Below are 71,362 nucleotides of genomic sequence, written 5' to 3'. Positions count from 1 at the left end.
CTGTGTGACATGGTCTGAACCACAATCTCCAAGCAAAAAATATCAAGTTAACTCCTCTGTCGCTGCCCTCTCTTTGAAATAAAGATACCAACAGCTGTAAGACTAATTGCATTCTAGATTCTATATTTTGCTTACTAAAAAGCCTAATCTAAATGGTGTGCCTCAGTTGCTCTGGATCAAATGCTTTGGAATTACATTCCCATTTCGGTCAGCTAGTTTAAACTCTCCACATTAAAGATTAAAAACAATCTTTTCTTGCCTCAGTCCTTCTGGTATTACACTATCTCCTAGGGATTTTGTGAGAAAAATTTTTGAGAGATAACTGCTGCCTCAGTTTCCTCATCTGTAAAATAGGAATAATAATAGTACTTATCTCCTAGGGATTTTGTGAGGAAATGAGAGATGATGTGATAGCCAGAGGGGGTTGGTAGGATACTTCTCTATGAAGGATATATTGAGATAATATGAGATAATATTTATATATTGAGAGGGATAGGTTGAGATAATATGAAGGATATGTTGAGATAAAATGAGAACATTTATAAAAGTGTTTAGCATAGTGCCTGCCGCATAGTAGGTGCTTTGTAATTTAGCTCTCATTGTCTATCTAATTTGAGCCTCAGGTCCCTCCTGAGGAGCCTTAGGGCTCCTGCAGAGTCTGAATCCACAGCTTGCTCCCATCTCCCACCCCTGGTCAGTCAGTAAGCTTTGCATACACACCTACTATGTGCGAGAACCTACCACTTCCAAAGGGCTCCAACCCCTGGTGGGCCACAGCTCCCAGAATGGGTTCTCCCCTGAATCTGTGGGTATTTTATTAGACGCAAGAAAAGGACCTTGGGCTGGGCTGGGAAGCTCCAGGGGGAGCTGGCAGGGGAGCTGGCTGGTCTTGCCAGCCAAGGGCTGCATTGCAGAAAAAGCAGAGCCAGACTGAAACCCAGGATGAGAATTCTCCCCTCCAGCCAGTCTGGGGAGGAACCGGGGATACCTTTGCCCTATCCTGCACTTAGAGCTGGCCCAAAACTCTTGGTTTAACCCTCCAGCTACCACCTAGGAGCCTCCCTAAGGGGCTACAGCTGGTAGAAATGGGACTCCAAGGCAGATTTGGGGTTCCGGGTCCAGCCAGCTCTCTCCCCATCATCCTCTCCCTTCTGGAGCAGCCCAGGATGGGGAGAGCCACTGAGAGCCCTTCCCAGGAGGGTTGGGCTGGCCTCCCTTTCCAGGATGACACTCTTTCACACATGCTTTTCCTTGCCCAGATGGGACATTCCCATGCTGGGAATGGGCTCCCTCGGGGCTCCCCAGAATCCCACGCTTCCTTCATTGGACTCCTGGGGGCCTTCCCCGAGGCCTCCTGCTCTCCTCCTCCAAAGGTCACACACACACTTAGCCACTGAGTGGACCTACATCTCCAGTAGAATGTCAGTTCTCCTAGGACAGGGACTCTTCTATTTTCCTGTCTTTTGAGTCCTCTCGAGTATTATACAACAGACTTAATAACAGACACCCATAGGACATATTTAACACTGAGGTATCAAACTTCCAATTGAGAGAAGACTCATTCCCCAATCAACAAACATTTGTTTTTAATTTGTTTTTGAATTTTAATAGTATTTTATTTTCCAAATACATGTAAAGATAGTTTTCAACGTTCATTTTCTATAAAACTGTGTTCCAGATTTTTCTCCCTCCCTGACTTACCCCCCCAAAATGGCAAGCAATCTGATATCGATTAAATATGTGCAATACTTCCTTGTACACAATCACAACAAGATTATGTGATGATCAACTAGGATAGACTTGGCTCTTTTCAAAGATGAGGTGATTCAAGGCAATTCCAATAAACTTGGGATGGATAGAGTCGATTGAATCCAAAGAGAAAACTGTGGAGACTGAATGTGAATCAAAGCATAGTATTTTCACATTTATTGTTACTGGTTTGTTTCCTTTTTCTTTCTACTGTCTTATTTTTTCCCTTTTGATCTGATTTTTTTTACTCAGAATATGGAGATATGTTTAGAAGAATTGCCCAGGTTTAACCTGCGTTGGATTGTTTGCCATCTAGGGGAGGGGGAAGAAGGGTGGAAGGAAGGAAGGGAGAAAAATATGAAGCACAAGGTTTTGCAGAGGTGAAAGTTGAAAACTTTCTTTGTATGTACTTGAAAAAATAAAATACTATTTTTTAAAAAATCACTTATTAAAAATCTCCACACAGAAATGAGCAGAACCAGGAGATCATTATACACTTCGACAACGATATTGTATGAGGACATATTTTGATGGAAGTGGATTTCTTTGACAAAGAGACCTGAGTTTCAATTGATAAATGATGGTCAGAAGCAGCTACACCCAAAGAACGAACACTGGGAAACGAATGTAAACTATCTGCATTTTTGTTTTTCTTCCCGGGTTATTTATACCTTCTGAATCCAATTCTCCCTATGCAACAAGAGAACTGTTCGGTTCTGCAAACATATATTGTATCTAGGATATACTGCAACATATCCAACATATAAAGGACTGCTTGCCATCTAGGGGAGGGGGTGGAGGGAGGGAGGGGAAAAAAAAAATCGGAACAGAACCGAGTGTCAATATAAAGTAATTATTAAATAAAAAATTAAAAAAATAAAATAAAATAAAAAAATAAAATAAAAATAAAAATCTCCACACAATTATGTACTTCAGAACACTGAAAATCCAATAAACTGTTTCAGAAGTGGAAAAAATATGCAGTTCTTTTAAACATATTTTCATAGTTGTCATCAACAAGCATTTGTTCAGACCCGGTATTTATAACTATAACTATAACTCCCTCTCTCTCTCTCTCTGTATATATGGAACCTTATGGATTCCATTTATAGATGTATGTGTTATCTCCTTCTGTAAATTCCCTGATTTAATTTTTGTCTGTTTCCCTAGAGTTCCCTGGCACAGACTGGTTATTTAATAGATGTTTACTTTGGTTCTTACTTCAAAGTACTTGACTTCACATCTTCCCTCTAACACTCTGTACCTTCACCTCCCTGGGCCTCAGTTTTCCTTATCTGTAGAATAAAAGGGTTGGATCAGACACCATCTGAGATCCTTCTAGCTGTCGATCTATGTATGATTCTAAGTTGACCATCTGAGTTCAGATAAATTCCTAGCACATAGTAGGTGCCTAATAAATGTTTGCAAACTGATTCACCAAAGGGTGTAACAATTAATCCAGTAAATGCAAATCCCTTGAAGAGAGGGCTGTTTTGTCTTTGTATCACTTTTGTTTGGTTTTTCTGTCATTTCAGTCATGTCTTACTCTTTGTGACCCAATTTGGGGTTTTCTTGGTAAAGGTACTAGAGTGGTTTGCCATTTCCTTCTCCCGCTTAATTCACAGATGGGGAAACTGAGGCAAACTGGATCAAGTGACTTGCCCAGCATCACACGGCCAGTAAGTGTCTCAGGCTGGATTGAAACCCAGGAAGATTCTGATTCCAAGTCCAGCGCTCTATCCACCACTTAGCTGCCCCTCTGTGACACTAGAGCCTTTCGTTGAAGTCAAACCATTTATTTTTGCTACTCAGGGCTAATAATAGAAGAGCGTTTTAATGCTATATTCTGATTTCAAAAGCACAATAGTTGGGGCTGGTCTTGCTGTTTTAAAACTCAATTTTTAAAAATCCAATATTACAAAGCAATCCTACAAAAATCAATAGCATTTCTATAGAGCATTGGTTTCCAAAGCATAGTGCAGACACCCCCAGGATTCCTGAGACCCTTCCAGGGGGTCCACAAACTTAACACTTATTTATTTTTTTGCTGAGGCAATTGGGGTTAAGTGACTTGCCCAGGGTCACACAGCTAAGAAGCATCTGAAGCTGGGTTTGAATTCTGTTCCTGACTCCAAGTCATTGAGTCAAAAGTTGCTTCTGATATAGAAGAAAATAAAATACAGGAGGAAATCCTAATAAGAAAAATTACATTTGAAAGAATTACAAATGGATAAAATATCTGGAAGTCAATTTACCAAAGCATGCTCAGTACTTACAGAAGTATAATTACAAGATTCTCTTTAAAGAAATAAACAGGGGCAACTAGATGGCACAGTGGATAGAATGCCAGCTCTGAAGTCAGGAGGACCTGAGTTCAAATCTCACCTCAGACACTTAACACTTCCTGGCTATATGACCATGGGCAAGTTACTTAACCCCAATTGCCTCAGAAAAAAAAGAAAGAAAGAAAGAAACAACACAGATTGCTTGCTGTCTTGAGGAAGGAAGGAAGGAGAAAAATTTGGAACTCAAAATCTGATTTTAAAATGTTTGAAAACTATCTTTACATGTCATTGGAAAAAATAAAATACTATTTACTAAAGAAAGAAAGAAAGAAAGAAAGAAAACTGAAAGAATTGGAGGGCTATTCATTGCACATGGTTGGATCATGCCAATTTAATGACAGAATTACAGAAATTAACTTATAGATTTTGTGCAGTACTTATCAAACTACCAAATAGTCTATAGAGCAAGATACAATAATAATAAGATTTATTTGAAGGAATAACAATTCTAGAATATCAAAGGAAAATGATGGGGAAAAACAAAGGGGAAATAGTGTTTACTGATCTCAAGTACATTATAAAGGAATTTGGCATTAACTAAAAATAGAAAAATAGACTAATAAAGAGATTAGACAAGAAAGAACCAAATATAACATGATTCAAAAATCCAGTGTTGGATTAAAAAAAAAAACAAAACCTTGGCATAAAATACCAGATAAATTCCTAGCGCATAGTAGGTGCCTAATAAATGTTTGCTGACTGATTGACCAAATGGTGTAACAATTAATCCAGTAACCAAGAAAGAATTCCCTATTTGACAAAAATTTCTGGGAAAAACCAGAAAGCAGTTTAGAAGAAATTAAATTTAGACCAACACTTTACACAATACAATAGTAAACTAAAAAAATGAATACATGATCTGAATATTAAAAATTAGAATAGAATCCAACTAAATATCTTTCATAGCTTTGGCTAAGGGATGAATTCCTAACCAAACCAAAAGATTCAAGCAGTACCAAAAGATAAACTAGATCATTTTAATTACATAAAATTAAAAAGCATTTGCATCAACAAAATGAATGCAACAAGGATAAGAAAGGAAGTGAACGACTGGGAAATTTCTTTGTGTGAAACATCTCTGATAAAGGTCTGCTAGTCAAGCTATTCTTCATTGGAGATATATAAGAATGCAAGCTATTTTCCCAATAAATAAGTGGTCAATAGATATGAATAAATAGTTCTCAAAAATAGAAATGTAAACTGTTCTCTTTTTCAATTTTTAACTATTAGTAAATATATTAAAGAATGTTCTAATTCACTAATTAATAAAGAAATGTAAATGAAAATATTTAAACCACACGTAGCAAATTGACAAAGATGATGAAAAATGGAAATAATATAAAAGGACCATGTAAAAACATGTTGTTGAATTTGTTCAACGGCTCATGTTGAAGTGTGAGAAATGAGGGTTGAGAGATCTGCTGACAGCAATGGGGTCCCACAGGCTTTGCAAAAGAACTCACAAACCCCAATGAATACAGGCTCGAGTTTGAGGCAGTTTATTACAATCTTCATCAGCGGGCAAACTCCTGTTAGGACTTTTGCAAAAGGTCTGGGTCATAGCTTATGATTTTATGGGGTCTCTTTAGGATTGAGCCATGGGCCAATCTCCAGATGAATGAGGGACTAATTTTCAACTCAACTGAAGGTTTTGACAATGCCCCAGGCCAAGATTTCCAATTGAATGAGATTACTTATCTCGGAGTTTCCCCTTTGAACAGGAGGGTGAGGTCCCTCCCAGAGGCCAGGAGGGTTTGAGACCAGGACCATCTTTGGAGAAAGATTCCTTTCCAACCCTTTCCCCCCCAAATATCTCAGTTTATATCACTTAGGAAAGCAGTTTGGAATTATGTAAATTAAAGTGATTAAAATGCACCCAGATAATCTAATGTTGGGCATTTCACCTACCAAGATCAATGATAAAAAAGAGCCCCATACATACTGAGACATTTAAAGCTTCATTTTTTTGTATGAATAAAGAACTAGAATTGGAGGTGATATCCTTCCACTGGGGAATGGTTGAGCACAATAGGATATACTGGGTTGTAAGGAACAATGAATATAGTGAATACGGAGAAGGGTAGGAGGACTCCCATGAACTGATCCAGAGCAAGGTCAACAGAATCAGAAAAACAATATACACAATGACCACCACAATGAAAACGGAAAGAACAACAGAACATTGGGAACTGGATATTAGGAAGTCATAATGACCCAGCCTGGGCTCAAAGAGATATGAGAAGTCACATCCTTTCCACTTATTGGCAGAGATGGAGATTGTGATTATCGTTTGTGCTTTATTTTTGAAGAGGACCATGACATGCAAGGGAATTAGATATGAGGGAGAGCTCTGCAAAGTGACCGGTCTTTTACTTTGTGGGTCCAGTGGCCAGAAATAGATCAGGATTGGCAATGGCCCTGGATGCGGTAGAACACTCTGGCCTTTTTACACTGTTTTCCCAGGTCTCAATTTGATTGAGGCAATGCCCATTGAGTGATTAAGGCCAAGTAAGAAATGAGGCAGAGAATGGCCTCTTTTACTAGTTCCCAATGGAAAGATTGGAGACCTGTGGATATGGAGCACTGAATGAAATGTCAACATTTTTCAATATGTTAACTTTGTGGAAACTTTTTTTAAAACCTCATTTCCTTTTTGTTATAAAGGATGGCTCTTTGGGACAGGGTAGGATATAATGGGAAATGTAGAGGGAACAAATATATAATATATATTTATATACTATAAATTAATTATGTTAATAAATGTAAAATATTTTTAAAACCAAAAGATATCCATAAAAATATAATTTTAAAGTATTTCTTAAGGAACTACTTTGTTCCAAGGACAATGCTAGCTGTTGGGGAAACAGACAAAAACTACCAATTTCCCCTCGGGAAGCTTCTTTTCCACTTGGAGAGCCCCCAACCTACATAGAGATAATTAAATATAAATCAAGTTGGGAATTGAACGAGATGAGGTGAGATTTTTCAAGACAGGTGTGAAAATCAAGAAAGGCTTCATCTACTTCAGAGTTTGAGCAGGCCTAAAGGACTTTGAAGATTGAGTCAAGGGCATACTTAAGTCCCCTCCTGCTATCCTCCTATGACATCAATAACTCCCTATTTCAGTCAAATATGGGCAACTATGTACTTATTGGTCAAGTTCAATTTGTTGGGTAGTTCCCGCGTTTAGAATGTAAGATCCTCAGCCAATAAGGATGAGAATCAGAGTTGGAAGGGGGTATTTGCATTAGGGATTAAAAGTGTTGACCCTGCCCCACAACGGTACTTCTCCCTTCCATTGTCTGCTCGATGGGTGGGACACCCTTCTCGGGAGAATGTATAATAAACTTTGCTTTGCTTCTAGAGATCTCTCCAGCTTTTTTTTTTATTAAATGGTGACCCCTCACCATTTCTGAACCACACAGGAACTAAGGGAAAATGGACAATGAGTGGGATAAGGAAGTGAAGTGGCATCTCAGTTTGATGTAAGTCCCCTGATCTTTGTGAAGGATGGGCCACCTGGCCTGGGAAAATTCCTAAAAATGATCCCTACCCTCCTTCTTGGTTCCCACGGAAAACTCCCACTTTCCAATTGATCTGGGAACAATCATCACCTTTTCTTGATTTGGAAATTGGCCCCTAATCACTCCCTAGCCCCAAACCATAGAAGGCTAATAAAAACCAAGATTCTGTACCCAAACTTTTGCTATATTCCTAATCAGGAAGCAGCCCACCAAGGGAAACAATTTCTCAGTGTAAGAAACCCTAGAATCTAGGCCACTTTGCCTAGAATCAATTCGAAGATTCCTCTATTCAAATTCCAGTTCAAGCCACACCAGCCCCCATCAAGAGCAAACCCCAACTTGTAGTCAAGGCCTCAATTATAAAATGAGCCAGCTTGGGGCTCAGTCCTTGCAGAGGACCTAACACGCCAAGGAACCTCTTCCCTGGTATAGCAGCAACCTCTGCCCTCTGAAATGATATTCTCTTTCAGCGTTACCCTCTCTTTATCTTTCTTACCTATTTCCTTAACAAGACTTGATATCTTTCCGTTGGGTTTTCTCTTCTAGAAATTCTCTATCTTGCTGCCAGAACCACTAATCTCATCATTCAACTCCCTGACCACCAGCAACCTAACTTCATTATCTCCACTGTGCCTACCATACTGCCCCACATAATCTGGATCTCTCTCCTGAGCTTCAGTCTCACATCACTAACTTGCCTTTTTGATATCTCCAATGGGACAGTTTATAAACATCTTAAATTCAATCTGACTTTTCCTATTACTGTCCAGAGAACTGCTATCCATTTCTTTTAGTCCTGACTCTTCCCTATCATAACCATTGCTAAATCTTAGGTCCCGTCTACTTTCATAGCATCTCTCCCATAATGGCTATCCCTTGGTGCAGGCTCTTCTCACCTCCTGTTCAAACTGTTGGAATCGCTTCCTAATTGGTCTCTCTTCCCTAAGTCTCTCTCCATTCTGTCTTTCTAACAGTTGCAAAGATAATTTTTCTAATACACAGATCCAATGTGTCATCCCTTCCTTCCCCCTACTAATATGAGCTCCTCTAGGAACAAACATAAAGCTCTTTGACATTAAACATTCACAACCTAATTTGCCTATTACAGTTTTCTTACACTTTATGTCCCTCCACGTATCTTACATTCTTTGCGTGGCCAGGTTGTACAGTGGTGAAAGCACTGGGCTTCGAGTCAGGAAGATCCAAGTTCAAATCTGGCCTCAGTATGTACTAGCTATGTGATCCTGTTTGCCTCAATTTTCTCATCTGTAAAAGGAGATGGAGAAGGAAATGGCAAACCATTCATTCCAGGATTTCAGCTAGGAAAACCCCAAATAGGCTCAGAGTTATTCTTGACTAAAATGCTTGAACAACAATCCTACCATCTAAATGACACTGGCCAACTTAATGTTCCCAATAATTCTTAATTCTAGTCCCTTCTTTCTGCTGAGTTGCTTCCATTTATCCAGTCTTTACATTATTTGTATATGGATGTCTGCATGTAGATTGTAAGCTTCTTGAGGGCAGGGACTGCCTTTTGCTTCTTTTTGTATCTCTACCACTTGGCACATAGTAAACCCTTAATGAAAACATATTAATTAATATTGCTTGTTTGTGATGTAATAGGACTCTGTGTTCCCCTGATTTTTGGTGGGGTAGGTTTGGGTTAGAAAAACCTCAAACCCCCCCCCCCCAACCTCTGGGAAAATTTTTTAAATGATTCCCACCCTCCTGCGTGGTTCCCATGGGGAACTCCCACCTCCAATTGATCTGGGAATCAATTTGGCCTAGAAAACAATCACCACCCTTTATTGATTTGGAAATAAGTCCCTCCAATCGATCCCTAGCCCCAAGCAATAGAAAGCTAAATAAAATCAAAACTCTGCACTTCAATCTTTGCTATCCTAATCAAGAAGGGGCTCACTGAGAGAGCTACTCAGTGAAAATAAGTCTATTTTTGCCAAACCTCTCTTGGAAAATGGGATTACAAATTCTGTCACAAAACTTGCTTGGCAACCCCCATCGTTGTTAGGATATCTCACTCCTCAACCTTCGTACATAGGTGTTTATATGTTGTTTCCCCCATCAGACTGGAAGCTCTTTCAGAGCAAAGACAGTTTTTGCCTTTCTTTGTATCCCCAATGATGTGATTAAAATAAATCAAATGATGAGACTGATAGAAGCAATTTGCACCAAATGTTGGAGTTTGGTCACATGAAGAATTCACAATGGCCTTTCTCTTTGGCAAAAGGCACATTTATTTATAAGACTTTACAAAGTAACCAAATAAGAGGAAAGTTAAAAAACCAAGAGGAGAGGATCAAAGAATATTGGTCAAGAGTTCAATAGGCTCCTCCTTAGTTCTAGATAAATGTAGTTTTAAGGTTTATGCACTGGACTGAAGTTACTAGTTCCTGAGTAGGAATAGTTGCCAATGGACACCAGCTACATAGTTGAGGGAATATCTGTCAAAAAGACCACCGGTGGATCACTTTACAACAAAGAAATGATTTCTGAATTTGTTTCCGCCACACAACAGATCCTTTTCCAATTCTACACCACTGTTTCTGTGGAAACATAAGGCAGTCACATAAAGTGGGATTTTGTCCTTTCATTTATTATATAATTTTCTGTGTCTCAGAGAAATCATCAATTTGGGTATTGGTTTTCACATCTGAGCTAAAATCTCAATGCCCTTTCTGTGGGCATTGAGCTCAATTTCAGTGCTTTCTTTATTTTGATTATCTTTAATTTATCCTGAATATAGCTTGTTTGAAAATTATAAACTTTGAATAGAAGTTATGGATTCCTTGAGAGCAGGGACTGCATTTTACCTTTGTATTCTCAGTGCTTATCATGCTGGGGGAGGAAAAAAAGTTTGCAGACAAAATGAAGTGGTAAAATAGACATCGAGTGGTAAATATAAAATGTATTTGGGAGAGCATATAGTTAGCAAAAGACAAGTTTCCTAAGTGGAATTCACAATTAGCTAGGAGGAAGGAAATACACCATGGAGTGGGAGTAAGCCATTGATTTACTAAAGGCTAAATCCTAAAAAGGACTTAATACCATAAAAGGGATAGTTAGCTGTAACAAGGAGAAAAATACCATGAGGCATGGTGAGGGGCTGAGGGGAAAGTCACCAGGAGGCAGAAGTCTGTGGCAGGTTAACCCAAAAAAGATTTGCCAAAAAAGGCGCATGTGATGGACAGATTTATAGGGGAAATTTAACCTCAAGGGGTTTGACTTGGCTTTTGATTAGATAGTCAGATGGGATTACCCAAGACTCCCACCAGGGATGGGACTGTAAGGTGGAGCTGACCATGGTGTCCTTCCCTGTTTGCCTTAGGGAAGCAATCTTATCCGTACTTCAGGTTTTCTCTGCCAATCCCACCTAGTGAACCAGGACTTTATCACCAAGACTTAGTGCCTGATGCTTTAAAAAATTTTAATTGATTGATTTAACTACTATTCTTTGTTCTTGCCTTCTTATCTCCAGCTTCCAAGCCTTTGCCTAGGCTCTTCCCTATTCCTGGAATGTTTTCTTTCCTTATCTTTCCCTCTTAGTCTCTTGACTTCTTCCAGGACTTGTCTTTTTTCTTTTTTTGCTGAGGCAATTGGGGTTAAATGACTTGCCCAGGATCACACAACTAGGAAATATTAAGTGTCTGAGACCAGATTTGAACTCATATTCTCCTGACTTCAGGGGTGGTGCTCTATCCACCGCACCACCTAGCTGCCCCCAAGACTTGTCTTGAATCTCACATAGATCTTTCCCAATATATGTCTAAGGGATAAAGTTTAAATTCCTGGACCTGCCATTATAGGGCCCACACAATCTGCATCTAGCATATTTCTCTAGTGCTTTCTTATATTATTCTACTCCAAATAATCTGTTTTCTGGCCAAACTGGCCAAACTGTTTTCTGGCCACTCCACCCCATATCTTATTCACACCACACACCTACATTTCTGGTTTCCTTGTCTTTGTTCTCACCTTTCTCCATCCTAGGAAGAGCCTCCTCAGACACCACCCAGCCCTCTGACATTTATTCACATCCTTCTCTCCCTCTGAGGTTTAAAGCAGAAGCTACCTTTTTCACAAAGCTTCCTCAGCACCTCACAACCAGCAGCACCTCCCCTCAAAGGGAGCTCTCCCTCCTCAAGTCATTCTTAGCATTTCTCTGGCTCTCAAGTACTACGTGGCACATTCTTCCTTCTGTAAGGATAAGGTTGAAATAATTAACTGTGGAAACTCTCTTGGGTTATGTCTTTCCCTGGATATATTAGATCCTCTTCTACCCAGCCATGAAACTACAAGCAACTTGTAAGTAAGGTCTGGACCATTAAAAGAAAATCTAGTTCCAATCTAGCATGGTATCTGGAACCTAGTAGACATTTAAGAAAATATTTGTTAAGGATATTTCAAAGAAGTCCTGCGTAGGTCAGAGATTCTTTTTTTTTTTTTAATTTTTGTTTGTTTTTATTTTATTTTTAGGGATTCTTAATTGGACATTCTCAGATATCACAAGGATAGATTTCAGGAGGGGTGTAAATCTGGATGGAAAAAATATTTCCATCTTTATTTTCACTAACCTTTAGCTGAAATGGACTATTCCTTTCGATTACAAATATAGAAAATAAAAAATGATAGAAAAGGACCACTTAATGCCATTTCATTTAATTTGCATTTTATGCAGCTATTTTCTTTTTTTAATAAAGAACAATGTGGCTCAATGCTTATCACAGTGCCTGGCCCACAGTTAGCAATTAAATGCCTGTTAAATTACTGAAATCCTGAAAGCCTTTGACATTAGCAGGGTGGCAGTAATTAAATCACATCCCATGTCTGGGCCTCAGTTTCCTTATCAAGAAAATAGGAATAATTACAATACCCATGGTATCTACTTCCTCTGTGAATAGATGATGTCTGTGAAATGCTTTGCAAATCTTACCACAAACTCAGTCAGCTATTATTATTCACAAATGCCAGCTATTATTATTATTATTCATCTTGGTGATTCAGTGTCCAACCTGAGACATGTCTTTTAAGAATGTCTGATCTCCCCCCAGGGTAAAGAAGATCAGGGAACTAGTTGTTCTTCAGTCAATGGGAATAGAACACTAAGAACCCCATTCTCAGCACTAAAGGGGCCACAGATCTAGGGCTTAAGACTAGAAATAAGGATTTTTCACCAAGGAACGTTCACCAAGAGGCTTAAAAATACTTTCCCCAGTTAATTTCTTATTAAGGTTGCAATTCAATAATGTTAAAAATGGAGGATTGGGGGCGGGGGGAGGCGTTATCCTTGGTCCTAAATCCCATTTTGTAGTTTGATTAATGTTGAATTCACATCCCTTTTGAGAAAATAAATGAAACTACCAATACAACCTCCCCCTGGAATTTTTACACCTAATGCCTTGGACTTTACAAGATCATAGTCATAGATCTGAAAGGGACCTTAGAGGTCATCTAATCAGACCTTTACATTTTACAGATGAAAAAACAGATTATGACCAGGAAAGTGGTTTGCCCAGGGTCCATGGATATTAGGCTGCAAAGTTAGGCTTTAAACGTAGGTCCTCTGACTCCATATTATCTTGGATAAAGCCCCATCTATATAGCATTCCCTTCCAGATTTACATGCTCAACTGCCAACTAAAATGGCAGGCCAATGAGAGAGTGATTACTACTATTTCTAGTACTATTGCTCACAAGCCTCCATTGGTGTGCTCCCCAGGCAGTTAACTAACTTTAAGAACAAGTACTTTCTAAACTAGTATAACAAGGATAAATGATACGTAGTTAAGCAGGGGATCTAGTTTCTCGTGAACTGGGGCAAAAGTCTCCTTTTGCACATGCAAGGTTTGTGGGAAAAATAGGGTTTCAACTTAAAAGCTTATGTGGAAAGTCAATGACTATAGTAATCTAGTGTTTGATAAACCTAAAGACCCTAGTTCCTAGAATAAGAACTCACTATTTGACAAAAATTGCTGGGGAAATTGGAAAATACTATGGCAGAAACTAGGCATTTACCGACACTTAAAAACCCTGTACCAAGAGAAGGTCAAAATGGGTTCATGATTTAAACATAAAGACTGATACTATAAGCAAATTAGGAGAACAAAAGGTAGTCTAACTCTCAGATCTGTGGAGAAAGAAGGAATTTATTGCCAAAAAAGAACTGGAGTACATTATGAAATGCAAAATGAATAATTTTGATAATATTAAATTCAAAAAGTTTTGTACAAACACAACAAATGCAGACAAGATTATAAGGGAAGCAGAAAACTGGGAAAAAACATTTTATATCCAAGGGTGGTAAAGGCCTTATTTCTAAAATATATAGAGAATTGATTCAAATTTATAAGAATACAAGCCATTCTCCAATTGACAAATGGTCCAAGGATATTGGCAAGGGGATCCCCGAAATTCTCTCTCACTCTCTCTCTTGGACTTTGGGGGGAAAGCTTGGGAAACTCCCTCAGCTTTTCTGAGAGACCTGCCCCAGAAAATCAAGATAAAGTGATTTAATTCTGTTAGCCCAGGATCTAGTTGAGCCCAGGATCATTCCTACTTAGCCTGAGCTAGAGATGGAGATTAATCCAGGGACACTCATTCAATTCCACAATTCTCTATTCTGATTCCAACTCAAACTGCTCCCAGCCCCCACCAAGAGCTGCCTGTGTAACATGCTTCCTTCACCTCACTCCTTGCAGAGGGCCAAAAGCAGGAATTATACCAAGGAACCTCTCTCTCTCCTTGACATACCTGCGACCCTCTGCCCGCTGAAAAGACATTCTCTTTCAGCGTTACTCCCTCTTTATCTCTCTCACCTATTTCCCTAACAGGACCTTATTCACCTCTCTGTCAGGATTTCTCTGCTAGAAACTTTTTCTGCTAGATCTTTACTTCTCTGTCAGGATCCTGCCACTAAGGAAGTCAGCCTGCAAAAGCTGACCTCTCAGTTCTAATAATAAACCTCTTTTGCCAGTTTAAGTTTTTGGGTTCATAAATTTATTTACAAAGAACCTGTGTTAACCAGAAGGAGGTTCTCACAACTCCCTGCCCTGCGCCAAATCTCATCATTTTTGGCTTCCTGATTGGGAATCAAGGGGAGCTGAACCTCATCAATACGAACAGACAATTTTTAGATGAAGAAATTAAAACCATTTTTAGTCATATGAAAAATATTCTAAATCACTATACATCAGAGAAATGCAAATTATGACAACTACCTACCTTTCACATTGGCTAAGATGACAGGGAAAAATAATGATAAATGTTGGAAGGGATGTAGGAACATTGTTGATGGAGCTGTGAACTGATCCAACCATTCTGAAGAGCAATTTAGAACTTTATCCAAATGGCTATTAAACTGTGCATACCCTTTGACTCAGCAGTGTCTCTACTAGACTTGTATCCCAAAGAAATCTTAAAGAAGGGAAAGGGACCCCCATGTGCAAAAATGTTTGTGGCGGCTGTCTTTGGAGTGGCAAGAAACTGGAAACTGAATGGAAGCCCATCAATTGGAGAATGGCTGAATAAGTCATGGTATATGAATGTTATGGAATATTATTGTTCTGTAAAAAATGACCAGCAAGATGATTTCAAGAGGCCTGGAGAGACTTACATGAACTAATGCTAAATGAAATGAGCAGGACCAGGAGATCATTATACCCGGCAATAGCAAGATTATGTGATGATCAGTTCTGCAGCTCTTTTCAACGAGATGATTCAGGCCAATTCGAATAAACTTGTGATGGAGAAAGCCATTTGCATCCAGAAAGGACTGTGGGGATTGGGTGTGGATAAGAACTTAGTATTTTCACTTTTTGTTGTTTTTTGCCTGATTTTTTTTTTCTTTCTCATTTTTTTCCCTTTTTGATCTGATTTTTCTTGTACAGAATGATAATTGTGAAAATATGTATAGAAGAATTGCACATGTTTAACCTATATTGATTGGATTACAACACCCCCCACCCCTCTGCCCCAGGGGAGGGGGAAGAAAAGGGAAGGGAGAGAGAAAAATTTGAGGTTTCGCAAGATTGAATATTGTAAACTATCTGCATATATTTTGAAAATAAAAAACTATTTTTTTTTAAAGCACATGTGGACAAAACCTAAACTGATATCTCCTGAGTATTGAAACTTCCTTCCTGAAGCGGCTTTTCCTCATTGGGCCTAGATTGTCTTAGTGATGTCTCTTAGCAAATGGCAGCCATTTTGTTCAGAAGGTGTTGTTATCAATATTAATGGGAATTTCAGATCTTCAAACCTTTCAAAGTTCACAAGGTCATTATTTGGTGAATGGTGTGAAGGAGAAAGGAAAGAAAAACTCAGTATATCTCTCTACCTTCCTTCAAGGGTAATTGTCTCTTAAGAGTCCATCACCATTCTATTTGCCACTATAGGATTCTCTGTGACTAGAATTCAAGATTCTGAACCAGCTTGTTGGTGCCCAGAAGTGTGTCCAATTCTTTCAGCCAATAACATGATATTTTCTTATCTATTTATCTCCTTCCCTCTTTTCCTTCCATTCTTCCTTCCTTCTTTCTTTCCTTTCTGAATTCCTCTCTTTCTTTCTTTCTTTTTCTTTCTCACATAACAAAAAATAGCATAGGAAACAAATTACATTGAACTAAAAATTATCTATTTTTTTTAAGTCTCCAGAGTTCAAAATTAAAAACCTCCAATTCTAATGGAATGTAAACTTCTTTACATTTACATTTACAAGGATCATTTTTCTTGTATCCCCCAGCACCCCATTAATGCATTACACCTAATAAGACACGTAATGAATCCCTGCTGAATGGATCTAACCCAATGCTTCCATTTTGAAGACGAGGATATTGAGATCTCAACTAAGATAAAGAATTTTGGTAAAAGAATTTGCCAGTGTCAAAGGAGCAGTCAGTAGCAAAGCCAGGATTTGCACCTGGGTCTCCAGAACTCAGAGAGCAAAGTTAAGATCTGAACCAGGGCAAATATCTAGAATTTAAATCCAGTCTACTTTCTTCATGGCAGCCCCATGGCTGAAAGTATTTCAGTGATTCTCTGGGGAATGTCACAGACCTTGGTCTATGGCCCGTTCTAGTAAAAAGCCTTCATGTTGAGTCTTTGTTTGGAGGGCTGAGGCTGGGGTTCCTGGAAAGGGCTTAAATTTTTAAATGTCTGACAGTTAGCAGGTGATCTGAGATGCAAAGGTTGTCCTTGAAATCCATCTGGGGGAGCTGGTAACGCTCATTCTCATCACTTGTCAAAAGAATATCAGCAGCTAGAATGATCTCCAAGAAAGATTCAGAAGACAGCATTCAGGGGGCACAAAAAAAGACTGGATAGTGAGAAAGTCTTGTTTGAAATCCCAGTTCTACATATATTGGATTGCTTGCCTTCTAGGGGAGAGGATGGGAGGAAGGAGGAGAAAACCTGAAACATAAGGCTATGCAAGGGTCAATGTTGTCAAATTATCCGTACATACAGTTTTAAAATAAAAAGCTTTAAAAATTTAAAAAAAAAAAAAAAAAAAAAAAAAAAAGAAAGCCCAATTGTACTTCTTGCTACCTGTATAATCTTAGGTAACCTCTCTGGATCTCAATTTCTTTAACTGTAAAAAAAAAAAGGATGGCTTGTAAGGTGCCTTTCACCTGTTCTGTTTGTTGCACCCTGGGCCTGGGGGAAGTCAATCAATAAATATTTATTAAATGCCATACACACACATGTATATGTATATATCACTATCCAGTCTTTTTTTTACATGATACAACCTTGCTCTTTAAGAGTGTAATTTCTTTTAATATAGAGTTTATGTTTAAAAAAAAATTAAAAAGCTGCTCTCTATGGCTCAGAGGAGTTTATTTTATAAATCAAATCTCCAGAAGAAGTTTTTTGTAGTAGACAGTGGTCAACTAAAATGGCAAAGAAACAAACAGTCCCCGCCCTCAGGATATTTACAATCTATACTGGAGGATAGCATGTATAAAACAATGGGTACCTAACTGACATGCAAATTAAAGATAAATATGGATAACCAAGATATACATGAGATAAACTGAAGGTTATCTCCTAGAGAAGGCATCAGTATTAAGAAGAACTGAGAAAGACTTGTTGCTAGAGGGTAGAATTTTAGCCAGGACTTAAAGGAAACCAGATTCTCACTTTTTTTGGTGTCATGGATCTTGTTGGAAGTCTGATGAAGCCTATGCATCCCTTTTCAGAATATGTTTTTAAAAAATCATTATAGAAGGAAGTCCTAAATTTTAGTTAGAAACTAGTAAAAAAATAAAGATATAATTTTTTTCCTCCAACCAAGTTCATGGATTTTCTGAAATGTATAATGGAGTCCATCCACTCCAAATTAAACATCTCCATTCTACAGGAGAACATTGTACACAGTAATAGCAACACAATGTGATAATCAATTATGATAGACTTAGCTTTTCCCACCAATGCAATGATCTAAGACAATTTGGAAAGACTCATAATGGAAAATACTCTCCATAGCCAGACATCTAGATGCAGATCAAAGCATACTACTTTCATTTTTGTTTGTTTTCTCTCTCTCTCTCTTTTTTTTCCCCCAGTTTTTCCTTTTGTTCTGATTCTTCTTTCACAACATGACTAATGTGGAAATATTTTTAACGTGATTGCACATGTATAACCTATATCAGATTACTTGCTGTCTTGGGAAGGGAAGGAAGGAAAAAAATTTGCAACTGAAAATCTCATAAAAATGAATATTGAAAACTATCCTTACAAGGAAAGGGACCCACATGTGCAAAAATGTTTGTGGCAGCCCTTTTCATAGTGGCAAGAAACTGGAAACTGAGGGGATGCCTATCAGTTGGGGAATGGCTGAATAAGTTATGATATATGAATGTTATGGGATATTATTGTTCTATAAGAAATGATCAGGAAGATGATTTTAGAAAAGCCTGGAGAGTTAGATGAACTGATGCTAAATGAAATGAGCAGAACCAGGAGATCATTGCATATGACAACATCAATATTATACAATGATCAATTCTGATGGATGTGACTCTTTCCAACAATGAGATGATTGATGCCTGTTCAATGACCTTGTGATTAAGAGAGCCATCTATACCAGAGAGAGGACTGTGGGAACTGAGTGGATCACAACATAACATTCTCACTCTCTCTGTTGTTGTTTGCTTGCATTTTGTTTTTTTTTACTTATTTACTTTCTTTTTTTGATCTAATTTCTCTTGTGCAGCAAGATAATGATATAAATATGTTTAAACATATTGGATTTAACACATACTTTAATGTGTTTAACATATATTGAATTGCTTCCCATCTAGAAGAGGGGCTGGGGGAGAAGAAAGAGAAAATCTGAAACACAAGGCTAGGCAAGGATCAATGTTGTCAAATTATCCATGCATAAGTTTTGAATATAAAAAAGCTTTATTTAAAATGAAAGAAAGAAAGAAAACTATCCTTACAAGTAATTAGGGGAAAAAATACTAATTACAAAAAACAAAAGAAAACACTCTGGCCTAGACTTACTTGTTGTGCAACATGAAGCATTACTTCCTATCCCTGGACCTATTTCTTTACTTGTTAAAACCAGGGGGTAGGGAAAATGAACCTGTAGCTCTAAATCTGGGAACCCTAAGCTAGTGACACATGGGATATAGAGAAGGATCCAAAATGCCATCCTAGCTGCCTAGGATTCTAAAAGACAACTATTCACTATTACAGTGGATAGAAGGTTGGACTTGAAGTGAATCTGAGTTCCAATACTGTTTCAAAGCACTTAACTTCTGCCTCAGTTTTCTCAGCTGAAAAATAGCTAATGTGTGATTCCCAAATTAAGAGTCCTATCCAAGGCCTAGAGAGACTTATATGAACTGATGCTAACTGAAGTGAAAAGAGCTAGGAGAATAGTACACTGCAACAAGATTATACAAAGATAGTTCTCATGGACTTGGCTCTTTTCAACAGCGAGATGATTCAGGCCAGTTCCAATAGACTGGTGATGGAGAGAGTCATCTATACCTAAAGGGAGGACTTGGCAACTGAGTGTGGACCACAACACAGTATTTTCATTTTTTTGTTCTTGTTGTTTAGCTGCTTTTTGTTTTCTTTCTAACTCTTTCTCCTTTTTTGATTTGATTTTTCTTGTGTAACATGATAATTATGGAAATGTATATTAAAAAATCACACATGTTTAACATATATTGGATTGCTTGCCATTTGGGGAGGGACTGGGGGGAAAGAAGGGAGAAAAAAAATTTGGAACACGAAGTTTTGCAAGGTGAATGTTGAAAACTATCTATGCATATGCTTTGAAAATTTTAAAAAAAAACTTTATTTTAAAAAAAGAGTCCTTTCCAAAGCAGAACATTAATTTTAAAAAAATACAGCAAGTCTGTATTTCTCTGACAAATCTCATTTCTCAAATATATAAGGAATTGAGTCAAATTTGTAAAAATAAGAACCATTCCCTAATTGATAATGTTAAAAAAGGATAAATGGTCAATGGATAAAAACAGTTTTTAGAAGAAATCAAAACTATCTATAGTCATATGAAAAAAAATTCACCAATATTTAGAGGAATACAAATTAAAACAACTTTTGGAGCAGTGGATAGAGTGCCAGCCCTGAAGTCAGGAGGACCTGAGTTTAAATCCTGCCTCAGACGCTTACAATTTTCTAGTTGTGTGACCCTGGGCAAGTCACTTAATCCCAATTGCCTCAGCAAAAACCAAAACAACTTTGAAGCACCACCTCGAATCCATCAGATTGAATAAGATGACAGAAAAACAAAATGACAAATGCTGGAGGAAATGTGGGAAAATAGGTTCATTAATACATTGTCGATGGAGTGGTGAACTATTCCAAACATCTGGAGAACAATTTGGAACTATGCCCAAAAGACTAAAAAAAGGTATGCTCTGGCAAAACTGTTAATTTCTTCTACAACTGAGAAAGTTAAGAGGATCAAGAGATTCTCTGATCTCTGAGAAAGTTAGAGATCAAGAAAGAGGGAAAGGAACTATATGTACAAAAAATATCTATAGCAGCTCTTCTTGTAGTGGCAAAGAACTGAAACTGAAAAGATGCTCGTCAACTGGGGAATGGCTGGACAAGTCATGGTACATGAAGCTAACGGATATTATTGTTCAGTAAAAAATGAACAAGCTGATTATAGAAAAATCCGGAAAGATTTACATGAACTAACACCATGAGAACCAAGCAGAACCAGCAATAAATTGTACACAATAACAGCAAAAACGTGTGATGATCAACTATAAAAGACTTGGTCCTTCTCAGTGGCTCAGTGATCCAAAGCGATCCCAATAGACTTTGGACAGAAAATGCCATCTGCATCCAGAAAAAGAACTAAGGAGACTGAATGGAAATCAACACATGCTATGTTCACTTCTTTTTTTCATTTTTTTTTTAATCTCTCCATGGTTTTTTGTTTTTGCACTGATTTTTCTCTCCCAACATAATTCATAAAACAGTGTATTAAAAAGAAATAAACTTTAAAAAAAGAAAAGATGAGCAGGATGGCTTCAGAAAAAAGCATTCTTGTGGTTGATACAAAGTGAAGCATGAACATTTTACACAGAAACAGAAATATTGTAACAATGACCAACTGTGAAAGACTTTGCTGCTTTACCAGTAGAATAATCCACGACAATTCCAAAGGATTAATTATAAAAAATGTCATCTGATTCCGGAGACAGAATTCATGAACTCTGATATACAGATTGAAGGATTTTTCATTCTCTTTATTTTTTTTTTTTTGCTTCCCCCCCAACACTGCTAATGTAGAATATGTTTTGCATACTTCCATATATATAATATATAATTATTATGAGATCATGAGAGCATTGAAACTGACCTCAATAATAAAAAAGATATCCTATTTGTTGCCTTCTGAATGGATTGGGGAGAGGAGAGGAGAGAATTTGAAACTGAAAAAAATATTTTTTAATGTTTTTAAAAAATCCTTTCCAAAGACTAAACTGAGTAAGGGTGCTCTGCCCGGAGACTTGAAAGTGGTACCTAAACAACCCGAGAAGGGAAGGACATAGGGTCTCTCAAGGAAGTCCCTTCAACCAGGATGTCTTACCAATGGACAGGGGCCCCACATACTGGGCTTATGAAAACACCAGACATATGCTGCTGCCTCTTGGCACTAATGGAGAAATTATGGCAATAGGATATTATTCACAGAAGCCCCACACATGTGTCGGCTGTGGGGGAGAGTGAGAAAAAGCAGACCAGATGGAACTTTAGCTACTGTGTCTTGCATGTGTTAGTTTTGGGGGATGTGATAATGTCAAGTCTCCTGGCTTCTAGTGTGTGTGTGTGTGTGTGTGTGTGTGTGTGTGTGTGTGTGTGTGTTACCCAGGCATTCAGCTGATTGGGTTTACTTCAGTTTGGGGGATTTTTGTTTTTCAGGGTGGATTTTTTGTTTTGTTTTTTAAACCCAGGAGATGTGCTGGAAGCACTAAGATTTTAATTTCACTAATAAATAACATCCACATGTTCATTTTTACTTTCTTAAAAAATAATTCTTGCCAGAATAGCTCTTCTTCCACAAATACCCTAATCAATTTTGAATGTTTGTGGTCTTTTAGACTCTATACGGTATCTATAACCATGGCACCACAGAGTGGGAGAAGTTGGCAAATGTTTTGTTGGAATAATTCAGGAGGAGGATTCAGAAATCCTAAGAGAACTGGAAATGAGACTGAGTGACCTCAGAAAAGTCATTTCACTTTGTGTTTTGGTTCCATATGTTCAGTATTAAATGATATTTCTCCTTTTCTCTCTGGGCTTCATTTCTTTCTCCAGAAAATAAAAGGTTGGTAGATGACATGAGAGTCTTAGCTCAACATCCAAGGCTCTCCAGAGTTCTTACTGATGGATGGGGAGCTAGGTGCACAGTGGATGGAGCACCTGGCCTCAAGTCACAAAGAAAATGTCATTGTTCTGTGACCCTGTGAAAAATAATTCATTTGGACCCCTAAATGATTCCAATTAGTGCTAATCAATTTGGTATTATTTTTTAAATTATCAAAGCTTTTTATTTTGAAAACATATGCACAGGTAATTTTTTAGCATTGATCCTTGCATAGCATTCTGTTCCAAATTTTCCCCTCCTCCCCACCCCTTCCCCTAGATAGCAAGTAATACAATATATGTTATACCTATTAAATATATATATATATATATTAAATCCAATATATGTAATATAAACCTATTTGTACCATTATCTTGCTGCACAAGAATCAGATTAAAAAGGAAATAAAATGGATAAGAAAAGAAAATGCAAATGAACAACAAAAAGAGTGACAATGTTGTTATGATCCACACTCAGTTCCCACAGCCTCTCTCTAAATATAGATGGCTCTCTTCATCATGAGATCATTGAAACTCACCGCAATCATCTCATCGTTGAAAAGAGTCATGTCCATCTCAGTTGATCATAAAATAATTTAGCTGTCATTATGTACAATGTTCTCTTGATTCTACTCAGAAATCATCCTGTGATCATTTCTTATAGAAAAATAATATTCCATAATATTCATGTACCATAACTTGTTCAGCCATTCTCCAATGGATGGGCATCCACTCAATTTCCAGTTTCTAGCTACTACACAAAGGGCTGCCATAAACATTCTTGCACATTTGGGTCTCTTTCCCTTCTTTAAGATTTCTTTGGGATATAAGCCGAGTAGAAACACTGCTGGGTCAAAGGATATGCACAGTGTGATAGCTTTTTGAGCATAGTTCTCAATTGCTTTCCAGAATGTTTGATACCCTATTAAATCCTACAGGAATAGGTAAGTTCTTATAGGGGGCCTTAATGTAATGTTCACCACTTGTTTTTAAGTTATGAGGCTCACTTCTACAACTATAAGAATGCTGATAAAGATAACTCCATCCTGTTTTGCTCAAATTCCATATTTGAACCCTTCAGGGGTAGGATGCCTTGATGACATGGAAAGTCCTTTACCTTATTTTTGTGATTCTGGATCTCTCTCTCTCTCTTTCTCTCTCTCTTTCTTTCTCTCTCATTTAACACAAACAAGTGACCATTTTGTGACCCTTACTCAATGGGGATGCCCTATGCTTTGCTCAACTGATGATGACACTGTCCTTTCCCATTAATATGTCATTTTTGGCCTTCAAGAGCAAGATCTATCAATCAATGAGATTGTGTATTCTGCCATGTCTGTTTTGCTATTTGGTTTTAAACTCTATAAAAAGAAAGAAGGGGGCATCTCAGATCATGAGGAAGATCTGAGGTCCACTTAAGTAGAAGGGACCATGAACCCTTTGGTAAAGTGCCATGGACTCAGAGTTCCACCTGTCTCTTTTATTGTAAGTTGGACAATCTTAATCTCCACAAGCCTGAACAAATCACTTATACATATATACATATATTGTATTTAACTTATACTTTAACATATTTAACATGTATTGGTCAACCTGCCATCTTGGGGAAAGGGTCGGGGAAAGGAGGGAAAAAGTTGGAACAAAAGGATTTGCAATTGTCAATGCTGAAAAATTACCTATGCATATATCTTGTAAATAAAAAAGCTATAAAAAAAATCACTTATACTTTCTTATCCCGTAAAATGGGATAATAATAGCACCTATTTCATATGGTGGCTGTGAAGCTCAAATGAGAATATATATAAAGCACTCTGCTATGTTAATGCTGTTAAAATTATTATATATTTATTCATTCAATCAGGTCCAATTTAACCATTCAATCAACAAATAATCATTAAATATCATTATGTAATAGCAGTAAGGAATAGGAGGCTGGATTTGGGACTCAGGAAGGCCTAATTTTGAATCCTGTGACACCACTTAATCTCTCACTTTCCTCATCTGCAAATTGGGGATTCACAGAATATGTGTCATTTTGAGTTTATAATGTCTATAGGGCATCTAGTTTGAGATGTCCAATAGAGAGCTGATCAGGAGAGAGGTTAGGCTGGATATAGATCTGAAAATTTTATGCATCTAAAATAATTACATAGTGCTTTATGATTTGCAAAGTGCTTTACAAATATTATCTAATTTTATCCTCATTAGCTACATTTATTACACGGATAAGGAAACTGAGACAGACAATTGACTTGTCCAGGGTCACACCCTGAGTCCACCATTTGTCAGTCAGATGGGGAACACATTTCACCATGAAGAGGACCAATATTTATTAGGGTACCTACTGTATTCAAGAGAACGCTAAGCACCAATCAGCAAAGGTATTAAATAAAAGGTAAGAGATGATTCTTCAGGGAGTAGTTAGTACCAGCATATTTAAGGGGAATGAACTGGAATCTATTTGTTTGAATTTATGAAATATGGACCCAACCTCCCAAAAACACATATATTCAAGCATAAACAGAAGCTATTACTGAAAAAATTAATGTTTTTTCAATACAGAGGCAAGGAAAAGGAAAACTCTTTGAGCTGGACCTTGGAACTTCTTCCTTGCCAATCTTCCCCCATTGAACCAATCTCATTGAGTGACACAACTTTCCATCTTTCCATCTTTCCTCTTCTGCCCATCATCTCCTCTTTTGCACACTGGCTCCTTCAGGGCTGGGAGCTTGGGAGGTGCTCCCGACCAGCCCTGATTAAAAAGGGAACACCTTGGTGGGGTGCCAGTGGGAACTGATGTCACAGGGAAAGAGAGGAAACCAGATGGACAGGTTTGTAATGTTTTTCTTGAACTGAATTATTTTATTTTTACTGGGTAGAATTCAAGGAGGGCCATCAGGATGGAGAAGGGATTAAAGTACATGCCACATGAGGACTGTTTGAAAGAATTGACAATGGAGAAGAGCTGGCTTGGGAGATGGAGCAGAAATGAGAATTGTCTTTGAATGTGGGAAGGGCTGTTTGGGTTGGTCCCAGGGGGCAGAACCAGGGCAAAATTTGATTCCATGCTTAGGAAGGCTGTCCAACTTATAGAGTCCAAAGAACCAAGAATCATAAGGGGAAGATGCAGAACAAAATTTGATTCCACATATGGGAAAACTGTCAAACTTACATAGAGTTGTCCAAAGAATCAGGAACCACAGGGGGAAGATGCAGAGCTAAATTCGACTCAATGCATGGGAAGGCTGTCCAACTTATAGAGTTGTCCAAAAGTGCAATGAGCTATTCATGGGATAAGTTCCCCATCACTGGAGATATTCAAGTGGAGGGTAAGTGGCCACTTCTTAGGGATTCCTTGTCTAAGTAGTTTCTGAGGTTCCTTCCAACTTTGAGATTCTGTAATTATTCTACCCTTAGGTATGGAATAAATTACTTCCTTCAAGGAATATAGTAACTCCTTTATCCCCTACATATAATCTGCTTTTTCTAGAACGTTATTAAGCCTATTTTAAAATGGCTGTTGGTTTTATTAACATCATCAGCCACGGCAGGATTTGGATACACGTGATAGGGCCTTATGGTGTCTTAATTGTAAAATTTTCGAGGTCAGGCTCTGTGTCTTCTTTATAACTCCTCACGGCGTCCAGGACATTACCTCCACACAGCAGACACTAAATAGTAACGCTGACATTTCCATCTGAACAGCACAACGCACAGTGGGTGCATTAGGACCCACTCTGTGATTTGTGCTTTCAGCAAGGAGAACTACCCTTAGTTTCTAGTCTGATTCCTTTTGTAACCAGCAACTTCTATCTCAAAGATGACTCAAAGACGGCTCTGTTTGTTTCCTTCTCGGTGCATCTGCCAACAGACCTGAACTCTGTCCAAGATGTGATTTGGGCTCATGTGAACATTGTTGGCAAGGCCTTGGCAGCAATCTGGGATTGGTCAGGCAACCCAACATAACCCACGAAGGGTACCTCCCCTCAGAGATCTGCCATGAGAGGTTGCCATCACTAATATTCCATGAGGAGCCAGTGCCGCCATTTTCTGCTCCTATGTGTGTCTTGGCGAACTAAGACTCTCTGTACCTTTCCCTCCCCAATATCTTGATACATCTGAGCTACAAACAGTCTAGTCCAGGAGTTCTCAAGCTTTTCAGAGTATGGACCCCTTTGGTTCTCTCAGGGGATGGCAAAGGACCCTCTCTCAGAATCATGCTTCAAAATGCACACCATAAAATCTACTAAAGAAACCAATGATACTGAAATATTTATCAAATTTTTGTTTTAAATAGGGGTCCTTCATGGCCAAGAGCCCCTGATCTAGGCCATCCCTTCCAACGATCTAAAAATCATAAGATAAGTTAGTACCAGAGCTAGCAATATTATTCTGGTCTCTTGACTTTGATATCGTGGCCTCTCTGGTATATTGTCTAAAATAGACCTTACCACATTCCCCCTCCCCCAAGATCCTCTTCCCCAATTTCCCCGTTGCTGTAGAGGGCCGAGTCACCCAGACTCATACATAACCTTGTCATCCCATGACTCCCCACCTTGCACTGAACTCACATAGCCTGTCTTTTCTACCTTCATGGCATTTCCTTACATTCCTTTCTCTCTACTCAGGTAGCCAGAACCCAAGCCTGGATTACTTCCATGATCACCTCCTATCTCTTCCTAGTCCACATCATCCTTCACTCAGCTGCCAAAAGGATTTTCCTAAGGTTCAGGTTCTAAATGTCTTCCCTCTATGGTAAATTGCTGTGGTTCCCTATTATCTCTTAGATCAAATATAAAATCCTCAGTTTGGCCCCTTCCTACTCTTCCAATTTCCTGACACTTTACTCTTCCTCTCCATAAAATCTATGACCCATCTGCATCCCTCCTCCTAATCTTCCTATTTCTTGACTCTGGGCATTTTCTCCAGTTGTTTCCCATATCTGAAACACTCTTTTCCCTCATGTCTGCCTTTTCTGGCTTCCAGATCTAGCTTAGATCTTACCTCCCTTTCCCCTCACCCTATCCCATAACCCCTTTTTATCCTCTATAGTTGTTAGAAAGTCTTTCCCATTTGAATGTGGCAAGGCTTACTTGCTGTTGTGTTCTTGGGGGGAGGTTTGTTTTCAGTGTTTTTGTATTTTTCTATAAACTGAGGACTTAGCTTGGTGCCTGGCTCCAGGTAAACGCTTTAATGCTTGTGAATTTATTGAATTGGAGAAGACTTGGAACAAAATAGAGAAAACCGGACCAATTTTCATACTGAATACTTCCTATGCGTAGTATTTTTGATACTTTTTTTCCCTGTTAGACTTGGAGCTCCTTGAGGTAGGGACCAGTTTTGGGCCTTCTTTGTACTCCCAGAACTTAGCATGGAGCCTGGCACATAGTGGATGCTTTAATAAGATGCCTGTTGATTTCCATAAAGTTATAATAAGAGGGGAGACCCACTTGAATGAGTATGATTCCATATTTAATATTTCAGAAGCGAATATATTGTCAGCATTAGCTCATAAAGCCCCCTCTCCCCCCACACACACTCTACAGAATTTCAGAGAACACCATTTGGTTCTCTGATACTGGGGTTGGGATGAACAACTAAGCCCTTTTTTGGAGCCGGCTGGCACCCAGCAAGAATCCGGGTGGTTCCAAGTGAGTCACCCGCAGACTCAGAGCAGCCTCCCATCATTCCAGTTCCCATCTCTCCCTGCCCCCAGGGGCAGCCAAGACCATCTCCCACAAAGCAGGGCTGCTCTGCTGGGTCCTGCCAATCTGCTAGGAGGGGAAGGATGCAAACGTGACTGCACTGGGGAACAAAAAGAGAGACAGATGCACTCATGCGTGAATCACACTCGTATTTACCCTGGGCTATGGCCCTCTTCCTGTTTGCTATTCATGCCCAAACTTCCAAAGAGGGGGAGAGAATGTAGGGGGACGGAGAGCTCTGGGATCTGGATAATTACTAACCATGTGACTCTGGAGTGTCAGTTAGTCCCACCTCAATCTCTATGCCTCAGTTTCTCCCTCTGTAAACCTACAAGTCTGCCCCATGAACTCCCTGGGCGGCTGTTGTGAGGACAGGATTAGAAAACCTCCAAGTGCTAGGAAATGTCCAGCTCCTTTTGAAATAGCTATTATTGTCATTCATTCATGGCATAATAATAGCTAGCATTTCTACAGCCCTTGAAGGTTAGCAAAGCCATGACGACTTCCTTCCCTAGCTGATCACCCCAAATCTCTTCACCAGGACTCAGTTTGGACATTCTCCATCTTCTCCCCTTTTTCTGGGCTGTTTCTCCCCTCACAACCTCCACCAGCAGCTGTCTGGCTTCCACTCCACAGAATGACCTGACCCTTCACCCCAAACCCTTTTCTGCTTCCTGCTGTCTTCCCCCATTAGGGGATAAGTTCTCTGCAGGGACTGTTGCTTTTTTTTTTTTTTTTTTAAATTATAACCTCAGAGCTCAGCAGTCTGGCACAGAGTAAGCTCTTAATAAATGTTTATTTAATTGCACTGCATTATATTGTTCCCTTTTTACAGATGAGGAAACTGAGAGCACAAAGAGGTTAAGTGACTGCCCAGGATTAGAGTCAATGAGCGTTTGAGGTTAGATTTGAATTCAGCTCTTCCTGACTCTAAGAGCCTTTACTTCTCCACTTAGCTGCTCTTGGATACTTGAAGTTAGTACAGGGAAATCTCTGGGTTAGGGCTGGACTTCTTGGAGAAGGGGATCCTGATTAAATCCTACATAAGCCAGCAGCAAAGTATAGTGAAAACAGGGAAAGAGCCCCAGCTTGGGGTTCAAATTCTGACAACTCCTAACTCCAAGCTTAGAAACAATTAACAAAATCAACTTCACACCTAGACACTTCAAGAAACTCAAGAAATGAGGGTGCAATTTTATAAGGATCACTTATTGATACAGATCCAGAGCATAAACTGCAGCTTCACAAAGAACTATAAGCAGTTGCACCCTTCTCAGTTCCTTCAAAGAGGTCTTTCCCACCCTCTAGTCCTGTATCTTCCCTTAGGAGGGACCGTGATTGGAATTGTAGCTACCTCATTTGAATGTGGCTACTTGCATGTGCTTCTCTCTTTAGAATGGGAGCTCCCATTTTTGTTTTTCTTCCCGGATTATTTCTACCTTCTTAATTCAATTCTCCCTGTGCAACAAGAAAACTGTTCGGTTCTGCACACATATGTTGTATCTAGGATATACTGCAACCCATTCAACATGTAAAGGACTGCTTGCCATCTGGGGGAAGGGGTGGAGGGAGGGAGGGGAAAAATCGGAACAGAAGTGAATGCAAGGGATAATGCTGTAAAAAATTACCCTGGCATGCGTTCTATCAATAAAAAGTTATTTTAAAAAATAAAAAAAAATAAAAAGGAAAAAAACCAATATGAGGTCATAACAATAAAAAAAAATTAAAAAAAAAAAAAAGAAAAGAAAACTGTTCGGTTCTGCACACATATATTGTATCCAGGATATACTGTAACCTGTTCAATATGTAAAGGATTGCTTGCCATCTGGGGGAGGGGGTGGAAGGAAGGTGGGGAAAAATCGGAACAGAAGTGAATGCAAGGGATAATGCTGTAAAAAATTACCCTGGCATGAGTTCTATCAATAAAAAGTTATTAAAATAATAATAATAATAAATAAATAAATTTTTAAAAAAATAGAATGGGAGCTCCCTGTGGCCAGGGTCTCTGTTTTTGCCTTAAACTGCATCACCATTATGAGACATCACCATTGTCCGGCACAGATCCCAGTCTGCTTCTGTTGCTGTTCAGTCTTATCCGATTGGGTTTTCTGCTTGAAGAAAGATACTGGAGCAGTCTGCCATTTCCTTCTCCAGCTCATTAGACAGATGAGGAAACTGAGGCAAGCGGAGTAAAGTGGCTTGTCTAGAGCCACACAATTATTAAGTGTCTGAAGCTGGATTTGAACTTGGGGAGATGCCTTCCTGACTGCCTGGGAAGTGCGCCATCCACTACCACTGCCAGTAAGCACTTAAATCCTCATTGACTTTTAGTCAGAGGGCTCATCTGATAACAAATCCATTAAGGGTTGTTAAGGGGTCCCCTGCACTTGTCTTTTGGAGTTGCACCATTTTCCAGACCCCAGATCAGAACATGCAAGCAGCCCTGACTAGACCAACCTATTTCCAGAAAATACAAAAGTGGGTCAGATTTTTCTTCTTGTATCCCTAAGTTTGTTGCTGTTTTGTTTTGTTTTGTTTTTTTTTTTGAAAAGAGGAATCAATAAAACTTCAGTGTTGGCCAACTTCTGGGGACGTGTCTGGGCAGCGAGCTGATCTCAGATGTTTTGGATGTTAAATAATTAACTAATATCTTTCCAACGATATTGGATAAACAATAAATGCCTTCAGATTGCTTTCTTAAGAGCTTATATACCATAAAAAAAAATAATTAGGTGTAACTTCTTGGCAGTTGGGTCAACAAGTGGGGCCACTGAGGCTGGCGCTCCGTAGCTGCAGGCAAATGACTCTACCTATAATGACAGGGCAATTAAACCTGTGCCAGCTTGGGGACATAGGCAGAGTAAAGTGTCTCCTCTTCATTCTGCTATCTGCATCTCTAGCTTCACCCCTTGGTCTCAGGAACCTCATCCGTAAGAGTGGGCATTTCTACAGCACTGGGTTTGTAAAACCCCTTTTTATACTGTATCAGCCCCCAGGCTCAGGTACAGGTATTATTCCCCATTTCACAGAGGAGGAAAATTAGGGCCCGAAGCTGGGCTGGTCTTGCCCATAATCACATTCCCAGTGTTAGATTAATGTCTTCTGGGCTTCGGCTCCATCAGGCTCCATCAGGCTCTGCCAGGGGTTCTTCACCTGAGGTCTGTGAACTTGTTTAAATATTTTTGAAAACTTATTTCAATAGGATGGGCTGTTTGGTTTTGATTTTGGTAATTCTCCATATTTTATTTTATTAATTTATTTGATTTATTCATTTAAACTTATTTATTTAAAGATAGTTGACAGTTTGGCGATAGAACACTAATTAGATCAGAAGTCAGCAAGACCTGAATTCAAATTATTGTTCTGTAAGAAATGACCAGAGGATGATTTCAGAAAGGCCTGGAGAGACTTACATGAACTGATGCTGAGGGAAGTGAGCAGGACTAGGAGATCATTATATACTTTGACAACAATACTATATGATGATCAATTCTGATGGACGTGGCCCTCTTCAGCAATGAGATGAACCAAATCAGTTCCAATAGAGCAGTAATGTACTGAACCGGCTACACCCAGGGAAAGAATTCTGGGAAATGAGTATGAACCACTACATAGAATTCCCAATCCCTCTATTTTTGTCCATCTGCATTTTTGATTTCCTTCACAGGCTAATGGTACATTATTTCAAAGTCCGCAACAAACAGCAAATAAACTGTTTGGACATGTATACGTATATTGTATTTAACTTATACTTAAAAAAAAAAAAAAGACCTGAATTCAAATTCAGCCTCAGACACTTAACTAGCTGTGCGAACTTGTCTAAGTCACTTAACTGTCTGCCTCAGTTTTGTCATCTATGAAATTCAGGATGATGATAATGTCTACTTCCCAAGGTTGTTCTAGGGATCAGATGGGATGTTTGCAAAGCTCTCTGCAGACTATCAAGGGCCTTATTATTATTTAGTGGTTTCTGTCCTGCCCAACTCTATGTCTCAAGCAGGAGGTTTGCCATTTCTCCAGTTCCTTTTTACAGATGAAGAAATGGAGGGCAAGTAGGTTAAGTGGCTTGTCCAGGGTCACACAGCTAGGTTTGAGATCTGAATGAAAATCTGAGTTTCCGTCTCCAGGCTAAATAAATGACTCCAGCCCACTGGAAAGACACTGACTCTGAAATTATTCTGTTTGCCTTTGTTTCCTCATCTGTAAAATGGGGTAATAATAATAGTAATACCTCCCAGGGATGTTGTGAGGATTAAGTGAGATATTTATAAAAAGTACAAGCACACTCCTGGGACACAGTAGGTGTTATATAAATGCTTATTCCCGTTCTACCTTACAATTGGCTTTCCTTGTGGGCCCTCATTATCCCCACCCCATCCCCTCTTTTGGCTCTGTATAATCTGCCATTAACTAGCTTTGTGTGATCTTAAGCACAGGTTTGTTTTCTCATCTGTAAGGGGATAATGATACCCACTGCATCTGTCTCTCAGAGTTATTCATAAAGATAGATGAAATAATTTAGGTCAAACATTCTGGAAAAAGCTAAAAGCCCGGCCTAATTCTAGGGTGGCAGGCCCCCAGGGCTGTTACAAAGGACCAGGCCTTTTTATACGCCTGGACTGGGGCCAAGCAGACTGACTTCAGAAGAACAGGCTTCCAGCAGGAACATGGGCAGAGTCTGGGAGCCACTGGGATGACGGTGCCAAGAGGTTGGATGGCCTCAGGGCCAAGTTCCCTCTGCAGATGGGACAAACCAGGCTGGTCATGGACTTCAACCGGTCAATGTGAACAAGGCAGCAAGTAACAAGTGAGGTTCAGTGGGTCGCTGCCTGGGGAGGCAGGTTAGGTAGCTTTGTAGGATTTTTGGATTTCGAAGAAGATACAGGTTTTTGATCCAATTCTAACATCTGGCCCCAGACCTGGAGACCTACCCAAGTTCAAATCCAGCCTGAGATATTTATTAGCTGGGTGACCCTGGGCAGGTCACTTCACCCTAGTTGCCTCAGTTTTCTCATCCGTAAACTAAGCTGCAGAAGGAAATTGCAAACCACTTTAGCATCTCTGCCAAGAAAACCCCAAATGGGGTAAAAAAAAGAGTTGGTCACGACTGAACAACAAAAATAATCTGGTATTAAGAATAACCTCTCTGAATCTCAGTTTCTCTACCTGTAAAGTGGAAACAATTAATTAATGCTTGTACTCCCTTTCTCACAGACTTAATATTTTGGAGGCAATTTGGGATTTTTTGGGTCAGACCCTGCAATCTCTTTTTTAATTTAATTTATTTTTTTTAGGTTATACATGTACATTCATTTATATATATATTTCCATATGAGTCATGTTGGGAGAGAAAAATCAGAAAAAGAAAAAAACCATGAGAAAGAAAAAAAATAGAAAAAAAAAAGGTGAAAATAGTATGTGTTGATCTACATTCAGTCCCCATCATTCTCTCTCTGAATGTGGATGGAATTTTCCATCTAAAGTTTATTGGAACTGGTTTGGATCACTGAGTTGCCGAGAAGAGCCAAGTTTATCATTAGTCTGTGTCCCAGGCAGGATTTGAATGCAGGTTTTCCTGATTCCAAGTCCAGCATTTTATCTACTAAGATGGTAGTTGCTTATAAGAGAGAGAGAGAGAGAGAGAGAGAGAGCAAAGGGAAAACAGAGACAGAAAAAGAGAGGAGACACAGAGAGACAGAAAGGGAGGAAGAGACAGAGAAGTGAGAGAGGAGAAACAGAGACAGACAGAGAGAGGGAGGGAGAAAGTGAAGGGAAGGAGAGGGAGAGAGAGAGAGAGAGAGAGAGAGAGAGAGAGAGAGAGAGAGAGAGAGAGAGAGAGAGAGAGAAAACACTCATAACAAATATGCATAATCCAGAAAAACAGATTCCTACACTGGCCATGTCCCAAAAATGTGTCTTCTTCATTTCATTACTTCATCCCCTGGTAGGAGATGGGTATGTGTTTCATCTTTAGAGTTCCTACAGAGGAATACTTTCCTAAAGCGTTACAGGGAACTTTTGTCCTAAAAAATAATTCTCTTACTTGATCCTCAGTTTATACCTGTGAGGCAGGTCTCGCTCCAGTATTGTCCACCCTATGAAACACATGGGGAAGATGAGGCTCAGTGTGACACACTAGAGTTCATCTGTGGTACCCAGAGTCAGAGGAAGGTTTGGACTCTCTCTGCCCTACCCCCACTCACAGACCATGGTTGCATCTCATTGGCTGGTCGGACTCACAAGGTCACTCTGACCAGAGGCTTGCATTGCCAAATGCCTCTGCACAAAACCAGTTCTCGTTAGACTAGAAGATCCAATTGATTCCTCCTCAACAAGTCAAAAACCGCACCAGAATGCATCGTCTCTCTCCCCGGACCCAACACTTCTAGAGTCCCAGGTTGGGCATCTTGGTGTTCTCCTCACTCATCACTTTCCAGGGGACTGTTTCCATAGGTACCTCAATGGTATCCCTGCCCCAACTCTCCCCCCTCCAATCTATCCTCACACGGCTACCCAAAGTCATCTCCCAGGGCTCCAGGTCTGATGTCACTTCCCCTCTTCACCTCAATGAATTCTGGTGACTCCAGAACCCTCCTCCTCCAGGATCAGATATAAACATTTGGCATTTAAAGCCTTCCTATTTCTGCAGTCTTCTAGTCCTTCCCATTTCTCTCATGGGCTGCTCCAGACTCCACTCCTGGAATGCTGTCCCCTATCTTCTTGGAGATTGCCACCAGGCCTAAACTCAGTCTGACCCCCTAACAAGGCTAACAGTCCCCCAAGCACAAGCTCTCAACAGGCTCTGCCTGCCTTTCCTGGACTCAGGTTCACCTCCCCTCATTTCTTCCCCTGCTGGGATTTTCTGCTTCCTCCAAGGCCCAGCTCAGAGATCCCTCCTCCTGGAAAGAAGCCTTCCCCTGATGCCCTCTTCCCTAGGGAGACAACACTCTCTCTCCCCCTTCAAATGTGTCCAGGACATTTAGCTGGCGTTTCCCTCTGCCTTCACACCTTCTACTTGCAGTCTACTTCTCTATCTACATCCGCAGAAGAGCCTGTTAGACTGTAAGCTCCACGACCTTGGGGACTTGCCTTTCTATATCTCAGCTGAGTTCACTAATGACGTATTTTCTAACAGGACTGAAAACTCAGTCCGGGGCCTATTGGCTATGCAGGTCAGTCAGCCTGCAAGTCTCAGTTTCTAGATCCCCAAACTAAAGCCATTAGACTGACTCCAAGTCCATGACTCTTTAGTAAGTAGTGACTATGAGCAAAGCCCCAAAATGAGGCTGGGCAGGCAGGGAAAAACTCCAAGCAGCAGCAGGACCACAGGCTCACAGGTTTCCAGGGGGAAGCACCTCAAAGGCCTTCTCTCCTAGCCACCCCCTCCCTCCGGACCTCTAGCCTCTGAACCCCAGGCAGCTGGAATGCCTTTACCCAAAGTGCCTTTCTTCAATGTCTTTCTCTGCCTCTCCAGCTGCCAAAGCCTTCCCTTCTATGGCCGCCTAGTGCAGATGGGGAAATGGAATATACCCAGAGAGCAGCAGAGCACAAATCCAAATCCATTACTGTTGCCCCTATTACACAGCACCCTCCTCTTCGAGTCCATTAGGGGGATACTGGATAGGCTGAGACAACTGGTTTCCTGCGTAACTTCCCGTTATTTTATTTCATGCACTAAAAATGTGATTGTGACAAAGGGGCTCAGTGGTACAGAACATGGGATCAGGAGTCAACCGGAGTTCAAATCCAGTCTGTCACTGTGAGATCACTTCACCCATGTTCACCTTGACTGTTTCCTCATCTGTAAAATGGGGATAACAACCCCCTACCTCCAATAAGCTGTACCTACCTCATTGTCATGAAAATCAGATATAATATATATAAAGTGCTTAACACCATCAGTAGAGCCTGAAGTCAGACTATCGTCTATTTCCAGTCTGGGCTGTGTGACCTTGGGCATACTATTGTCAAAATATTTGGAGATGCCATTTCCCAGAGCTAAGGGCCAGCAAGAGGGCTGTGCCCTGAACTTGGCATAACAATAATCCTTTGCGTTCTGTATGATCTCATCCTCTGGCAAAATGTATTGCTTTGATCAGCACCTACTGTTCACCGAGGGATTTATGATTTTCACATGGATAACTCTTTAGGTTTGTTGGAGCTCCCCCTATTTCCCAGAGATCTGAAAGTCAAGGTACTGCAGCCTAAAAGCATTCAGCATGCCTCCTGTCACCTGTGCCCAAGTAACTGCCAAGCGAACCAAACCAGGTCCTGTTTCCGCCACATTCTTGGAGGCTGTTCCCACAGATCCAAAAATGCTGGTGTCGTCCCAAGAAATACCAGCCATGAGAACTGCTTATCAAGACCTAAGGTGAAAAGCCTGGCACTGACTTTGCCCCGCACCGCAGCCCCCACCACTGCCCGCTCTGCTAGTGGGCACGTCAAGCTTCACGTGCCCCCCACCAGCGGAGCCCCAAAGCCAAGTACACAGTGCGCGGGGATCCCGGAGCACTTCAGCGTTCAGAGGAGCCCACGGCGTCCGGAGGCTCGGGTTTAAATGCCCGCTCGGCAGCAGAGACCCTGATTAATGCGGCCACTAAATCGGGGAGGGGAGCGGTCCTTTCCAGCTCGACAGGCGATGACCTTTTTTAAAAGTTAATATATAAAAGTATTTTCTCTCCTTCCCGACGCCCCCATTCAAAAAAAAGTCCTCGTAACAAGCTTGCAGACTATGAAAGTCGTAACAAAAGTTGCTTTGTCTTTCTTTTTCATCCAGTGGTGGGTGGAAGAAAAAAACACATTGTTGTTAATTGGCGGAGGAGGAATTTTAACTAAAAGGTTCATAGTTAGGCAAAACAAATCTTGAAGTCAGCCAGAACAACCCGCAAGCCAGGGAGTCCGCTAGGGGTCGGGCCCCAGAGCGCCCGCAGCTCCCACGCCGGAACCGCAGGTAAAAGCCACCGAGGGTGGGCGGAGAAAAGACGGCGGGCTTGCCGCTGCGCAGACTCAGTGGAGCGTCGAGGGGGGGGCGGGGAGAAGAGAGCCGTTCTGGCGATTTCCCTTTAAGAAACCTTCTTTTAGAACCTCCGACCCACTTCCGCTCTTGGTTCCCACAATGCGCCGCGGCAGAGAGCGGCCTGGGCTGCGGGAAGCGGCTGAGGGGATGTCTGGGATGATGTCAGGGATGTCGGGCTGGGGGGAGGAAGATGACCGGGGCAGCGACAACGACGGGAGGATCTACGTGGGAAATCTTCCGGCAGACGTGAGGGAGAAAGACCTGGAGGACCTGTTCTACAAGTACGGCCGCATCCGGGACATCGAGCTAAAGAACCGCCGGGGACTGGCGCCCTTCGCCTTCGTGCGCTTCGAGGATCCCAGGTGAGGCCTCGCCTCCCCTCCCGCAGCCCGGCCCCCCGCCTCCTCAGCCTGCTCTTCTCCCCTCCTCCCGCCCTCAGCTTTCCTTCGGAACCTCTAGCGACCCCCCGGACCTCCCCCCGCCGCTTCGCTGGTCTCAGTCTCCGCCCCCTCCGCGCTGCGAGTGCCGCCCTCTCCTCCGGGCCTCCGCGCTCTTCCTCCTCATCTCCGTGCATCCTCTCCCTCCCCTCTTCTCTTTTCTGCACGTGCCCGCCTCCTCTCCTTCTCTTCCGCGCGCGCCCTCCCCTCTTCTCTGCTGCGCGCCCTTCTCCCCTCTCTGCCTCCAGCGCGCCCTCCCCCTCCCTTGCCCTCTCCGCCGCGCAGGCGCCCTCCCCCTCCCCGCCCCGCGCTTCCCGCCTCTGCCCCCTCCCCGCCCAGTGGGCCCCACCCGCGCTCTGAACTCGGAGGCCGTGACTCTGGGGTCCCCGCGCGGCCAGCCTCGGGCGCCCCGGAGGCTCCTAGTCAGTCTCATCTTTTTTGGGGAGAGCCCAGTGACTCCAAGTGGAAGCGCCTTCCTCCTGATGCCGAGGACCCAAAACGGGCTCTGTACGTGGAACCGGACACTTGTGTTACGGAGTTGGTTTTTGGAAAGCTTACATTAAATTTGACGAGATAGTGACCAGACTGCCCCGAGTGCGTCCCTTTGGAGCTTTTGGTTTCTCGTGTGTGGTTTGTTTTTGTTGCTGCTGCCTTTTTGCATGATGTCACCCTCCGGAAACCGAGGGTCCCAGACCAACCAATGAGTTGGGCGCAGCCGGGAGGGGTGGACCCTGCGGGCCGATCCCATTTTGGGGGCCCTCAGAGGAAAGCCTCTAAGGAACGGGGCAAACTCTCCCTGGTGCAGGATCTTTCTGGAGAGGCTTTCCCGAGCCGCCACGTACCGTGGGCTACTTCTGTACCCCTAACCTTAAGAGTTGGGAGGGACCCTAGAAGTCATTGAGGTCCAGAGAAGGCTCTAGCTGAGGGGGATTTCTTCGACCTCCTCAGAGTCCCTTTCCTGAAAGGAAGGGGGTGCTTTTCCTGCATCCCTCGGCTCCGGGGGATAGGGGAGCCATATGTGGAAGAAGCTCCCACTTAGCCCTGAGTGACTCCTGGAAGGTGGAAGGGGACACAGCACTTCTTTCCGGCATCCTGACCTTCCTTGTTCCCTTCGTCCCAAGGGCTCAGGGCTCTTGGACTAAGTAAGAATTCACAGACAGCTATCCCTGATGGCGCTTGGCCCCCAAGATGACCTTCCCTGAAGGGATCTTGAGACCCTCCCCCCAAAAGCTATCAAGTGGTCCAGGTTTGGCGCCACTATGCAGAGACCCCAAAACAAGCTGCCTCTCACTCCCCCCACCTTTTTATTTATTTTTAACATGTTGTTTTATGAATCATGTTGGGAAAGAAAAATCAGAAGAAAAGGGAAAACTATGGGAGAAGGAAAAAAAAACAAAAAAGAAGTAAGCAAAGCCTGCCTCGATTTACACTGCAGTCTCCATAATGCTTTTTCTGGATGCAGATGGCATCTTCTATCCAAAGACTATTGGGATTGCCTTGGACCTTCCCCTCCTCTTGCAGAGTTTCTCCTAGCAGTGGGAATCTTGCAACTACTCCTGGATCCTCTCCTAAGAACCCAGAAGGAGCGTTAGGGCTGGAATTGGAGCTCAGCGGTGGCCTGATCTCCTTCACACCCGTGGCCCAGTGGCCCAGCGCCCCGAGCCCCAGTCTAGACATTGCTCCCAAAGAAAAACTTGTCCCAAGCTCCTCTCCCCAGCCTCTGGGCCTTGGGCGGGACACTTTCCCTAGGAGAATTCCTCCAGCCTCCGTGAACTGTCTTCTGGGGTGCCCTCTACCGGTGCATATGGTGCATTGTTTCTCATTAAAAAAAAAAAAAAGCATTAGGTGAACGAAAAACTTTAATTATTAGCTAAGAAAGGATCTTAAGGTTGCGTTATTATATTCCACAAGTTGTCGGTAGTTAATCCAGCCATTAGAACTTTAGGAAATCTAATTTTGGCGTTTATGAAGTTTTTTTTTTTAAGATTTAATTAATTTTATGTCGATGTAATTAGTTTGCTTTTTATTTTATTTTATGCTGAGCCATAGACTTTACTAGGAAGACTCTAGAAATCCTGTATTAGATACTGTACTTAAGAGTCCCCAAAGAAACACTTTTGGAGCCTGTAAGAAACCAAATAACTTAAAAATAGCTTTTTGCAAATCATCGTACAAGTTGCCAGTAGTTCATCCTGTGTAATTGAATAGCTTCCTTGTTCGCCAATACAATGTCAAACAGCCCAAGTTACTGATTGGGTAACTCATCTTGGGTGGTGGGGTGGGTTACTCCCAAGAAACAGCAGAGTGGGTCTCTAGAAAGGATTCAGATGTTGTATGGCCTGGAGGAAGAAGGGAAACCCAATCTATCCTGTAACCCCTTTCTTTGAGCAAGCCACACATGATGAGAATTGAAGATTTTTATTGCTGACTCAGTTCTAACGCTGTAATACTTAACCAAAACTATGGAACATGACAATTTCCTGTAGCGAATTTTAGTAAACTTGGAGACTTTGAAAAACAATGTCTCGATGCTTGAGCTATCCTAGCCCAGTCTTGTGCCCCCTTCCCTCATTGTTTTCTTTTTATAGAAGCGAGCCTTTCATTTTCGGAACTCCTTTTGTGGGGATGGCCTTGAGTGCCAACTGTATGCCTGGCATCTTACCGAGTTTGGCTTGTGACTCCATTAATAGTAGTCTACATATGCATGTTTATTAGGGGTAGCTGCCTCAAGAAAGGGTTCTTCAAAGATGTGGAATCCAGGGAAAGTACCCTGCTTGCCCTCCAAGGCCAATAAGCCCCATAGAGGATTTTTTATAATCTTCATGCATCCCTGAGGTTTTAGTACTTCCTATGAGAGGGAGATGTTTTGCATTGAGTTCATTATTTAATGATCAAATCAGAACTTTATAACTTGAGTATTTTTTAAACTTTTATGAAACCATTCATATTTATTTATTTATTTTTGCTGGGGCAATGGGGTTAAGTGACTTGCCCAAGGTCACACAGCTAGGCCCAGTTAAGTGGCTGAGATCAGATTTCAACTTGGCTTCCTGACTTCAGGGCTGGTGCCCTATCCACTGTGCCACCTAGCTGCGCCCATTTATATTTATTTAAAGAAGTGGTTTTCCGAAGATTTCTTGATTAGTCGGTTCTCTGGAGCCTACAAAAGGATTTTTGAAAAACCATCTGAAAGACATTGAGATCTTTTGTCTTTTGAATCAAATTCTCTATTTTTTATAGTTTTTCCTTTACAGTCTTGGGTCTAGTAAGACGATATAAAATGCAAGGTTGCTGATTGCAATTATTAAGGTAATAGATATCAAGAGGGAGAAACTGTCAGCCAAGTTATGAGGTGTTTTCTAATCTGTCTTTTCCCAGATTGGATTTGTAGTCACACAGTTTTTCATAGTTTGGGCTATGTAGTATGTCAGCCATTCATAAAGTCATCTTTTCATCAACTTAATAGATTGTAACTTTAAAAATCCTGAAACTTGGATGTTACTAACGGATCATATTTTTAGGACTCCAGATACCTCAATTGTCATCCAGTCTAACTTTATTTCACAGATGAGGAAAAGTCACATAGCTAAACCCTGTTTCTTTGATCTCAAGTCTAGTCCTTTTTCCAATCAACTAGCACTTAGTAAGCACCTACCAGCAGGTGTTGTGCTGTGTTCTGGAGCTAAAAATACAAAGAGTAAAATAAGCCCTTCCTAAAAGGGCTTGCGTTCTAATGGGGAAGACTAATGTGAAGAAAACAGGGATAGACCCTGGGCCTATGATAATAAAGAGAACTTCTTGGGTAAGGAAACTCTTTACCACTACATCATTGCCTTCTCTGCAGCCAGCTATCTTAGAAAGCTATCCAGATCACTACCATCAAGTTAAGGGTCACACATCAAATGTGTTTCAGAGAGGTCTTAAGCTCTCTATCAGTAGTACCAAAGTAAATAGAGGGGAGGAGGGGGAATACTAGCCATGCAGAAGATTAGGAAACTTGTGTAGAAGACGGGAGCTTGAGCTATGTCCCAAAGGAAGAGAGGGAATCTGAGACAGAAATAAGGAGAGATTATGACTATGTGTTTGTGAATGACAATGAGTAGCTGAGCATCTGCATCACAGAGTGTGGGAAGGATAGTAGTATTTGATGTTCATCTCTTATTCTCCGAACAACAGGGATCGGCTGGAGTTGATTGTTTGGAAGGAGATGTGGTCAGATCTGCGCTTAAAGAAAATCATTTTGGCAGCAGTACAGAGGATGGCCTTGAAACATGGTGACCAAATATAGGCCCTTGCAATATCTAGTGGATAGATGGTGTGAACCATGGTAGTCAGATGGGAGACACTTTTTAAGTAGAAACAAATATATGGCACCTGATTGGATACGTGGGGTGAAGGTGAGTGAGGACTCAAGGATAATAATGAGTTTAAAAACCTGAGAGAGGATAATGGTGCCGTTGGTAGTATTTAGGAGGAAAGACGATGGTTTCAGTTTTGAACCCATGATTGATAGGGTTAGTTTGGCATAGACTTCAGTCCCACATCACCTTTAATAACTGAAGCTCAGTACTGAATCTTGAGTGGTTTGTACAGAGAGGGTAGTTAAAGCCAGGAAATCGGATGAAATTATGTGGTGTATGGGAAGAGGAGGTCACTATAAGACTGAACTTGGGGAACATTCACAATTATAGGACATAATATAGATAGGAGAAGAGATGAAGAATAGACACAATTTAAGAGGCAGGAGAGATTAGTGCTGTAGAAGGTCAGAAAGGAGAGAGCATCTAGGGAGAAATAGCCAACAGTATGAAATCCAGGCAGGTCTTAAAAAATGAGCTTTGAAAAAAGACCATCAGTTTGGCAAGATGGTGACTGGTATAGTTAAGAAACATGGGTAACTTTGGGGAGAGCCTAGTTTCAGTTGAATAATGGGATTAGAAGTAAGATTGGAAAAGTTTAGGGAGTGAAGAAGTGGAGGCAGTGAGTGAAGACACCTTTTCTCCCACAGAATTTCAAAAAGGAAGAGAGGTATAAGGCAATAATAACTTGAGGAATTGGTTTAGTCTGGTGATAGTTTTTAAGCTTGCAAGAAACTTGGGTATATTTTGAAGGCAGAAAGGAAGGAGCTAGTAGCTAGATTTGAAAGAAGGGACACTTTAAGGTAAAGTTTGCTGGAGAATACAAGTGGATAGGATTAAGAGGTTGGCCTTGGCAAGGAAAAGGGCTGCTGCTTGGGAAAATGGGGTGAAAAGAGAATTGAGGAGTAAGTGTTGAGGGATTCTGAGATGAAGAGGGAACAAATATTCCATGGCCTCAGTAAAGTAAGAGGTACAGCTTCCTGGACCTTCAAGCCAAAGCATTAGTTAATCAAGACTGGACATCTTCCATCTTCATAGCTGGCCACCACCATCGACTTACATCTCACAGAAAGGACAGAATCTGCTGCCTGAACATCAATAACTACTAGCTCTTATTTGCAGGGATGCAGAAGATGCTATTTATGGAAGGAATGGTTATGATTATGGCCAGTGTCGGCTTCGTGTGGAATTACCCAGGAATCCTGGGGGTGGAGGGCCCCGTGGGAGGACTGGACCACCATCAAGAAGATCTGAATATCGCGTTCTCGTCTCAGGTATGTTACTCTCGGCACTTAAGACTATCTAGGCTGGTAGTACACTGAATATTAACTTTGGATAGTGCTGAATCAGTACGTAGCTCTACCAGGTATGCATGGCTTATGAAGATGAAATGGTGCTTTTGTTACAGGAGAAGGGTAATATCCCTTTAGAACATAAAGCAGCTTCCTATGAGAGATTTCTAGCAGTTGAAAAAATTCTTGGATGATCTTCTCTCCTCTGGAATCCATACCTGGTATAAAATTAGTTAGAAAGGAATCAAAACAGCCACATTTGAACAGACAACTTGCTCTCTAGCCTTGGATCCTGGAAAAAGTGGTTGTGCTGGGATTGTTAAATTGGAGTCTCCTGGACTGCTTTTCCGAAGCACAGCATGTGTTCTGGTAACTGTCATGACAGATAACCAATTCTAATGCCCAAGGTGTGTGCATCAATCAATGCTCTGCAGAAGAAATGACCATAAGAACCTTGGATCTTCTTTTGTGTCTCCAGGTATGACTTTCCTGTGACCCTGGACCTAACTAGAATGCATACAAGAACCTGGTTCCTTTCCAAAGAGGAATCAAAACTAAATCACATGAAACCCCAGGGTGGGAAAATGTGGTTCCAGTCTAGTCGTAGCATTCAGATTTTACCTGGTTCTTAAGAGAATGAATGTGTCAGTCACTCAAATCACCAACCAAGCAAGCCTAAGTTTTTTCATTGCCTGAAGTCTAAATTCCTGCTCCTAAATTCTGGTCCTAGTGCTTTGGGGAACAGTGTAAGTGATCTACTCTGTGAGGGGCAGGTAATTCTGATAACAAGTAAATTCCAAATCGGGGGAAGCAAAAGCCACAGGACTTGTTTTTGAAGGACCTGGAAACAACAGAGAACAAATTATCTGAATTCTCAGGACTCCAAAGGACCAGCTTCTTGCTCTAACTACAGGCAAAGATTTAAGTCCTCTCTGTGGAAGACTGACATAGGACTAGCTCTCTGGAATGGCAAACAGTATATGCCTTGTGCTCAGTGTCTCTGGAACCCCTTTATGACTTATTAATGTTTTAGGGCTTTGGGACGGAGTGGTGACTGAGCCTGTCACTGGACTATATGTGGGGGAGGAGCCCTGGCCCATCTGGAATGTTGAGACCTTTCACACTATCTTGTTTTGTGTTCTTCATGCCCAGGCCTTCCTCCCTCAGGCAGCTGGCAGGATTTGAAGGATCACATGCGAGAAGCTGGGGGTGTATGTTATGCAGATGTGCAGAAAGATGGCATGGGGGTAGTTGAGTTCCTCCGCAAGGAAGATATGGAATATGCCCTGCGTAGACTGGACGACTCCAAATTCCGTTCTCATGAGGTGGGTTGCCACCTTTTGTGGAAGGTCTTCTATAATCCCATGGCACTTGGGCCTGCAGCTGTCCTCTCTGCACAAAAAGCTGGTAGATAACGTATTAAATAATTAACAGTAAGGAACCTTCTTAAGTGGACAAGCCAACATCTTCCGAGCCCAAGTCTACGGGGCCCTAGAATGGCCCTTTAATAATTCCTGGAGAGAATCAGCAAGTAGGTCACCATGAATGTATCTCTTCCCTACCTGCCAGCCCCTTCACTATTAAGTGATGGGGTGGTGACCATTTTTTGCCAGAGCTTTTGTGTATCAGGCTTTTGGCAGCTAAACTTCCAGCTTTCACAAATTCATTAAGCTGTCATCTCATTGTAGTTGCCTTCTTCAAGTGGCTTAAGGGCCTGATAACGTTGTGAGTGAAATTCCTTTCTAAGGAATGACTAAGACCACAAGCTGTTTGCTTCCTGATACCTTGGGGACATAAAGGAGAGACCTCTCGGACCTTCCTTCCCGTTGTCCTGATTTCCTTCAACATAACAACGGTGTTTTTAAAAGTCCTGGGTTCTTACCTACCACTTTTTTTTTCTTTCTTAAAAGTGGCTTACCTCACCTGGCAACTGATACCTATTTGGGGCTAAGATGGTTCAACTGTGCCATTGCCCAAATCACCTTACACGTCGAGAGCAAGGTGGTCACAGCTGTGAATGAACTTGGAATCATGAAGTCTTCTGCTTAAGTTTAGGATAACACTTGGGACACTTGGAGAGCTTCTTCCACTTCCACTTAACAGCCCTTTTTATCTACTCAGAATAGACTGGATATGAGGCCTTGTTCTTCCCCCCATCCCCCTTCTTCATCCCTCACTTTTTTTCCTTCCTTTTGTTTTTTGTTTGAATTTCAGGGTGAAACTTCCTATATCAGAGTTTATCCAGAAAGAAGCACCAGCTATGGCTACTCGAGGTCCCGGTCAGGGTCAAGGGGCCGTGATTCTCCATACCAAAGCAGGGGCTCCCCATACTATAACTCCCCCTATGCACCATATTGAAACAGCTTATTGGGGGGTGGGGTTTGGTTCTCATTTTTGTTGTTATTATTTTTTTAGTGTGAACTGAGTTGCTCTCTGCTCGGAATCTACATTCCAAATTGACTTAGTATCTTAGGAATTTTTTTTAATAACTTTTTTTAAAGGAAAAACTACATAAAATTTCTACCAGGACCATATTGGCAGTGAAATATTTTGAACTGTTGAAATTGTGGTTTTGGTTTAGAAACAAATTGCCTATTTCCCGTCCCTCCCCCAATTATGGAGAAAAATCAGTGCTGTGTCATGGTGGATTACTCTGCAGACACTCTAAATAGGAATCAGCCCATTCTGTTTAGAAATATATTTCTAAAATTTAATAATTTACAAGTCGTGGTTATTTTAATTATGCAAGCTCATTTTTTTTTTCTGCATCAGGCAGATAACAGGCATAAAAGAGTAAAAGAAATTATAGACAAAACTTGCATGTTCAGAAGGGGCTTGAGCAGGATACTATATTAGAGGAAAGGAACAGAAACTTGAACTTATGATGATCTGACCTTAAATGAAACCCTGTGCTGAATGGAGGCTTCAGCAATAGAGAAATCATTGATAAATAAAAAGACTTTATGAAAAGACTAGGGAATAATGAAGGAGAAAACAGGAATAATCCCAATTCCATATAGTCTCATGATCAGGAAGAAATAAATTCTTGGGGAAAAGTACATTTTGGTTAGAAACTATTTTTAAGCGAGTACAGAAACCCTGAACCAAAGGTCTTGCAGTTAACTACAGGATACTTCCAGCATGTGACCCAGGTATTAAATGTATACTCAATCCATTCATTTCCTAGGAAGTTTTTCCAAGTCCACAGTCCCTCCCTTGCCCTACGTAGGCCAAGAAAAAGAGCAGAAACAACTTTAGCAGTGCCCTATTCTCACCCCATCTTCTTGAGAGAGAAGGAAAAAGGCCAGAGGCTGCCTATGTTGAGGAAGTTCATGGGAGCTTCTTCAACTTAATCTTTCCCAAGACTCCTCCACAGTTTCCTGTTGTGAGCATTGTTCTCCAGAGCAGTGTTTAACTCTTTGTAACTGGATCTTGTTCACTTTGCTTTGGAATAGTGATGTTACCTGTTTCAAACCAAAAAAGGAGAGCATTACAGCTAAGCCCGCTAACTTTTCTCTTCCTTTAGAAACCAGTTAGCTTCTCACAAAAATTCAGTCTTCACACTCTCGCCTTGGCTGGGAATATATGAATTTCTATCATATCTGCTATACATTTGTTAGGAAATTTATATAAAAGAGAGATGAGTGTCCATCATTATGGAGTTAGCTAAACATCCTAAGTCAATGGGGGTTGCAACCTGCATTCACAGTAGCTCCACACCAAAGTAATTACAACTTCAAATACTGAAGATGTGCATAGGGGGGAGTTGAAATGAAAACTACTCGACTTAGTTGTTATGCATGTGTGTGAAGGAGATTATCAATGAATGAATCCATGTAGCCATTTGACACATCCCAAGAAAATTATGAATCCATATTCTCCAGAAAAAACCTACTTCTATCTGGCTCTAGTATTCCCCCTATATTCCAGCAACTATTTGGGTAAGATTGTGCAGTTCACAGAACTAGAGGCACCCTTGAGGATCTACACCAAATTGGGAGTCTCTGCCTTCCACCTGCTTTGTGAAGTGGCAGCTAAACTGGGCACAAGGTGGCCTTTGGTTTCCAAACCTTTTGTGTCAGAGAAGAAATGCAAGAAGAGTTAGTGTACAATACAGTATAAAGCTCAGAAAGTCCAAAACGTACGTCTACAATTCAAAAATAGTCTACTGAAGTTGCGGAGTTCATTGGGCTGAAAATCATAGATTGAAAACGTTTCCAATGCATTAGACGACGTTGTACTTTGTGCCTTCCAACAATTTAGGGTGGCAAGTACCTCTCCCTCCCCCCCCCACCCCTTGGATTCAAACAGCGCTTTCTGCTCTCGGAATCACTTTTAATGCACCAATTCCCGGGTCCCCCAACCTTCCCTCTCAGCTGCAACATGCCCGGGACCCCAATGTAGCACCTACCTGGGGGGGCCACAAAATACTCCTCGACAATCTGGCGAGAGTTCTGGAGCAGGTCTTCCGCACAGTTGCCTTCCACCACGCGGTCCACTCGTAGGTACAGGCACCTGCGACAGACCAGAAGCACGAAAGGACGGGACCCTCAAATGGGGAAAGGGACTAAATCGCCCTGGAGTGCCTCCCAGCCGCGAGCGGGGCTCACCAGGAAGCCCAAATTCAGCTGCCGCGGAACAGCGAGATGAGCACCTTTGGGGGGAGGGGAAGGAAGAGATGCCCACTCGCTTTAGGAGAGATGACGTCCCGTATCTAGCTGGTTACGTCGTTAGGAAGGAAACGTCAAGACGCACCCAGCGACCGGGCAGCCTTGGAGCGGGAGAGCCGCAGGGCGGGCGGGGCCCACGCTCTCAGGGTCGAGGTGGCCCAGCTGTGCCTACCGGTCTTCCAGCACCGACTCCATGGGCGCCACGCCAGTCGTGTCCACGGCGTGGAGCCGGTCCGCGAACTCTATGGCCGCTCGTAGCCGCTCCACGCCTTCCTGGTTTCGGAAATCTACCAAGGCCAGGCGCTCCAGGTGCTCGATCAGCTCGGCGCTCACGCGGCTCCCGGCCTTCCCCGAGTCGCTCACCGCGTACCGGCAGCCGCCGACTCCTGCTCCCTTGGAGCAGGGGATGACCCCTGCTCGCAGCGCCGCCCGCAGCGTCCGACGCCACATCTCTTCCCTGCTTACGCGGGCGCTCCGACGTGACATAAGCGGCGCGCCGCGATGACGTGGGGGCGGCGCCGCACCTTCCACTGCCGGGCTGGTCGCCATGAACAGCGTGGGGGAGGCCTGCACCGATATGAAGCGCGAGTACGACCAATGCTTCAACCGCTGGTTTGCCGAGAAATTCCTCAAGGGCGACGGCTCCGGGGACCCCTGCACCGACCTCTTCAAGCGCTACCAGCAGTGCGTGCAGGTGAGCTTCGTTCGGGGAGGGGCCGCAGGTGCAGCTCCTGGGGCCGGGGATGGGGAAGTGGGCCCTGCGGGACCAGCGCGCTCCCTCCTCTGTGACCCTGGCTCCCCCGGGCGGGTTGTACAGGTGGGTTTCGGGAAGAAGTCCCTCGTCCCCTGCCCCGTGTGTTCACTGAAGGTGGGTGCGCGCCTGAGTCTTCGTCCTCCACCGCGCTGTGATGACTCCTGAGACCGCAGAGGGACCGCGGCTGCGTAAGCTCCGAACGAGGGGGCTGCGCCCGGGAGCTCCCCTAAGGAGGGGACCACTTCTTCGTTCCGCTCCCCGGGGCCAGGACCACGGGGACGGGTGACATTGAACTTTGTTTTGGGGGGATGGACTCAGCTGCTGAGTAAGAGTCCCCGAATATCGGCGATGAAAGAAACAAAGGTGGGCTGGGTCAGCCTTTACCGAGGGTGCGGTCACCTTAGTTGCGGAAGACGTTCCTTATTGTATATATGTAGCTTTCACAGCAGGAACCCGTGTCAATGTCCATTAAAATGTAATTTCTCAATCTACAGAAAGCCATAAAGGAGAAGGAGATTCCTATAGAAGGACTGGAGTTCATGGGCCATAGCAAAGAAAAATCTGAAAGCTCTTCTTGACCTCGACAGCATCCTTCAGGATGACCTTTTCAACTACAAACATTGAGACATTAAAGACTGTACTGTGGTCCCTGAAGATGACCACTGGTTTTACCAGCTTTTTAGAGGAAAGTTCCATTAAGTTTCTTTTCAGAAGGTCTGTATGACCTTTAGATTATCTGCTTCCAGGTGGTGGTAGAAGACACCTAGCTGGGGTGGCATCTTACAGTATCAAACATGGCATAAGAGAACGATTCTTCAGATGATCAGAATGTTACTTGGTCTGCTGCTCTTATAATACAGTTTGCGGTTAAGTAATCAATGCAGGAGTCAGGATGGCTAGGTCGTCCTGAATGCTGAATCCATGCTGCTAAAAATTAAAGTTTTGGGTTTTTTTTTTTTTCCCCTGGAAGCACTGCTCCAGGAGCGACTCCAGTATTTAAAGGGCAACCATTTCATTTGGATAAAGACTGAATAATGGTTAAAGGAGTGGAGCAAGCCAAAAAGGGATCTGCCTTTTCAGAGACAACTACCTGCTTTTAAAGAAGAGGGTTCAGATGGAATAAAAAACAAAGCATTTTGCGCTCCCAAAGTTTGGTACTAAGTCCACAAATTAAGGTGACTTCTAGTTTCTTCTAAATCTTATCAATTTAGCTATGAAGGTACTAAAATATACAGAAATCTGATTTTCCCGATTCTCAGGTTGGTTCATGAATGGTAATAGTGACCATAGGAAATCCTAATGGAAAAAGCATCTCCTACAGCTGAACTATAGATAGTTCAGGGTGGGTTGGGGAAAGAGGGTTGTTTATAGGGTCTCTTGAATACTATAATACTTGCACTAGTTAATTGGGATAAAGGGCATAATTTGCTTTATTTGCCTTATTTGTCCATCATGTTCTGTAACATTTAAAATCAGAGATGGAATAAATAACTGCTTTTTGGCTTAATTTACTTTCTCATTGACCTCAGCATTTTTTATGGCATGATTTTTCTTTGGGGATAGTTTATATTTTGGTTATGTAAGACAGGTGCATACCTGAGAAGTCAGTGAGCCCAGACTTGTGTCATGGCAGTCCACCAATTAGATAAAATTCGAATGTGTCAAGAATCTTATCTGCAAACCTTATGCTTTATCTGTGGAATTGGGAATACTTTCCATACCTGGTCATTTTAACAAGACTATATTGTATTTCTACTCACTCGTATAGGTAAACAGACAAAAGATTAAAAAAGAGGATCATAACATTGTAAGGTTCCTAAAAATCAGCAATGTTTCAGCAAAATGCTTCAACGACAAGAATTGTACTTTCATTCTTGGTGAACTGAGTTGGGCAGAAGTACTTTATGATTAATAAAGTTTTAGGGAGATGACTATAATAGCATTTTTATTGCCTTTTAGGGTTTGCAAAGCAACTGACCTCTCCTCTGGTCCTCCCAACACTGAGGCAGATGCTACTGTGAGTGACTTATTCATGTTCACAAAGCTAAATACCTGGGGAAATTGGAACTCGGGTCTTGACTCCAATTCCAACACTTCTATTGACTTTGTCAATCTATTTAACGTGGTAATTTTGTAAGGGCAGATACCATCACTTCAGTTTCATGCCACAGAATTCACTTTGAAAATCATTAAAGGGCAGAGAATAATAAATAGGCTCTTTACATGGAGACTGTACTAAGCACTTATTGTTATTCCCCATTTATGGATGAGGAAACCAGGACATCTTTTATGCTTCAGTGACTTCAGGGTCACACATTTAGTAACTGTCTGAAGCCACATTTGAACAAAGGTTTTCCTGACTCCAGGCACTTTATTCACTATGTTGGTATGAGCTGTCTTGTAAAAAAGCAATTATTTAAACTTATGAGAAATAACAGCCTTAAACTTAAATTGGAAAATCCTTTTTATTAATGAGCAGAGCATAGTAGATAAGGTATGGGGGTAGATTAAAGACATTTGCAGACACTAATCTATTATTTTCATGCTTTGTGCTCTTTAAGCTTTCATACCCCACAGGGTTAGCCTCTCAGCTGCATCAGTCAGGGGGCATCAATGAGATAATATATAGGAGAAAAGATTTCTTATTTGTGACATCCATGTCATAAGCCAAGTAACAGTCTTGTAGCAGCTCTTTGAGGTTAATGTACTATTAATGATAAACCATATCCTGAAACTCAGCCAGGTCACCTAAAGCTCAGAAATCATTATGTATGTGAGTGTTAATTTGGTGACAAAGACAAAATTCAACAGTTCATCATAGAATTATTTATTTAAGCTGTCCCAATCACAAGCAAAATGAAAAAGGTCAGCATATTTGTCACTGTGTGATGCAAGTTAACTTAAGGTCCCATGTAATTTTCTGATCCATATAGAGAGAAAAGGATGGTCCAACAGCTGCTGTGGTCCCCTGGTGCTTGATTAGTATGGTCCGAGTTTTCTTTATTCATCCTCATACCCAGTTGGGAGAGGATTGAGGTGATGGTTATGAAATAGAGTATGGTTTCCATCTCCCCATGGGAAGGGCTGTGGAGAAAAATGCCAACAACCATTAATTCCAGTTAACAAACTTTTAAACCATTATATCATGTCAAGAGCTGAAAGAATACTTGTGAAAGGCCTGCACTTCTACAAGTATTCTTTCAGCTCTTGATATGATATAATCCAGTCTTTTCACTAATCCACTACTCATCAACATAGAATGAACATTCAACCCCAAGTAAAGCTGCAAAGTGCTCTTTGCTTACAACTGTGGATAATAGGTGCTATTATCTATCCTATTTCAGAAAAAGGGGATTGAAGAATATACAAATAAAATGATTTGTCCAAGATTACATATCTACTACATGTCAGAGGCCAGATCTAAACTCCAATCTTTTCTGTCTGAGCCCAGTTCAACGTCTGATAGAGATGAAAGGTGTCAAACATGGAACCAGGCTACAATTGGGTATTTCTGAACAAAAATACAATAAACCATGGATAATCTATGGTTTTCTAACCCAACATACAGCTGACAAAGATCCTTATGTATGGTTTAATGAATACCGTTTCTATCTTAATGATACTGTGAATATTAAAATGGCATGAAGAGATAAGGGGAAAGTCTATATGCATAACCAAAAATAACATTCAGTCAACTCTTGCACTAATCAATAAATGAATTCTTTCAAGTAAAAGTCAAACTACAGAAATCAGTTTCAGAGGCGATTATGACACCTTTAATTATGGCAATATTTTGGTCCTGAAAGTTTCATCAAAATAAGGCAGTGTCTCGATACCATTTTCACATAGGGTTATTGGCTTTAAGAGCAATACCCAGATAAATAGTGAATCAAGTAGGCAAGGGAGGAGGGGATCTGCTACCTTACACCAATGTTTTGTTTATAAAGCCAAGTGTCCCAATTTACAAAGCACTTCTTCACACAGTGAAAAAAAGAATGCAAACAAGTAGTTCCCCTTTAACAATGAGGAAACGGGCAAATAACTTATAACTTTCCTAGGGTGATAGCAAAATTCACAAAAGCCTAGTACAGTAGAACCGACAAGGTTTGAGATCAAAATCCACCTCTGAAAATTTGGGCAAATCGTCTAATGCAACTCAGCTCCATGGGCATTTATTAGAGACCCACAATTAACAAGGCTCTGTACCTGGAGACATTAAGAGGACAGCTATCCTCGAGAGGAGTAGCTAAATAGCACAGTGGATAGTGCACCAGGCCCGGAATTTGGAAGACTCATCTTCCCCGAGTTCAAATCTGGCCTCAGACTAACCAGCTAGATGACCCTAGACGAGTCACTTAAATGGCAAACCGTATATTTGCCAAGAAAATCCCAAATGAGGTCACAGGATTGGCTATGACTGAACTTGAATACTACTTTCTATACTCGACAGTTGTATGGCCCTGCATAAGTCACCTTCTCAAAGCCTCTATTAATCAGAGATAAAAGCAGCTACCTCACCTAGTTGTGAGGATCAAATGAGATAAACAAACCATTCTGCAAACTTTAACTACACATGCCTTAGGAAAGCCTATGTGATGTTCCATTCAATATAATGGAGTCAAAGGAAGAAACAAAGTCCTACCACTACGGAAAGAAGGATGGTGGAAATCCAGTGGTAATATGAGAAAGCACTGGACCTAGAATCAAAATGACCTGAATTCAAATCAGAAACTTAACTAGTTGTAGGCCCTTGAATCTCTGTTTACTTCAAGATTCCTTGCCTGTAAAATAGAGATTAATAAGAGCACCTACTTTTCTCAGGGTTCTTAAGAGGATCAAATGAAATAATTGCAAAGTGATTAGCCAGCACAGAGTGAACACTATATAAATGTTAGCTATTATTATTTCTCCATAGGATTGTGGGTATCAAATTAATTGAACATCAATTGCACTTAAGGTTTTGTACTTACAATGTGTCAGCCACAAAACTTTCAAGAAAACATTCGTGAAACAGAAATAAACCGACACGTATGAAAGCACATAAACCATCAGGCAAACTTCAAGAATTAGACTGTTCCTTGAGATCAGTGCCTATTCTGTGCCCAAGTTGTTTCAGGTAGCTAAATGTACTATTCCTGAACCTTGACTGAATTATTTCGAGTTACTTAAGTTTAAGATGACTAGCTAATTATTCAATAGAAAAGGGCTTTGGGAGGAGTCCCTGCTCTGTGCATCTTAGGATGGAAAAAAGCAGTCCTACCCCATAGTGCCATGGCCTGGGAGCTATTAGTGGGCTTCCCTTTACTGACGCAGGCCTATACAGGTCCTATGTGACTCCACACTCCGGCGGAGCGCCGAGGGCCTGAAAGGGGACGATCCCCACCTTCCGGAAGGTCGCCAGTCTAACATACAAGCGAACCCCCACCCATAAAAACCGCAAAGGGAAGAGGTCGTGGAGCTGATGCTTCACGGAAGCCGGGGAGGGAGCCTGAGGCAGGTGCTCCGGTTTGCCCTCGGACAACCCCGACCCAGGACTCACCTTGGTCCGGATGCGGAGGTGGGGGTAGGGGACGAAGGAGGGCCGCTCGTGGTGCTCCTGCGACTTCAGGTACGCGTGCAGCATGCTGACGGCCACCCCGGGGAGCGCGACGAATAAGGTCAGCGACTTCCACACGCGGCCTGCGGGAAGGGAAACCATGAGCCCGGGCGCCCGCCGCCCCTACCCGCCCCCCGTCAGGCTCGGGCCCTGCGCCCGGAGGTCAAGGTCACCCGGTCACGCCATCGGGCCGAGCACGCCCGGCCTCCCCGCGGGTCGGGCCGCCGCCGCTCACCTGCGCCCTCCGCACTGTGGGCGCCGCTGGCGAAAGCCCGCCTCGCCGGACCGCGGACCGGGCCCAGCAGCGCCAGCAGGCGACCGCTCGCCGTTACAGCCATCTTCCAACAATAGCAGCCTCCGGAACCGGAATGAGGGACGGTGTCAGTGAGGCGGGTCCCCGGCGTTCTAGGAGGCTTGCTATTGGACGGTTTATTGTCTATGCCTCTTCTCGCAGAGATGGAGACAATCCCGTATTTGGGTCCTGAGCATGCGCAGCAGTCGCGCAAAGCTTACGACTCGCCCTAAATTCTCGGACGCCGCAGTGCAGAAGGATGCGTGCGCCGTTCGCCTCTTGTTCACCTGCAGGCCTTTAGCTCACGTGGCGCATGCGCCGTACCTGGGGAACTTCGCACTCGTCCCTCTCCTCACGGCGCCACGGCGCCACGTTGAGGCGCATGCGCACTTATCAGATCTGGCGGGGGTCTGGCCTTTCTGGTTTTGCCTTTGCCGCCGATTTTTCCGCATGCGCCTTTGGATGCTCAGGGCTTCTAAAGTTCTAGAGGACCCTCGGGTTTGTTCCTTCTTCTTAGGACTTGACGTGGATTGGAGACTTTACCCAATTCAGTTAAAGGGCAAGGGGATCCTCGGTGCCCGAGCGATCGATCAGCATTTATTAAACACCCACTGTGTACCAGGCACTGGTCTAAGGACTAAGCCAAGAACCGCCCGGTCCTGCTCCTGCATCTGAGAGCGGCAGAGCGCGTGAGAAACTGATTAATTAGTTCCGAGAATATTTATTCACATTACAACGGCACCATCGGCCGTCCCGGAGGGGACCGGAGAGCTCTTCCAGGCCCTTTGTGTATTTTCACAACGAGAAGGATACTGTAATGCCAGAGAAACTGAGGCAGGAGAGAGATTAGAGAGTTTTTAATATTTTATTAATGGGAGAGTAAGATTGACTGGATAGGACTCTCCTCTCAAATTATCCAGTCAGACAGAGATAAAGATATACTGGGACCAAGGAATTCATGTTGGTCCCAGGTCTGGAGGAGACTGTCATCTCAAAGAATCCAGCGTCCAGCATCCACAGCCAGCCGCCATTCTCCAGCAATGAATGGAGAATCTCTAACCTTTATATACCTTTTAGAGACAAAGAAGAGGGAAAAAGGGCGGGAAAAGCCCAGCTGGAAAAGGCTATGATAAAGATGTCAGTGAAATATCTTGGAATACTTTAAGGGATGTTGTAAATTTCTCAAGGACAGAAGATAATCAGGAAGTCTACTCTCTTGTTTATCTTACTTGGGCTAACAATTTATATCCTTAGACTAATTGGTTCTCAGCCTTCATGGACCAGAGGGAGATTTACAGCTTAGGGGAGTAATTAGGGAGACTGAGACAAGGGAAACTTGTACAAGGAAACTGAGTCAGGACAGTTAAAGAAAACTGTGGCATAACAATACATAGCTTCCTGGTGGTAGAAGCAAGATTCCATCTAGCCCATCTCCATGGGGCACAGAAGGCAGAGGGCTGGCTTTGGAGTCCCGGAATCCGAGTTCAGATTCCTCTGGGCCACTTACTGCCTTCGCTGGCCCAAGTCATACTCAACCCCCTCTGGGACTGCCAGAGTTGCCATTGTAGACAGACAACGCTTGGGGAAGGGGAGAAGGTCTCAGCTCTAAATTTGTGATCTGCTCTTCTCCCAGCATCTTCTTGGGGGCAAGGATTGAAGAAATCACAGTTTTTAAAAACCTGCCTTCACAGAGAATTGGGAAGACATTTTTACATCCAAGGTCTCTGATAAAGAACCATTTCTAAAATTTTCATTTCATTTCTAAAATGCATAATTGGCTCAAATTTGTAAGAATAGAAGCCATTATCCAATTGATAATTGATCGAAGGCTATGACGATTTTCGGTGAAGAAATTAAAACCATTTCTAGTCATAAGAAAAAATATTCTAAATCACTCTTGATTAGAGAAATGTAAATTAAGACAACTCTGAGGAACCACTACACACCTCTCAGATTGGCTAAGATGACAGGAAAAGAAAATGATAAATGTTGGAAGGGATGTGGGAAAACTGGGACACCAATACATTGTTGATAGAGTTGAGAACTGATCCAGCCATTCTGGATGCTCAAAAAGATAAAACTTAGAGATAAAATTGAGGCGTAATCTTAGTATTGAATTCTGTGCTTAGAGGTGGAGTTGAGGAGTGGTCTGGTATGCACCTCATTCAGAAATTACTGACCACAGATTATTATCTGACAACCAAACTTGCTAGGAACTACAACATTCCCAAGGTCAGGTGACCTTAGAGTTATTGCTATGTCCTCCCTAGGAGTTCAACTACATCAACCTTGAACAATTCATCACCCTTCCTCCCCTTCCTCTCTCTCTCTCTTTCCCTTCCTGGGCCCCTCGATGTGCCTCTTGTGTCTCTCAAGCTGTCTCTCTCTCCCTCTCTCTGTCTCTGTCTCTATCTCAGTTTCCTCCTTTTCTTGTTAGTTTCTGCCAAATGAGCCTATTAGTCTAAATGATTTACAAGAGTCCCTCCAGCTCTCAGCACTTGTAATAGAAAACAGTTAAAGTGCTCTATCAATTCAAGCTGTTATTAATAAGATTAACTCATTTCTACAAGTTTCTAAGGTACACAGAATTCTTTACTTAAAATGATATCTCTGGGAGACAGAGAAGGTAGAGAGTAGAGGACTACATGCTGAGCACCAGCTAGGAAGTTCTAGACAAACTAATATCCTGACTTTTAATCCCTACTTGTGAGCTGGCAGAGCACCGATTTGGGGGCAGGTGTGGAGAATCGTGGCCGACTAATCAACTCCATGAGAAGAAAAAAGGAGAATGCAGGCCATCCCAGGATCACATTCTGTTCCAGGAGTCAATGAGTCTATCTATACCCACAACATTCTTTTTTCTACCTGTCTGGCCTTCTTGCAGGCTCACAAGTCCCTGTGCTTTCTCATTTTTTGACAGTCTTGGCTCTCATTAGAGACAGAAATCTGGAGTCCTGAGCTTTACAGCTGCCTGAAGAAAAACTTAGAGAAGGATAGATTTGGTGAGGTCCTAAGTGGTGTATAGAACAGTGAGAAACTCAAGGAGTGATCCCTGAGGCAAGCAGAGAGAAGGCACTGATAGAGATCAGTTTAGCTTTATGCTCCCACCCTTTGAGGAGGTTGTCCAGTTATATCCAAGTTATATCAACCCTCGAGACCCATTTTCTGCAGAGGTCGAGCAGTCTCACCTTTCCATGTCCTGTTAAAAATCCCAGTCATGTGCCAACAGTTAATATTCTTTATAAAATCTATTTATGGGCCATTCCATGGGCTACTCCCTTCCTTTGGGTACTCTGATGGTGATATCTTTCCCCTTATGTTGGAATCTTTACAAAGTGTAAAGTCATTAGAGTTGATAGAGACAATATTATCGAATTTAGCATGGTTCAGTATGATTGATCTGATCCTACAAGATGTTATGGGCCGGAAGAAACAAGATATTAAGTACAACTGATAGAAACAATGCTTGTGTTCACACCTGTACTCATTGGAGTTCACACGTTTGGGAGATTTCAGGGTTTAGTATGAGATATCTGAATTCACACCTCCCTTAATCCCTCCCTCAGAGGGGAGGAGTAAACCTTTGGGAGATGATATATAAGAATCCGACTCCGTTGCGGAGTTCAGCTGAATTACATTGAGAGGGGAGTGTCAAGTAAATTTAACCAGAAGCCCTCTGGCTGAAAGAAAGATTCATTTCCAACTTTCACCTCACTCTTTTAGGGTGCTAAGTGCTTTTCCGGATTTAATTTGCCAGTTAAGAGTATGCTCCAACTTTTTCTACGGGGTAATTGTGAATTCCACCAAGGAACTTGTCTTTCACATACTCTCCAAACTCTTTTTCGTATCTACCATTCCCAGGGTCTATTGTACCTCTTCATTTTGTCTGTAATATATCTCCCTAAATAACTCTACCCTCTGCCAAAGAGAATGGCCACTGTGAATTCTTCACGTGACTGAACCTCAACTTTTGGTGCCTGCCATCATCTGGTATCTATATCACCTCATTTTGGTCCTCGAAACACATCATTTGGTGCCAAACTCCACATTATAAACCACATCAGATTGACAAAAGCCAGCCAGATAGATGTCAGCAACAGCTGTGAAAAAATTCTGTCCTAACATATGGAAAGAAAGCAGAAGGACTTTTGAGCACAAATAAGTACTCACCAGATTTTATTTCCTTACTGAAACAGGCAAAGGATAGAGTGACTGTCACCCGTGTGATCCTGGGCAGGGTCATGATATTCATAAAAGAGCACAGGATTCAGAGTCTGAGGACCTGGGTCCAGATCCCAGCGGTCAATAAGCATTTATTAAGCAACCACTATATGCCAGAAACTGTGCTGAGTGTTGTAGACACAAAAATAGGGAAAACACCATCAGCATTTTTGAACAATTTTTAACATTGAATTTAAATGCTGACTTTTTTCTTCTAAGTACCATTTGTCAAGAGATGCTTCTCTGGGAGAGTAAAGGAAAGGATATATGTGCTATCTGGTGAGGTTAAAAACAAAATCTCTAAAAAACTTAAGAAAAAAAATGATTCCCTGATCTCAAGGAGCTCTGTCATTTGTTCACTCTGGAACTTCCTTTTTGTGGGCTTGTTTCCTTCACCTTAAATCAATTAATCAACAAACATTTATTAAACACTTACTACATTCCAGACACTGTATTAAGCATTGGGAATACAAAAGACAATAAGTCCTTGCCCAGGAGGAGCTGACAACCTATCAAGGGAGACAACATGCAAATAAATACATAAGAAGCAAGCTACAGGATATATTAGGATAAAGAAAAAATTAACAGAGGGAAAGCACTTGAATTAAGAGGGATAAGGGAAGGCTTCCTGTAGAAGGTGGTGTTTTTGTGGAACTTAAAAGACTCCAGGGAGGTCAGTAGTTGCTGTGGGAGACGAAGAGTGTTCCAGGGCTGGGAGACAACCAGAGAGAATGTCAGAGATGAGAGATGGGGGATCTTGTTCATGGAAAAGCCAGGAGGCTGGTGTCATTGGATGAGGAATGAGTTTGAGAAGGCTGGAAAGCTAGGAAGGGACTGGGTTACAAAGGGTTTTGATTGCCAAAGAGCATTTGCTCCTGGAGGCTATAGGGAAGACACCAGAGTTTATGCAGGGGTCCTCAAACTTTAAATAGGGGGCCAGTTCAGTGTCCCTCAGACTGTTGGAGGGTCGGACTTTGGTAAAAACAAAAACTTTGTTTTATGGGCCTTTAAATAAAGACACTTTATAGCCCTGGGTGAGGGGGATAATCGTCCTCTGCTGTCACATCTGGCCTACGGGCTGTAGTTTGAGGACCCCTGGAGTAGGGAATGCCATGATTAGACCTGTGCTTGGAAAATCACTTAAAGGTGACTGAATGGAGGATGGATTGAAATGGGGAGAGGCAGGGGACAGCTATTGCACTATTCCAGGTGTGAGGAGATGAGGGTCTGTACCAGGGTGATAACACTACCAGAAGAGAGAAGAGCGTGTTTGATACTTGGTGTAGAAATGAAATTTACTAGACGTGTGGCAAAGGTAAAATGGATAAGAGATGCTGGATGAATGAAATCGACTAGAGCTGGCACAAAGGTGAAATGGACAAGAGATGCTGTAAAAGTGAAACGGACTAGAAAAGGTACAAAGGTGGAATGGACAAGAGATGCTGTAGAAGTGAAATCTACAGGCCTTGGCCTGAGATGTGGGGGAGGGGTGGGGCAAGGCTGGTGAGAGACAAGGAGTCCAGGATGACCCCTAGGTTAGGAGCCTGAAGGACCAGAATGACAGTATAGAAAAATGAGGGGAACAGAAAAAAATTCGGAAAGAAGCACAGACAAGGAGGACAACTGTGGAAAAAATGTGTGGAATCCATTATATACTAAAAAAAAAAAAAAGGGAGACTTAGTTTCTCGTATATACATATACATAACATATATGTACAACATATATACACATAAATATACATAGAAAAGTATGCACACGTATAGATATACACTTTTCTATATATTTATATTGTGTGTATATATGTATGTATATACGTTATATATTTACATATATATGATATTCCTCTTTTTGTGTTCTGCTGTGTATTGAAATGCTTGCTTTTTGAGGAGTTTAAGTTTGGAAGTTTTTTTAAAGTGTAGAGTTTGGCATAGATATTTCCTTTTCTAAAGTGTCTTTTAAGGGCAGCTAGGTGATGCAGTGGATAGGGTACCAGCCCTGAAGTCAGAAGGACCTTAGATACTTAACACTTCCTAGCTGTGTGACCCTGGGCAAGTCACTTAATTCCAATTGCCTCAGCCAAAAAAAAAAAAAAAAGGTGTCTATTAAATATAACAAGATAGTAACAAAATTTCCTTGCTTATGTCTCATTCTGAAATTCTTCTAGTTTTCTTGTGTATTTTTTATGTTTTACTGATGCTCTTTTCCAACTTTTCCCCACACCAACCCTTCAACTGTTCCTTGTAACAAGTCACTCAATTAAAAAAAAAAAAAAAAGCCCAAAAAACATTGAAGTTGAAAAGATTCTTAAGATCACTTCTAGGTCCAACACTTTGTGTTCTTTTTTTTTTAATTAGTATTTTTTACAAATATATGCAAAGATAGTTTTCACCATTTATCTTTGCAAAACTTTGGCTTCCAATTTTTTTTCCCTCTCTTCCCTCCCCTTCCCCTTTCATCCCCCCCCACCTAGACAGCAAATAATCCAACTAGGTTAAACATGTGCAATTCTTCTAAACATATTTCCATATTTATTCATTATACCATGCAAGAAAAATCAGATCAAAAAGGAAAAAAATGAGAAAGAAAAAAAAAAGCAAGCAACAACAACAAAAGTGAAAACACTTTGTTGTGATCCACATTCAGTTCCCATAGTCCTTTGGATACAGATGGCTCTTTCCAGCACAAATTTATTGGAATTGCTTTGAATCATGTCATTGTTGAACAGAGCCACGTCCATCATGGTTGATCATCACATAATCTTGTACTTGTTGTATACAAAGTTCTCTTGGTTCTGCTCACTTCACTTAGCATTAGATCATGTCTTTCCAGGCTTTTCTGAAATCAGACTGTTCATCATTTTTTACAGAACAATAATCTTCCATTACTTTCATACACGGTAACTTATTCAGCCACTTTCCAACTGATGGGAAATCAGAAAATCCATTCAATTTCTAGTTCCTCGCCACTACAAAAAGGGCTGCCACAAACATTTTTGCCATATGGGTCCTTTTCCCTTTATTATGATCTCTTTAGGATACAGACCCAGTAGAGACGATGCTGGATCAAAGAGTGTCCAAACCTTTGTTTTGTTGCTAACCCTTTGGGCATAGTTTCAGATTGCTCTCCAGAATGGTTGGTTCATTTCAAAACTTTACCAATGATGCATGAGTGTCCCAGTTTTCCCCCCCTCCCTCCAATGTTTATTATTATCTTTTTGTTGTTGTTGTTATTATCTTAGCCAGTCTGTGAAGTGTGAAAGCAACATTTTGTGTTCTATGTTCTAACATCCCTCCCATTGCTTAACATTCTATGTTCTAAGAGCTTTCTCTTTCCACATTCTGCGTTCACAGGGTGGTAGATCTAAAAATGGGAAATCCCAAAGGTTACCTAGTGTAACCCCCTCATTTTGAAGAAGGGGAAACTGAGGCCTGGGGAGGTTGTCACCTTAGTGACTTAGTCTCTGTTCCATATTCTGAGCTCTAGCTGCGGGAGTTCTTAAAGTTTTTGTGTGGGTGGCATAGATGCATTTAGCAATTTGGGGAAATCAATGGAACCCTGCTCAGAATAAGATTTTTAAGTGCATAAAATAAAATATGCAGGATTACCAAACACATCAATTAAACTGAAATAGATTGAAATGTTCTAAATTTTCCTGTATCTCTAGAATTCTATGTGCGGATTCTGAGGTACCTTCCAGTTCATCTATTCTGTTTCCTTTGTCTTAAAGTCCCTTCTGTCTCTACCATCCTGTGTTCTACATCTCCATTAGATGGCAGGTAGGGACTTATCTTTTGACTCTTTAGCACAGCACTAGGTTTTTTTGTTTTGTTTTGTTTTTTTCTGAGGCATTTGGGGTTAAGTGACTTGCCCAGGGTCACACAGCTAAGAAGTATGAAGTATCTGAGGTCGGATTTGAACTCAGGTCCTCCTGACTTCAGGGCTGGTGCTCTAGCCACTGCACCACCCAGCTGCCCCACATAATAGGTTTTTAATAAATGTTCATTGACTGATGACAGTTGCTTCCTCCTCTACCATCCGATGTCCTCTATCCTAAGGCCTCTTCCATCTCTGAATGTCTCTATATTCCATATTCTAGGATCGCTCTCGTCCATGTCAGTCTGGGCCGAGTGTACAGGAAAAGGCAGAATTTTTGTTTTTCTCTTCCCAGAAGAGCTGACCTGGGATTAGGACTCCTCCTCCCACTGTGTGGCATCTGGGACTTCCCATGTGGACTGAGCAGGGAGAGCGATGGTGTTCAGAGGTTTAAAGGCTCCTGGGGCAGCTGACCTCAGAGTAATCCTCCTCTGTCAGCTTGCAGGGCTTATCTGTCCCTGGAGGCTGTACAAGGCCAAGCTGTTCTAGGCTAAGAGTTTGACGCAGCTGGAGATGTTTACTTTTCTCCTGTGGTGGCTAAGCCTCCCTCCTGGTGACTCTTGTCCCCAAATCAGAGAGCGGGGGACACTGATGGAGATATTAGCTGCCTACAGGATCCTGCCTTGGGAGTGTGACCTAAGCTTTCCTGAAGGAGGAGAGAAAACAGATTGGGGCAGCTAGGTGGCTCAGTGGGTAGAGCACCAGCCCTGAAGTCAGGAGGACCTGAGTTCAAATCTGACCTCAGACACTTAATGCATCCTAGCTGTGTGACCCTGGGCAAGTCACTTATCCCCAATTGTCTCAGCAAAGAAGAAGAAGAAGAAGAGAAACAAAAGGAAAAGTAGTCAAGATGGCTCCCAAGAAGAAGAAGAAGAAGAGAAACAAGCAGTTCATTCTGCTTCTCTCTTTTTCAGAGAAAAACAATCTCCCATTTTCCAGAATAATCTAAGGTTAACCAGGCACTTTCCTTATTAGGGCCATTTTACAGACGAGGAAAATGAAGCTCAGTATTGATGTGGCTGATGTAGCAAATGATATGGCCCCACGCGCTTTAGGAGAGATACTAAATGTTGGGGTTTGATCACGCGAAGCATTCACCGAGGCCATTCTGTTTTATGTAGGAGAAGAGGTTACAGACAGAATGCGAGAAAAGTCACCAGGAAGGATAAATATGATATAGAGTGGGAGAGCATGTAGTTAGCAAGAAAGAAATTTTAGCAATTAATGAGGGAAAGGGCAAGTTACCCAGTGGAACCCCCAGTTAGCCTGGAGAAAGGAAGCACTCCATGAGGTCAGGGTACCTTTAGCTGGCAGGCTGAACCCTAACTAGGGATGTAGCACCCTAAGAGTGAGTTAGCTGTAAGGAGAAGTGGGATTTTCAAAGAGAGAGACCCCCAAGGCATGATGGGAGTAGGAGAGACACCACGTGGTATGGGGGGAGGAGAGGGGAAGACACCGTGAGACAAAGTGTCATGGCAGGCTGGCCCAAAGGAGGGTCAACACAGATGGCACGGGCCCTAAGCAGATTTATAGGGAAAATTTAACCTCAGAGACATGGCCGGGATTTTTGACAGGACATAGCTGGGCTGCCCCTGACCTCCACAAGGGGTGGGACCACGGAAATAAAGTGACCTCCATCAAAGTCTCTCCCCTGACTGCTCCAGGTCCATCCAATTTCTCTCTGCCAACCACTCCCAGTCATTCAGGACCTCATCACGGCCTAGCGGAAACGCTGCTACTAGATTTGGAATCCAAGCCTCCAGTTTGAATTCTAGCTTTGCCTTTAATTCCTGGGTAAACCTGGATAATTCACTCTTTCTCTCTCTGGCCCTCAGTTTCCTCACCTGTTGGGTTAGGTGACCTCTAAAGGCTACTCTTAATTCTCTGATCATATTCCACAAGGAGAAATGACTGGCCCACACTCATGTCAACAAGCATTTATTACACATCCACTAATGCCAGACACTGTGCTAATCAATGAACTCCTGCAGATGATAAGTAGTTGATAGAGCCTGACTTCTGAAAATCACAGAATTTTAGAACTAGAAGAACCTTAAAGAGAATGTAGGGGATAGCTAAGTGGTGCAGTAGATAGAGCACAAGCCCTTAAGACAGGAGGATCTGAGTTCAAATCTGGCATCAGATACGTCTTAGCTGTGTGGCTTTGGGCAAGTCACTTAACCCCAATTGCCTCAGCAAAAAGAGAGAGAGAAAGAGAGAGAACGTAGACCAGAGGCTAGGCTGTGAAGCCTATTGATTCCCTCCGCAAAATCATGTTTTTAACTGTATAAAATAAAATACATAGGATCACAAAAGAGATGAATTCTATTGGAAGGCAGTCATCAGACTATTTTTTTTTTAAAAAACATGTTCATAGACTTCACATCTAGAGCAACTCCATTTTTTTTTTAATAGATGAGAAAAATGAAGCATACAAAGGGCATATAAAGGCATCTTTTTCTGGATGGGGGAAAGGGAGAGATCAAACATTTATTAACTCTATGCTAGGCACTTTAAAAAAAAAGTTCCTTTATTTGGTCTTCACAACAATCTCACAAGGTAGGTACGATTATCTCCATTTTATATTTGGGGAAGTGTGGTAGAGAGACTTGCCAAAGTCAGTTAGTAAATGTTGAGGCTACCCTTGAATTTGTCTTCCTGATTTCAGGCCTAGCTTCTATCCATTGTACCCTGACTGCTCAGGATGGGCAACAGCTTCAGAGAGGAAATGGGGAATAATGGTAGCTGGGACACAGTTCCCAGATCTCCCAAGGCCAACTTCAAATCATATTCTCCCACCTACCTGGTGACCTTTCCTTAGAGACCGAAGAAAAACAAAGGAGGCCTGAGTCCTGGGGAATCTTGTCTCCAGGATCACAGATCACAGAATCTCAAAGCTGAAAGGTTTGCTCATCTGGGAAAACTTTTACCCAAGCAAGGATCCCTCTACCTGAGGGAATGCTCATCTGGATTGTGCTAGAGGACCTCTAGGGACCACCATTTCCTGAGCCAGATAGTGGGATGACCCTCACTAACATTTGACCGATCTCTCTCTCTCTCTCTCTCTCTCTCTCTCTCTCTCTCTCTCTCTCTCTCTCTCTCTCTCTCTCTCTCTCTCTCTCTCTCTCTCTCTGTCTCTCTCTCCCTTTTTTCTTTCTTCCTTCTTTTCTTTTCTTTTCTTTTCTTTTCTTTTCTTTCTTCCTTCTTTCCTTCCCTTCCTTCCTTTCTTTTTCCTTTTCTCCTTTCTTGCCTTCTTTTTCATTTCTTTGTTCCTTTTTTCTTCCTTCCTTCCTTTCTCTTTTTTATAATATTTTTTTCATATACATGCAAAGATAGTTTTCACCTTTGTAAAATCTTGTGTTCCAAATTTTTCTCCTCCTCCCCAAGACAGCAAGCAATCCATCATAGGTTAACAGGTGCAATTCTTCTATTTCCATATTCCATCATGATAGTGCAAGAAAAATCAGATCAAAACAGGAAAAAAACAAGCATACAAATAACAACAAAGTGAAAATATCATGCCTAACTACATTCGGTCTCCATAGTTCTTTCTCTCTGGATGTGATTGGTACTTTTCATCACAAGTCTACTGGAATAGTCTTGGATCACCTCATTGTTGAAAAAAGTCAAGTCCATCACAGTTCATCTTCACAGAATCTTGTCAATGTATACATTGTTCTCTTGTCAACCTCAATTTTTATCTGTAAAATGGACACAAAAATAACATCTCCATCCCAGGGTTGCTGTGAGGATCATAATGGATGAAAAGCATTTTGGAGATCTTAAAGCACTATATCAACAAATGTTAGCTATTACTGACTGTAAATCTGATTGTGCCAACTTCTACCCATAGATCATAGTTTTGCCCTCAGGGACCAAGAAGAACAAGATTAATCACTTTTCCTTGTGACAGCTCTTCAGTAACTATCTTATCATATCATATCATAAATATATGTCCTCAAAGATTTTTGAAACATTTTTATTGATCTTTTGTTTTTAAATCTCACTTTCATTTTAAATTCCTTGTAATAAATAATAAAAAGAGAAAAGGAGTTCAACAAAACTAACCAACATATCAGCTGAATCTGACTACCGGTTTCTCTTCTCCAAGAATAATACTATTGTATTCGGCCTTAAGTTTTACAAAGTGTTTTCCATATGATATCCAATTTAATCCTTACAAGAATTTTGAAAGGTAGCTGGTTTTTTCATCCCCATTTTACAGTTGAGGAAAATAAAGAAAAATGACTTTGCCTAAAGTCATGAATGTCTGAGGTCAGATTCCAACTCAAGTCTTTCTGACTTCCAGTCCAGTTCCCTGATCACTGAACAATCCAACCACCTGGCCAACCATCCCTGTTGCTTCAGATAATTCACATGTAGCATGTTTTTCACCATCCTGGTTGCCATAAATCAAAGTCCTTTCTAAAACATAGTGTCTAGAACTTAACACAGACACAGATCTTAACACAAATCTGATCAAGGCAGAGGACACTCGGTTATCTCCAGACACCCTGTCCATCCTTTTTTTTTTTTTTTTGCTGCTGAGGAAATTTAGGTTAAGTGACTTGCCCAGAATCACACAGCCAGGAAGTATTAAGTGTCTGAGGTCAGATCCTCCTGACTTCAGGGCTGGTGCTCTATCCACTGTGGAATTACCTTTCTCAGCAGCTAGGTGGCTCTGTCTTCCTCAGCTTCCTCAACTGTAAAATGGGAATAACAATAACATCTACCATTCAACAGTGATCAAGTGAGACCTTATTTGTTAAAGCATGGAGAGCAGCGCCTGGCACACAGTAGGTGCTCTATAATGCTTATTCTCTAATAACTTTTTAGTAGAATCTCTGGGGTTCTCTAAGTATACCATCATATCATCAGCAAAGAGTGATAATTTGGTTTCTTCATTGCCTAAACTTATTCCTTTAATCTCTTTCTCAACTCTTATTGCCAAAGCTAGCATTTCTAATACAATATTAAATAGTAATGGTGATAGTGGGCAACCTTGTTTCACTCCTGATCTTATTGGAAATGGTTACAGTTTGTCCCCATTATATATGATGCTTACTGATGGTTTTAAATAGATGCTGCTGATTATTTTAAGGAAAAGTCCATTTATTCTATACTCTCAAGTGTTTTTAATAGGAATGGATGTTGGATTTTATCAAATGCTTTTTCTGCATCTATTGAGCTGATCATATGTTTTTTGTTAATTTGGCTTATAATGCTTATTCTCTTCCTTTTCTTTTGACTGCTATATGATGCTATTTACCCACATTGATCATGTAACCCAGCAAAACTGCCAAAACTTTTCCAGACCAATCATTTTCTAACTGTTTCTCCCAAGTCTTGTACTTTTGAAGGTTAGTTTTTTGGAACCCAAGATTTCCATTTACCACGGTTAAATTTCAGGCCTTTCATTGAATTCCTAAATCTTCTGCATCTTTTTTAAATCTACAGACACCCTCTGTGACCAACCAGATCTAACTTCTAGAGAGCAGAGATTGTTCCTGGTGTTTTTTTTTTAATCCTACCTTTTCTCCTCAGCCCCTCACCATCACCCATATATCCATACACATCCCAGCAGTTCACTTTGCATACTGTAAATGGGCAATGAGTATTTATTGAACAGACGCTTTGGCGTCCTGGGAACACGTCCAGCTTCCTTTGTGTCTGTGATCCCATCCAGCCCAGAGTCATCACTGCCCTCATCAAATAGTATTTATTAAGCAGCCCAGCTCCCAATGCTGGCTCCGATGGCCATGAGAAGTGAGCCAGGGCCGAATTCTGAACTAGCCCTTGGTCAAAATGGGAACAGTTCATGACAAGGAGCTGAAAGACTTAGATCCTCCTGGCTCTGTGTGACTTCAGGCAAATCCCTTTCCATTATCTATAAAAGGAATTAGATAATCTCTAAGGCCTCTTCCAGCTCAATGTATGTGATCCTATGATCTAAACTAAGAGTGAGGGATTCAAAGATTTTATCTTAAAAGCATGTTGAGTCACCGCCAACAGCTGAGGGTTCAGACCCCTTCCAGAGTTTATAGGGATCATGGGTCTGGAGGTCGAAAGGATCTCAGAAGCCACAGAATTCAATCCTCTCATTTTACAGATTAATAATAATAATAAAAGCTAACATTTCTATGGTACCTGCTATATATGCCGGGCACTGTGCCAAGTGCACATCTGTGAAAATGAAGGGATTGGAATAGTTTGAGCTTCGTAGTCTCTCCGTGCTATAAAAACTGCTGATTCTTTGCCTTTCCTTTTCCTGACCCATTTGTAGTGGTCCAGGAGCAGCAAGGTGGCTCAGTGGATAGAGTACTAGGTCTGGGGTCAAGAAGACTCCTTTTCCTGAGTTCAAATCCAGCTTCAGACTCTCATTAGTTGTGAACCTGGGCAAGTCACTTTATCCTGTTTGCCTCAGTTTCCTCATCTGTAAAATGATCTGGAGAAGAAAATGGCAAATCACTCCAGTATCTCCGAAAACCCCCAATGGATTGGACATAACTGAAAATAACTGAACAGCTAGATGTCTCTCCACTACTTGCAGTACCGATGTCCTCCAGGGGGTGGCAGGCTCCCCCCAGCAGCGCCCAGGCGGCCGCTCGACCTTCAACGTGGCTGTCTGGGTCAAGCGGGCCTTGGGGGAGGGTGGCAAGTCCAGGGGAAGGCTTAGGAGACAGTAACTCTCCAGCAGTGTTTGACCGAGCTTTTCTTTCCCATAACCCTCTTCCTACCTGGTCTGGGCCCCATCGGACCCAGCTGCCCCTTTTCACAGGCAGGGACCGGACTTGGCCTGACGGCCCCTGGGGGCAGATGCTGGGTGGGAGGCAGGGCAGCCACATGCCCTGGAGAATACAGGCTCATTACCAACGGTTGAAAGCCCTCAAACGCAGGGAGGAATAAAGAGAGATGGATTGTTGGCGATTGGGAGGAGAGCCCCAAAGGGGAAGTCAGAAGAGTGCTAGGTTTGGGGACAGTTGGACGATGCTTTCTCACTCAGCCGTGATGGACAGAGACAAAGAGTCCCGGAATGTCCGAGCTGAGAGGGGCCCTAGGATATGGACGGTCCCAGCTGGGAGGGGCCTTAGAACACAATGTCAAGCCTGGGATGGACCTCAGAACAGGGGATGTCAGAGCTGGGAGAGACCTTGTATCATAAAATGTTAGAGCTGAAAGCAAGGAGACAGAGCCCAGGGAAAGGATCCAAAGTCCTAGATCTGGCCAGTGGCAGTTAGCTAAAATCAATGCAACCCAGACTGGCAGCCAGTGCTCAGTGCTCCTCCATTTTGCTGCTTTCCACATGCCCGAAGAGCTAGAAACAAACCTGATGCTCACAGCTTGGGAAATGGCCCAATCGGGGCACATAATGTCATGGTTTGTCACGGGGCTGTGAGGAACAACCAGTGTGATGAATACAGAGAAGTATGGGAAGATTTATATCAACTGATACAAAGTAAAGTAAACAGAACTAGGAAAACGGGATACCAGATCAATTTTAATAAAGAGAGAGAGACAGAGACAGAGACACAGAGAGAGACAGAGACAGACAGACACAGAGAGAGAGACAGAGAAAAAGAGAGAGAGACAGAGATAGAGACAGACACACACACACACACACACAGAGACCTTTACAAAACTACCAAAATTAAATGTTGCAAAGTTATAAAGAATAGGCTTGGCCCAATGGAAGACATTAGGAGAAGACTGTTCTCCTTCCATTGACCCATGGAGCAATATACCACTAGTACCTCAGTCTTCTGGTTCCTAGCCATTATTCCTCATTTCTTCTGTACTCAAACTCTTGACAACTGAAAAGAGCAAGATTGAGGAGGGTCATGGAGCCTGATAGACACAGTCAGAATATCCATAATTATCCTTTCATTTCCTTGGACCAAATTCATCTCTATTATATCTATCTAAATGCTATCCATCCTTCTGCTCTCACTTCCACCTTGAAAACTTCCTTATTTACTCTAGCTTTCATTAATCTTCCTCTCATAAGAATTCCTATTGACTTAAGACTGCATAGCCACAATTTGACATTCAATTATTATTATTATTATTTTTTGGCCACCTTGCTTGCTACTCTTTCTCTCATCTTTTTATGTATTAGAGGAATATAAGCAGGGACCATTTTGGTTTTGTTTTTTGTCTTTGGGATTCTAGCACTTAGCAGAGTGCCCTGCGAGCAATAAGTGTGCATAATAAAGAAGTTCAATTAAATCCAATTGTTCTTTTATATTATAGATTCAGTCAAGTTTTCTCTCCCTATTAGACTGTAGGAAGACAAGGAAAAGCAGTCTTACCTAAGCCCCGCATCTCCTTCCTTTTTGATATGATAGTTATAGTGTTCATACCAGTGTACTAAAATCGATTTACAATTATCTGCACAAGATCGACAGTAAAGCTTGGAAATTAAAGATTCCCCACTCTACTGGATAGTAGCTCCCAGGTGATCGCCATGTTCCAATGTTCCTAGGAAAAATAATGGAGGAAAATTCCATTGAAACCTATGAAAAAGTTAGGAATCTTATGGGTTCCTTAAACTTTTTCCATTCATGACCTCTTTTCTTTCTTTCTTTCTTTTTTTAAAAATAACTTTTTATTGATAGAACCCATGCCAGGGTAATTTTTTACAACATTATC

At 41.8% G+C, this 71,362-nt stretch overlaps 3 protein-coding genes across 4 annotated transcripts; 2 read left to right on the top strand and 1 right to left on the bottom strand.

Moving 5' to 3' along the window:
* Positions 1-35,825: 35,825 nt before the first annotated feature.
* On the top strand, positions 35,826-46,023 carry SRSF9 (serine and arginine rich splicing factor 9). Of its 2 annotated transcripts, none has more exons than XM_051972939.1 (4): positions 35,826-37,581; positions 43,137-43,288; positions 44,459-44,631; positions 45,217-45,613. In XM_051972939.1, exons 1-4 carry the CDS (start codon positions 37,319-37,321, stop codon positions 45,238-45,240), a joined length of 612 nt encoding a protein of 203 aa, XP_051828899.1. In that variant the 5' UTR covers positions 35,826-37,318; the 3' UTR covers positions 45,241-45,613. The 2 variants fall into 2 exon arrangements, with proteins under 2 accessions (XP_051828899.1, XP_051828898.1); XM_051972938.1 differs by having other exon boundaries at positions 36,986-37,581; positions 45,521-46,023.
* A 2,409-nt stretch (positions 46,024-48,432) lies between these two features.
* TRIAP1 (TP53 regulated inhibitor of apoptosis 1) lies at positions 48,433-50,241 on the top strand. The gene is made up of 2 exons (XM_051972941.1): positions 48,433-48,670; positions 49,225-50,241. The coding sequence occupies exons 1-2, from the start codon at positions 48,524-48,526 to the stop codon at positions 49,306-49,308; spliced, it is 231 nt and encodes a 76-aa protein (XP_051828901.1). The 5' UTR covers positions 48,433-48,523; the 3' UTR covers positions 49,309-50,241.
* Positions 50,242-51,541: 1,300 nt separating this feature from the next.
* Positions 51,542-54,679, bottom strand: LOC127545557 (cytochrome c oxidase subunit 6A1, mitochondrial). The gene is made up of 3 exons (XM_051972940.1): positions 54,562-54,679; positions 54,270-54,409; positions 51,542-51,814 (listed from the first exon to the last, which is right to left on the bottom strand). The coding sequence occupies exons 1-3, from the start codon at positions 54,662-54,664 to the stop codon at positions 51,731-51,733; spliced, it is 327 nt and encodes a 108-aa protein (XP_051828900.1). The 5' UTR covers positions 54,665-54,679; the 3' UTR covers positions 51,542-51,730.
* Positions 54,680-71,362: the final 16,683 nt, after the last annotated feature.

This window comes from Antechinus flavipes, chromosome 1, assembly GCF_016432865.1.
Source record: "Antechinus flavipes isolate AdamAnt ecotype Samford, QLD, Australia chromosome 1, AdamAnt_v2, whole genome shotgun sequence".
NCBI classification, from domain to species: Eukaryota; Metazoa; Chordata; class Mammalia; order Dasyuromorphia; family Dasyuridae; genus Antechinus; species Antechinus flavipes.
Note: the sequence above shows the minus strand (reverse complement) of the source record. Positions and strands in the feature narration are given on the sequence as shown.

What these genes read in the sequence shown, in the direction of transcription:
- SRSF9 (XM_051972938.1), top strand. Translation starts at nt 37,319, where the DNA reads ATGCGCCGCGGCAGAGAGCGGCCTGGGCTGCGGGAAGCGGCTGAGGGG. An exon ending in GTGCGCTTCGAGGATCCCAG is followed by an intron (nt 37,582 to 43,136) that starts GTGAGGCCTCGC and finishes TCTTATTTGCAG; the next exon opens with GGATGCAGAAGATGCTATTT. An exon ending in ATATCGCGTTCTCGTCTCAG is followed by an intron (nt 43,289 to 44,458) that starts GTATGTTACTCT and finishes CTTCATGCCCAG; the next exon opens with GCCTTCCTCCCTCAGGCAGC.
- TRIAP1 (XM_051972941.1), top strand. Translation starts at nt 48,524, where the DNA reads ATGAACAGCGTGGGGGAGGCCTGCACCGATATGAAGCGCGAGTACGAC. An exon ending in GCTACCAGCAGTGCGTGCAG is followed by an intron (nt 48,671 to 49,224) that starts GTGAGCTTCGTT and finishes CTCAATCTACAG; the next exon opens with AAAGCCATAAAGGAGAAGGA.
- LOC127545557 (XM_051972940.1), bottom strand. Translation starts at nt 54,664, where the DNA reads ATGGCTGTAACGGCGAGCGGTCGCCTGCTGGCGCTGCTGGGCCCGGTC. An exon ending in CCACAGTGCGGAGGGCGCAG is followed by an intron (nt 54,410 to 54,561) that starts GTGAGCGGCGGC and finishes CCCTTCCCGCAG; the next exon opens with GCCGCGTGTGGAAGTCGCTG. An exon ending in ACCTCCGCATCCGGACCAAG is followed by an intron (nt 51,815 to 54,269) that starts GTGAGTCCTGGG and finishes TTTTCTCCACAG; the next exon opens with CCCTTCCCATGGGGAGATGG.